The sequence below is a fragment of the Fulmarus glacialis genome, unplaced genomic scaffold (assembly GCF_000690835.1).
Source record: "Fulmarus glacialis isolate BGI_N327 unplaced genomic scaffold, ASM69083v1 scaffold23237, whole genome shotgun sequence".
In the NCBI taxonomy this organism is placed as follows: Eukaryota; Metazoa; Chordata; class Aves; order Procellariiformes; family Procellariidae; genus Fulmarus; species Fulmarus glacialis.
Genome location: NW_009221578.1, coordinates 1 through 63874, shown reverse-complemented (window position 1 = coordinate 63874; position 63874 = coordinate 1). Strand labels below are relative to the sequence as shown.

The following is a 63874-nucleotide window of genomic DNA, read 5'->3' as shown; positions in this document are numbered from 1 at the left end:
TTCTATGATTCTATGATTCTATGTCTCCATCGCTTTGAATTACAAAAGAGAGAACTTTGGAGACTACAACAGGCTGGATTCAGGGTAACGTAAATTCAAACCACCATATATCCAATGTTTTTAGCTATTTCTATTTGGATATACACATAAAGAATCAGCTACATCGATTCTTCAGGAAACAGCCTACATGCATACATACGTACTTCCTTATACATTCCACAGAAGGTTTTTCTAAGAAACACCTTACATATGAATCTTCCTGAAAACCTCAGAAATGCATTGTTTCCAAACAATTCAACAGCATTAACTTCCTTCAAGATACAGGGTAATGAAAGATACAGGACACACTGATATTCATCTTATAATGAATACTTCACAGTATTAACTGTGGTATTAACTGTTGCAAAATATAAGGTCATATTAAGATTTTTTTTTTTTTTAGAGGGAAGATTAAACAGTTGTATGGACAATGCTGTCCTCAGGGAAAGTCACTATTTGTAAATGGCACACAAATATATGTGAGCCAGGTAACAGTTAATGAAATTTAAGGGGAAACTTCCTTTTTGGGTATGCTGGTTCGTAATTTCCAACCATCAGTTTTCTTGTACCTTCCTTTTGAAGTAGTCAAATGTAATACAATGGATCACAACTAACTGAATTTTTATCTTTCCCCACTCTACAGGCTCATTCACAATGCCAAATCTTTTCCTTACTTTTCATGACTTAATCAGAGAAATATTATTAAAAAAACCTTAAGGAGCAGGTCCTGCTTTCATACCCTGCCCCTGGTATATTCTTTGCCTGAGGTACATCACCATTTCTGGGACAAGTTAGTTGAAGGCATTCTTCTAGCTGTAGCACATACACTAGCTACAAATAGGCATGTTATTCCTTACTAATGAAACGCAGAAGCAAAATTAACATACCGAAGGACCTCGTAGGCAGCTAACCTGTGCTGTACTTTTACAGATTATCCTGGAAAAAGAAGACAGGAATAGTTTAAGATGTAAGTAGATGTTTACTTTTAGCTGATGCTATTCAGTGACAAGAAAACAGAAAAACTCAACTTCCCAGATGATGGAAAATGTCAGGATTCCCTTGTGTAAACTAACAGAACCAATTTTTTGTCATCAGCAGAGTCTCCTTAACTCAGCTGTGTATCTAGCACAGCTTTGCTTCTCTTCTATGTGGTAAAAAGAAGAGAAGAATTCAGCAGAAAAAGCAATTAGTAGGATGCCTTGAAAATAAAAGGTAATGTACCTGTTCCACACCATTTTAAAAAATGATACTTTCTCCCAGTCTGCCCATCTATCCCTCATACTAAGTTACAGTTTCTTACATTCAATATATCCAATATTATCATATAAATTACACCTCCTTCAACATCTGAATTTGACCCACTATGTTCAAATATATATAAAACACATTTTTCAAATGAATGAAAACTTGGGTTTATTTTTTTACTATTTTCTTTCAGATTCTACCTGATGATATAAATAGTAGGCAATATTCTCATTCGTTTAAAATGCCATACAGTGATCACAAGGTTTTTCCATATCCTGGCACCTCTTTATTTAACATACATTATCCAATTTTATTTGAAGCACATCTTTAATGCCCCAAGCCTCCAGTGCTTCCTGGCTGTACCACTTGGATGGAAACAAAATTCAAGGACCAGCATTTTTTTAAATGTATGTGTATTTCAAAATGTAGTCTTTAGGATAACGACGAATACAGAGCTTGGTACAATGATTACGTCCTTAGGTATGTAGGCCTGAATGTCATTTGCACCAAGGTGAGGTGTTACTAAATTTATGTCTACTTTAGGGTCACTTTCCACTGACTTAGCATAAATTTGATTCTGAGCCTTATATGTTGGAATCCTGCATCTGAACTCATTGGGCCAGTCACATGAAGAGTCCTTTTAAAATGTGAATCACAATCAGACTTCTACAATATTAACTTTGCGTAGTATTATTAGGAGTATACTAAAACTTGCTCTGCAGTTTAAGTACAGGAGAACTAAAATGGGATGAAAATAACTGAGGATATATCTTTCAGTAGCAAGAAAGTGAAAGGCATGGAAATCTTGGTAGTATCTAACTTCAGCTGCTAAGAGTAAGAAATTACCTTTGCCAACAGTGGTCACAAGCAGAGTAAACAAAGTTAAAGCCCTAACGAGACTGCAGCATGCCCGATATCTTATTGAATGCTTCTGGTCCTCTGTGATTCCACCTACTGTATGGCTGGGTGTGTGATCTTGCTCTTGTTGAAACTAGTTGCAAAATTTCCACCAGTGTAATGGGCCTTAATTCTGCCCCATGAATAAATTCTGATTAAAGGATTTATTTTCAGTTATTAAATATGACAGTCTACAGTCAATGCAGATCTCACGAAAGACACAATATTCCCCGCTCTAGAGACTAAGATTCTCTTAACTAAGATTCTCTTCTCTTATCTTGGATAGACAGATGAAGACCATGGCTGCTGTAAAACACTTACCATGGTAATTACAGAATAACTTCTTGGACTGAGATGTAAATTGAGACCTTTGACAATTCCCTTTCACATCAATATGCTTTCAATCACACCTTCCAAAAGGTTGTCAGTATCTTCCATAATACCTGACTTCCAATGTGGAAACTTGTTTAATGGCAACAGGAGAGGGACCATCCACACCTCACCTTACAAATGGGTCGCGGCACAGGAAAAAATTATCTGTTGTTTCAGATTACTTGAAATATTTTCCAGTAAGAAGTACTCCTAAAATTTTTCCAGACGAAGCGCAGAATTCTGCTAAACATACAAAGACTAGAACTCAGAAGTGTTCTCTACAGACACTGCAAACTATGTCTCAACAGGTCAGCTCTACATACTGAACTATTTGCAAATTATTAAAAATATTAAAAATATTAAACACACAAACTGTTCATTACATTTACAAGTCTCACAGGGCTGAAATGCAAATTACTCTGTACTACAAATATTTGGGTAACTGAAGACCTGCCCAAAATGTTTGAAAAAAAAAAGAAAAAGCCTTTTTATGGGTTAAGGTAATAATGAGAAAACTGTTCTCCCAAAAGTCTGTACCTTATTGTTGGACTGAAAATAGTTTAATAGAGAAAATATTAATTGAGAGAGCAGTATTTTACATAGAGAATTAAGCCCCATCAAAGTGGGCAATATCATTCCATCTACAAGGGAAGTGCCAAAGGAGACGGCCAAAATTTGCAATGGTGTGATAATACCGGCAGGGATGGATTTGTTGCTATTATGATTAAAGCATATAAACAGAAGAAGATTAGGAGGGGTGAGAGTGAAAAGAGAGGAAGAATAGTTTATTGGTTGGAAGAAGGGCAGGGAGAAGCTTATGTTGGAATGCAGTGTCACAGTTACACACCATAAAGCTTTCAGTTGCTCCCATTACATGAATGTCAGAACGCAGCTGCCACTTTCCAGGAGAAATTCTTTCCGTTTTCATTTTGGAAGTACAGGGTGGGATTTTTTTTTCAGTGTAGCACTCCCATGAGTGCTTCCATGAGACTGCACTGCATCTCCAGGTACCCTTGCAGAACACGGACTGGTAAATGTGATCCTTGTAGACATCATCTGGGACACAGTCTTGAACCAACTGCTTTCACAGTCATCAATGTACAGCCATACCTACCAATAAATCTCAACGACAATCCATTCAGTTCAAGGAGAAGCGGCTGAACAAGGTGAATGAGAAACCAGCCCTACAATTATAATCTCATTTTGCTGATGAAAAGGGAAGGCCATGACTTTCCATCAGTGCCTCAAGATCCTTGGACCTCTATTTTTAAGTGCTCCATTTACGACATTTCAAAGGGGTATATTTCACCACTCACTGAAGTCAGCCCTCAAAAAGGCATCCAGTCAACCCAAGTCCATAGCCTACTTGGCTAGAAGGGTTAGCAGACACATAAGGAAAGCTGAGCTGCCATTTGATGTTGGAAGGAGTTCAGTCCATTACCATTTTAACCATTTTAAGTGGCTTATTTAATGACGTACTCTGGAGAGAGTAGAGCAGAACAAGTCCTGACTTGTGATATCTGAAGAACAGAAGAATGAGTGAGCCAGGAAGTATACACTGAGAAGAAACAGAACACAAAGCCAAACTTCGTATTTTTGTCAAAGCAAGAAAACAAACAAGGAATATTTGAAGTTCAAGATAGAACTTATATCCCAAAGTCTTGTCAGGATATCAGAAGAAGAGAAAAATAGAGAGGAGAGAGTGAAGAATTCTCTCAGTCAGCTCGTTTTCCTGTCCTTGCATTGACTTTCCCAGAACTGTAAGCATTTTAAATAATAAGGGAAAAATACAAAATTCCTTCCTTCGCAATACTACAGACTGCTCCTAGCCTTAATTATTATGACGAATTGAATATAGGCAGGAATATGCTAAAAGAGCAAAATTATCATATCTAATTTATCACGCAAATAAAACTGGTCATCGGGTAGGAAGGGTTTTAGTGCAACTGAGAACAAGAATTTGGAGAATAACTTTCAATTGCCAATGCCAGATAAAAAGTCTGAATTCTGCTAGCTGCCATTAAAGGTCACAATTCAAATTATATTTATTGAGATATGGGGTTTGTACCTTTCATTTCAGTAAAATACACTTACAGTAGTCACACTGCTGTTTTAAAATAGAGGAGCAGAAATTTAATGTTTTCAAGAACAATTAGGACTCAGAGAATTCTACTCCTTATAAAGAATTATTCTTCGTTTTGGAATTTGCAATGGAATGGAATGTTCTTACAATTTTCCAGTGGCTAGAAATGTTGTAACAAAGTTATTAGAAGCATATTTTCATTAACATTAATTGAACTACAGGACTCCAAAGGTAACAAGTTTATTAAATACATTTGTGGCTCCTTAAATGTATACTTAACACTGGATTCCACATGAAAAGGCAAACTCCAATAATTTTTTTCCAAAATGTCACAGTTAAGTAGACTTGTATCTATATAATAGAAATCAAGCATTTCAAATATTTATACATTGAAATAAATGGAAAAGGAAGTGGACTTCTATTACATTTAATTTTGAAGATAACCTCAGTCATAAAAGCACAGAGGGTGATTCTTAAGAAGAAATCTGGGGCTTGATTTAGTTCTCTCAACATAGGTTTACAGTCACTCAACACATCCTCAGGTATCTGAAAAGATCCATCGCGGCATTGGCAAACATTTCCCTAAAATAATCACTAACCAAATACTAAAAAGACAGGGAAAAAAAAATTCTCCAGTATGTATCTGAACTTAATTAAATAGTGTATTAGAAATGCCCTAAATGCAGTGAATGTGCAATCTAAGGTCAGAGATCTTATAACTGTTTTGTATAAAGTTCGTGCCTTTTTCCAATTCCTTTCGCTCCTGCAGTGAACCCTTCAAACAGGACACACCATTCTCAGTATAGAAGCTAATGCAGAGGAATACATTTTTCCACTCTAGCCTCTAAAGTAAGCATCCCTAGACTTCACTGTAAACCATGGGGGATGAACAAATTAACAATATGGCAGAGTAGGAAATATTTTTAATTAGAACACTGTCCACTCTAACTAACCTCTTCTAACTAGAAGATCCAAGCCAAGTCCTTCCTCACTGCTTGAGTAACTGTATCACATACAATGAAAGGCAAGAGCTGATGAAGCGGTTCAACTTCTTTGTTGAGGGCTCAGGATTGCCAGCAAAATTACATTTTAATATAGAGCTTCTATAAACAGATACTGGTTACTAGAGTTATAGCTGTGCTCAAAGTTTAACTACATGTTTGCAAAGTCTATGTTCAAAAACTCCACAATGTCCCTTCACGTGCTCCTTTCATGAACAATTCTTTAACGCCCTAATTGACTGCTTTTCCCTTTTCTCTACTCAATTTTAAATTAGCATGAAAACTGCTGATTTCTGGCTTTATTGTCTTCTGTAAAAGCATATTAATTGCAGTAGAAAAACAAAACAAATTCAAGCTATGTGCGACATATCTTGATACTGAATTTTGATCATGTGGTCCAAATCTCCAAAGAGATGAGTCTCTGATTTTCAAGTGCTATGCTTACACATCTGCAGACAGATCTCACCACCCAGCATAAAAAGTTCTTTGGGAAATCTGGCTTTCAAAAGGGTGTTGAGCTCTTTTGAAAACACATGCTATAAATCCTAATTGTTTTTGAAATTTGCTTCTTGCTATATGTTTATGATTCCCTCATTTTTATAGAATCATTTCACTTAGTTATTACAATATGAATCCAAATTTTTGGAGATTCAAAATAACAAGATTTTATGAACAAATCTGTAAAAATCCACAGTACTTAATAAATCCTGTTATTCTGCCATTTACCATTCTAGCCGTCTTTTTATTTTTAGTCCTTCATTTCCTCTTCATTCTCATGTTTTACTTTGGATTCTTGATGAATGATCACAGATTCTGCTTTTCAGTTTATTTTTCTTCCTTTTCTGTTTGTACATTTGGCTACTTTAACGTCTTTTAACTTCCTAGAAAAAATAATTTTTATAGGTTCATTTGAATTCTGACTACATACATCTGAAAAGAAATCAGATGTTTCATTAGCAGCGAAATAAACACAATGTTATTAAAAAATTCATGTCTCTCGAAATCAAAATTACTGTTCTTATGTTTTCCTACTTTGAATCACCACAGACCAAAATCTCCGTTTTCATATTGTTTCTATATTCAACTGAGCAGTAAAACAAATATGTTATACAAGGTGACAAAAGTTGAAGTTTCAGTGAACATTATGAAGAAAATACGATTTTCCTTAGAAAGTCTTTGGAACTAGTTTTTCCTCAGGCCTTCTTATCACAGGTTTATGATCTAAACAAGCTAATCTTAGGGTAATGTTATTATTGACTCTGAATCCTCACTCTTAAAAATGCGATCAATGTTAAAACCAGAAACTTGTATCCATATGCTCGGTAATTACATTCTGACAAATATACTGCTGCTGATTTTGTCAAGCCTGTCTTTTAATTGCATCAGACATCAATTTTAATTAAATTAGCACTTGTGCTTTTAATTACCACTCTACTATTTACCAGTCTCATCTGATCTCCAACATTTCTGGACTGTAAGTTTTCCTGACTCAGAAAAGTACTGAACTATATGTAATCTAGTATTTCCCACAAAGTTCTAGGACTGAGCAGGTGATATCTACCTGTTTCACCCACTTCAAAAACCACACAAAAGTATGGTATGTATAGACATGGCAGCACTGTTCAGAAATGTATTATTTGTTTTCAAAATACACATAAGGCAGTATTAAGAATGAATTATATATGTATTTCAAAAGTCTTTTCTAGAAGGCAAAACAGAGCTTTAATACTTACTGTACCTTATCTTTCCAGTATCTCTATTTCTGGTTTTAGGAGAGCCATTTGGGAATCAAATGATAAGACAAACCAACAGTGTATAGCTGTTGGTCTATATTTGGTAGATACAAAAAGAGTGGATTTAAAAATGAGTGTTGTTTAATTCAATGTATATCCCTTTTTTTCTATTCTTAAGACTGTCATATTGCAATCTTTAAGCTTTTTGTTTTCTAAACTGAGTTTCTGTATCGACATTTTTTGGTCAGACACTGAACTCAGCCAGGCAAATCCATAACTCAGCTACCCACTTTCAGGTGTTGACAATACGATGAACTATAGCTTCCATGTGGCTAACATAAGCTGGGCCATGGTGTACTTACACAATATAACAGAAACATGGCATAAAATACTAGTGAGCAGAATAAAACAAAGCAATTCAAGTCAAGGTTAATTTCAAAAAGCTTTCTTTGGACCAGATAATCAGGCATGAGCTTTGGCCAAGTAGGCTGACAAGCACCATAAGCCTCATTCAAACCTTCCATTCATGCTTCTTTGGTAAATTCTAGGTTTTGGGTTAGAAGTTTAAGATCTCAATAGCGATGACACAGAAGATCTTGAAAAGGGCATAGTTCAACAGGTAATCCTTCCCAACACAAAACTTCGAAAATTTTACATGTTCTTAATCCTAAAGTTTTGTGTTGCCAAAAAATCCAGAATTTGATCACCTTATGTTGGTAACTTGAGTCTCACCTTTCATTGTTTCTTGCTTGCTACTTCTACAGTTACAAGCAAGAACAGGTCTGAATTGCAGACAGGACAGATATATAAAGTAGAGCCCTCTGGAAATCTCTTTTACTTTTTTATCTCTTACTCTCTCTTTTTTTGGGGGGGAACAACTTTAAAGCATAAATCTGTTACCTCATTTTAGAGGAAATTGGATTGTTAACTAGCAGGCAGTTATACACTGTTGACCACAACATATTTGGTCAACATAAGAGTCAGAAGAGGGCACCATGTGCAACAGACTACACAATGTATGATTAAAAGCTAATTCTCTGCTTAAAACAAGAAAGCAGAAAACAGAAAATGAGACGGACACAAAGCAATAATGGTCAGGTATCTTCACAGCATGATTGAAGACTATTCTCAAGTTGTTGATCACATTTCAGTTCCAGGTAAGTTTAGTTATTTGCTGATAATTGGTAGTTCATGCCACTTTGGCTTGAAGCCAATTTTCCATGATAAAAATTATATTCTTAATGCGGAGAAAGATGCATGCCTCTCCCTGGTGAAACCAGAAGACAAAAAATTTGACTCCTTATTTAATTTGTCCTTAGGCATTTTACATCTGAAGAAGTATCACCTTCAACAGTTTATTTCTCATTACATTTTAAGTTTCCTAAATTTTTTTTTTTGTATCCTTGAGATATTTCACATTCTTTTGTCCTCTGTATTACAAGGTGGGATGTTTGTCTGTGAAGAGAAAAGTAATGTCAGGCAGACCTACACAGCACATGGCAATCTAGACAGTGCCTGTTCCTATTCACAAAGGGTTATACAAAAAATCCCATCTGCCTGTTGATAGCTGCATTTTCTTACAGTTTACATTTTTTAAAGCTTTTTTTTGGCGGGGAGAGGTAGAACAGAATATGACTGGGACCGTTAGGATTAAAGTCTGTCATCAAGCCAGTGAAAATAATGGTTGCTAGTGGTCTCTTGGGCTGACACTCTCAACCCCATTCCACAGTTATCAGCCTTTCACCAACGGCATTCTAAAGTTTTGTTGAGCTTTTAAATTCAGGCTGGTGGCCTTTTATGAGTGTTTCAAGTCAAAAGTCAGTATCTCTCTAACAAATCTTTGTTTGCCATGAACTCACCCATTATTGCACTTTGCTTTACAGTCTCTCACCCCAAAGAGAGAAGGTTTTATGTTTGTCTTAGGTTTTCACATGAAGCTTGTTTTCATTTTTTCTTAAAAAAAAAAAAAAAAATCTCTCCACAAACCTTTGTAGAAACTTCCTTGATGCTTCAAAGGTACAGCATCTTATTTATTTTATTTGGTCAGGTTTAATAAATCATCTGCATTACTTCTTGCTTTTTCCAAATAAGAGAGCTGCACAATGTTTGCATATGCACCAAGTATGTATTTCTTGCTTTACTGGCTATTTCACTAGATTTACTGATATTGCCTGAGGCGTCTCTGAGAGAACATACTCATCAGAACTTTGTCATCTGTTGCAAGGTGGATTATGCAGACTGCAACCTGTATACCGTCAACTAAAGCAAATTTTAGCCTAACTCCTGGCTCAGACCACCTGTGCTTCCCTGTATATGCTCCCAAAGACTTGCTATCTATCAAGAACTGATAGAGAGAACTGCCAAAAACATATACATTATAGAAATAGTGCAATTCAATGACCAACTTAAAACATCCATAAAGTTAAATTAACACACACATCTCACTGAAGGCAGCTGAACTTAGACTCATGATTAAATTTGTGCAAAACTCTGTTAGAGTCTTTCTTCTTTTGCTCCCTCAACACTTAAAGAGGGATGAAGGCGGATATATATCAGCCCAAAGCTGTTTGCTTGGTTTTTTAGTATGTAGCTCATTTATCCGGACGGATGGACTCAAGGAGAAGAAAAATACATCAGATTCAGTTTAGTTTTATATCATGGCCTAGAAATTTGCAGCTCTCTTCACAAGATACGCATTTATTTGAAATGTGTACCAATTCCCTTGTGAGGGCTGCTAAGTATAGCCATCTATTTTTTTCCTGCATAATAATTTTGCAAATGTTGTCATTGGGTTTGTGTTACTGTGAGTCTTTTACCCATTTTAATTTTTATGGGGTTTTTTTTGCACTTTATCATTTAAGCCTGCACGTAACATGAAATTAATGTAAAAATAGTGTTTCTCCATTCTGTTTCTCCAGATCATGATCCCTACTGTACACATAACTACATATCCATATTCCACACATCACTGCAATCCATTAAGGAACCAAGAGCAAACAGTTCTCAGCAAGGTCAAATCAAAACAAGGCTGCGCAAACCAAGGACATTTATTCACGCTTCTACTGTGCTGTTGGTTACACTGCACCCTGGCACACAGCTATACAAAGCATAATCCTCTACATGAGAGAAGACACCATCTCTCTTCAGAAATCTTCTGGCTATTTTTCTATTTTATGCAGTCTCATTGTACTCTTCAAAAGATGTGAGATAAGCTTACTTTCGTAAGAGAGCATGCAAGATAGTAAAAAATATATTTGTTCACCAAGCATATTTTAAACTTTATAATAGTCAGTGAAATCATCAGAAGTTAATTTACCCAGATAACAGCTATGTAAACTGACTCTGTTAAAAGTATTGTGACATAATTTAGGTAATCAACATTTGAATTGGATGCCATTATGTTAAATAAAGCCTTTAAAGATGGAAAGAAAATTTATAGTCCTGTTTATCTTTCATTTTCTTTCTACTTCCAAAATGCACTATAACTTCTAAGGAGTCAGAACCTGCTAAATTAATGTCCTTTCAGAAGATGTTTTCTGTAATGATGACACCACCTGTCTTGGATTACCTATGCAGATTCTAATATCAGCAAAACAGGAACTGAACAAATGTCATTGCCTTCATACAGCCTTTCCCTCACCCATTCATGCTGCTGAAAAGATTCCCTTATTACCTCAAAGGTCAGACATACTTAGCAGTTCCTGTACCATTAAAAAATCTCCCTCTTTTAATCGTGTTGTCCCTGTGGATTTCCAGTAATTCTATACTGAAGAATTTTGTTTTCTTGTAGAAATACCCATATTTAAAAACATGGTGACTTTTCTCCTTCCTAACATTATGAAAGTGCTTCCCAAATTCATAATCAAGCTTTCAACACAACTGAAACTAAATTATTAACATACAGGATCACTGCATTGAATTCTGTATCACAACAAATCATTTGGCAGAGGAATTCTGACATGTTTCTCTCTCTTATGGCCTAATTCTACTTTCATTAAAGTTAGGGGGAGCTTTCGAAGTACTTCAATAGAAAGGAATTAAGTGTTAACCAGAGACAAAAGAACCAACTTGATTCAAGGCAGAAAGGCAGCAGTGGGAGAATCTAATATTTGTCCAAGTGAGATTTTAAACCACTAAAAACAACCCACACTCTCCTTCCTCCCTCCCCATCACACAAAAAGATGTGAAAAATAACTCATTTAGCAGGTGGGATCTTTTTGCTATGATGGCCAATTATACATTTGCCAACAGTGACAGAATAAAATTTTCTCCTTGTCCAGTTCAGCTCTTGGGAGAAGCAAAAGCTTAAAAAAGAGAAAGAAAGAAAGACAGACACCTACTTGAAGCTTCTGTCTTTGGGAAACTGTATTTCAAAAAGAGGATTATCTCTCCCAGTAAACTTTGAAAAAGCTTTGATAACTTACAGAACAGATGTTGACCAACATCAGTTGATAAATTAAAGTCTGAGTAAAGAACACCTAAACATGGAAATATTCCTAAATAACTTCATGTGTGAACACTCTTGTCCAGAATGAATCTAGAATACATTCAAAACCATTATCTTAAGCTACTTTGAAAATAGATTAAGCTATATCAGAAAAAGACATTTGATTTAGAATCAGAATGTTTCACATGACTTATTCAGGAATAGCTAATTTGCTTTAAAGTTCATATTCCGTCTTACTGCAAAGCAGTATTTATGGATAGACATTCATACATTGTTAAGAGAGATTTATTCCATTTCTTCTGTGAGTAATTATCTATTGCATTTTATGTTGCATACAAAGATGCACTGCAATGCAAACTATCTATTGCCATTTTCACTGTTTTAGTAAAGCTTCTTTTAAAACAAACTACTTCTATATATACAGGTAATTTCTCACACACGCTGAAAAAAAAAAAAACCCTCCCTTGCCAAGAGTTGGCAAAGAGAAGGGCGTTTCTGAAATTTCATATCCCAATCAATGTCTTTGTCAGAAGGGCCATGTGCAGAGATGTCTTCTCCCACTAAGATGTGTTGCAAAGGGCTGCACGTAATCGGGAAGAAGCAGATTTCTAGAAAATAGAAAAAAAAAAGCTAACAGTCGTGACATCTGTCATTCTGTTGTGTACCTGTAGGCCATCAATGTTTCCAAGCAAGCTGTTCACAACAGATGGAACATGGCCTTTTGGTTGAAGTATGAAACCACAAAATGAGGACTACATATGTCACGCTAAAGGTGTGGTTTAGGTGAGCACTAAGGATAATAAAAGACCCCATTACTAACAATGCAACAACAGAAACTTTGGAATGACAGAAAAGAAAGACTAATCTATTATCAGCTAAATTTAAAAAAGAATGATAAAATATATTTCTGGCTTTTTCTAACATCAGAAGTAACAACAATAATGTTTTATAGATGAAAGCTCCTTTGTTTTTTTAACTAAATACTTCGAAAAATTTTAAAAAGAAGAAAGAAATAGAACTACCACAGATGCACATAAAGGAGCATAATCTAAAATAACTATATTCAAAAAGCTCCAACAAAATGCTTCCCACTGAGGTCACTCAATCCCTGTGACCACTAATAATACTAATAATGGGTGAGAGAAACATTTTTATATGGATTAGAAACTGGCTAAACAAACAGAAAACCAACAGCAGGGATATATAGCCAATTTCAGTAGTTCAAAAGGTTAACAAAAAATAGCCGATACCTCCTGTTAGGCATGTTTAATTTATTTGTAAAAGGGAATGAATAGCACCAACATTTTATACATCATAAAATAATTTAGAATAGTCAGCAATGAAGAAATGTTTGCTTAACTCAAGAAAGCTTGGTTAGCGGACAGCCTCCTGATGGGTGAAAGTCAGTACTGATTTATGAAGAATAAGACACATTGCAGAAACTTTCTATGCTACATACATTACCAGATTCTGAACAAGTTGTAGCTCCTCAGATGAAAGACCTGAATGCAATTCATATACAGACAAAAGAAAAAACATGAAAATATGGTTATGCTACTGTATAAATTTGTGGAATTTTTAAACGCGAACTATGTTACTTTGTTATGCTCATCAGCTTTCTCGGAAGAAAGTACAGACCAACAGATTTCTGTCTGGAAGAGAACACAGTGAAAGAAAGATAAGGCAGATGCACATGAACGTATGCAGAGAAATGATGTGACGGGATTTCCAAGGTTTTATACACAACTATTCCAACTTATGTTTTGTTAGCTATTATTTGTAAAATCCAATAAGTTCTAGCAATACCCAATAATCTTTGGCACCACTGAGACATAGTAGCAATGCATGGTTTTGAATTATATGTTACAGAAATTTTATTTGCTTAAACTGATACATACTCAGAAGTTTTAAACTCTTCCTCCTCAATGAGTTTTACAGGAAGAGCAATGCTTACATTCTATGATGATTTCATTCATTAGTAAGTGTTAATTTATTACCACAAAGGTGCTGGCATTTCAAAAGCATCATTGCAAATGAAAGACTAATGCTGTAACTGATTGAATTTCATTAGCAAGGAAAATGTCAATCTTTTGATTAAATTAATGATCAAACAGACTGTTTGAGGAAAGACTCAGTAGCGTCGCCAGCAAAGCACAAGGAAATCCTCCAAGTAAGGATTTGTATTTTAGAAGAGAATGGCTGGAGGATGCGGCATATTTATGACTTAGGTTCAAGCTCCAACAACTGAGAAAATAATTTTGTCACTCAGCTTCATCTTTCAGTTCTGCTGGCTGAATGAAGAGCGAAGAAGATTATGAGGTTAAGACAAAGTATCAAGTAAGCTGTACATTATTGCATTTTTCCATCTCCAACATTTTTCCTTCCCAGTGTCAAAATTTTTTAGCAGTCTGACAAACTCTGGATGCTCCACTTCCCACGAAGAGGAGAATCTTGTTAAGATTGATGCACACCGTGACAACTGAGAAGCGGTCACAGTTACATGTGTGCCAGCAAACAGAATGGCCAGGAACTATTCCTTGGTCCTGCCACGGAACAGGACGGCATAGGGATGGTCTGTGTCCACATGGCTGAATTTCCCTTTGCCTAAAACCAGGATGTCTGCATCCAAACTAACTACTGGGAATGGTCCTGGGCCTCTGCCAAGCCCAGAACCATGCCGGGGTGTTGCCTGGGAGTTGCTGGCCACTTTGGGCCAAAAAGTCTCTTAGAGACTAGGCCCAAAACGTCACTGCATAGCTGGCCCAGTACTCAAATCCATGCAGTAGCCCCACTTAGTTACAAGTATGGATGCAACCTGTGTGGCCCTTCTCTACTAGACTTCGTTAAAGGCATCAGCCTTTAAAGAGTCTCCTGAAGAAACCATTAACAGAAGCCTCCCTGAGAGTCAATAGGAAAATAGGGATGGGGTTCAAAACTGAATTTATCCTGGGGTAAACTGGCAATTCCTGTTTCATTTCTCTTTTAATGAAACAAGAAAGCATATTTCACAGAAGTTTAAGAAAAAAACCCACAGTACCCCATTAACCTGCAGAGTACAAGGGCCCAAGAAATTAGCAGCATTCAAAACCGACAGCTGAAGAGCAACCAAGAAGGAGAGATAAGGAGATAGCACTTTCTCCTTTTCATGCATGCTAGCTTAAGTTCATCAGGTTCCCCCATCATTGTACAAGGGAGGGACAATCTAGTCTATATCTGGTTAGATTATGAAAGGGCTTTAAACTGGGTAACACGAATCAAATCTGCTAAACATACGCTCCAAATATAAACATTTACTGAATTATTTGAACAATTAAATACAACACATTAACCTCTAGCTCAGAATAATAAACTGTAAGCAATCAAAGGCTCTTAAAGCAGAGAATTTAAGACGAAAACCAAAACTCATGTAATAAATGAATATCACATAAGAACTACACAAAAATAAAATCAAATGATCTAGCTACTAAAATACACATATGTGCTCAAAATCTTGTGGGAATCAATTATTCCAATAAAAATAAAGGGAGACATGGAAACACAAGTTTCTTATTATCACACTTCATATGTTACAAAAGCTAACAGTTAACTTATTTTTGGCAAAGGGACAAAGGTTGCACAACATTCTGGCTTACACAAATATTTTCTATTGTTAAATGCATCTTAAATGTAGCTTGTCATATATTAACTTCATACACACAGTGCAACATGCAGTCTAAGAGTGTCCCAAAGATACCTACGTTTCAAAACATTGATGAGTAGCATGCTGCCAGTAACCAGTGAGCCAGGTGTAAAAAAATTACTCAACAATTCATAGTTTAATTGAAACCAGATAAAATAATTTGTGTAATAAAGACTGTATAGATGTTGACCAAAGAAAAGTTGATATTTTTGGACAAATTACTGCATATGATATTTTCTAGAACACTCGCTCTTGAAAAGATAAAACAGTAATGAAAGTTCTCTCAAAAAAATGCCCTTGTATAATCACAAAGTGAAACATGCCTGTGGAAATATATTGGGTTAATCTCATGTTTCACATTTTTAGTTGCTGTTTCCTTTAAAGGAAAAAAAAAAAGTTTGATGTGCAGTGGAAATGGTTATGAAGAAGTGGAAACCTACTCATGCATACATTAAACAGAGACTTTACGCTAATACTGCACTTCCTTCCACTGAAGATTTTCTAATGTAAAGGAAGAGACAATGATTTAGCAAGAGCGAATGTTTAAGAATAAAAATTCAGTATTCTTCATTTATCATCGGCTAGTAGAGTGAGTTATTACTGAGCACCAACAGTTTGCCATTTCCAGAGCTGCAAGGACACAGTCCTGCCTCAGCCTTCTTATTGCTTCACAGCGACAAAGAAAAATGTTCAGATACACAAGAACATGCAGTAACACCTCCCACTCTCATGGAGTTACCCAAACCAAGACTGAGTTGCAGAAGCAATGATATATGCATATGTATTAAATTTTAAAAACAACGTCCTTCATTGTAGTACTCACCACAATTTATATTACTATTCTTTTCCATGCATTTCCCCATATATAGCCAGCAATCTGCTTGCCTTGAGATAAGAAGCTGCTATTAAAATCATAACCAGTCTTAATTTTTGGTGTAGTAACATAATGTAATCGACAAATATCTATGATCTGTTTATAAATTATTTAAAGATGAGAAGACAACAAGAAAGTCCTAAATATATGTATCCCCATTATTAATAATTTATGTTACAAGGGCATTTAAAGGTCCAAATTCAGAGTAAGAACTTTATTTTCCATCAAACTACTTTATTATATGTTATTAGGATTAGTCATTAACGTTTTTATTTCATTTTAGTTGAAAGTTTGCGTATAGCAGAATAGAGCTTCCACAGGAAAGACACGGCATTACCCATAGGTTAAACATGTGCACTGCTTTGCTAATAATATAACTCCCATTCTATAAGGTTAATGTACCTGAAGTTCTGATGCTCGCTTCATCATCTCCAGTGTGATGTAGCAACCAATAGAATGAGCAATCAGTACCAGCTTTATATCTTTTGATACATTCTTTTTGAGGAAGTTCAGCTTATGCTCTACTTGTCCGTTAAGTCCAAAAACATCCTCTAGCTCCTTAATATCTGTGTCTGAAACATAAAAGAAAAGAAGTCCTTTGTTTTAATAATAGAAATTTCAAGTATCTCATTTTTTTTCACTTCTTTGGAAAACTCTGAAATAAATAAACTTCTTAATAAAAAAACCCAACCAACCAAACAACAGAAACCAAACTTAAAAATTTAATTTTAAGTTACCACCACTGGTAAATATAGACTGATGAATCACATGTACAGGATGTGAAGCCTTATGTGTAGCTGCGGAACCAGGGAAGGATACAGAAACACATGGAACTTGATGGCACATCGTCTAGCATTGTGTTCCCCTTCATCCAGTACAAGACCAAACTCAAGGCAATGAATCAGTTTAAATCAATCCAACTTTACATTGAGAGATCGGGACCTACAATAACAATATTAGCCTGGAACAAGAGTCCCTGTCCCTTCACTCAAGACAAACTATCATATAGGTTATTATGCACTAAGAACCTTCAGATATCCAAAATCTCCTGTCTTAAAGATGCACAAAAAAGTCCCATGGAATGAGGAAAAATACGAAATGCCTATGTGTCAACATGGAGCACTAGCACTTACATAAACTACCTATTATCATTCTCAATCCAGCTACAAAAGGGAATATCAAGTTAGAGCTTCATGGTTCTAGGTTACTGTGCAATTTCATTCCTGTTTTGCCAGTGACCTCCTAAAGGAGCTTGGGCAATCACTTACGATGAGGACTTTGCTACTCGCTTCCTGGCCAGTCAACAAGACAAGGATGGTCTGGTGCCTGTAACAATTTACAGCAATTTGGGCATCTTTAACTCTTGCTCATGAGGTGGGTGACATGGCTCTCAAGTTCCCCAATCTAAGGGGGGCCACAGCTCTTTCATCTGCTAGACAAGTGCTCTACCCACTAAACTAAAAGCTATATTAAGGATACACCACTCCAATTTAAGCTGGACTACTCGAGGGAAAGACTGTAAGAAGAAATACTGAAAAAAAGAATGACAGAAAAGAGGCAGAAAGCATGAAGCAATGTATGCCTATAGCTTATCTGAAAGAGATGTACTGGTATTAGTATCACTTAATCTCTTAAATCCATGCTATTATCGCAGGGCTCAATTTCATACTCCAGTTTAAACACCTGATCTTTTACATTCCTTACACGTTGACTTGCAATGCAGCTTTAGCCTGGAATAAGCCAAGTCTCCTTGCAACAAGGTTCAGACACATGATGGGGACTGGCTCATTACTGAGCCATGGTCCTACAGACAGCGCACAGGTTCCTGGCAAAAGCCACCCACCTCTAACAATTCAGGAGCAGCTAACAGAGGTAGCACACAGACAACCCTAACCAGCCCTAACCACCAAGTATTAGGTGTTTAACTTCCCACTTGATTTCTTTTGATGTCCTCTGCACCAGTTCCTTATGTGAAAAATAGATGTGGAAGAAAGTATCCATCAGGCAGAGACGCTGCAAAGAGACTGAAAGGCACTGAAAAACTACTGTAAGGGAAATTTAGCTAGCAGTATAGATCCATTTCAGATGTAGTTAGTTTTGTGCTTGCTTGAAGAAAAGTGATAACAGAAGCCTTTCTGCCTCTGTCTGTGAACATAGTTCATCAAATTATAAAGGCTGACTGGTTTTTTAATATGCATGTGGTAAATTTGATGGCAATCGGTCAGTAACCTCAAATGCTAAAAATTACTAATGCTAGTGTAGTGAATGTATTGGCGGGTTGACAGTGATAGTATTAATCGGTAGCCTAAGTGGGCTGGCACTATATTGCCTTTTTGATCATCTGTATGAAACATAACCTTTGAAGAAAAATAATTGCTAAAGCATGTGTTCTGATGCCTTTTTTCTAAGCTTAAACTATTACCACAGAGGCCACAACAAAGAAGTTCTTCAGTTAAACTAATATTTCTAATAAAACTACTAATGGTCATATCCCAGCATAATTTATAGTAGTTTATGCTAAATGAAAAACTGGATTACTAAAACACACTCAAGGAATGCAAAATTAGATGAGAAGTAATATTTTGGCTATTAGGCTTTCTACAAGTAATGGAAAACAAAAAGCTCGTTTTGTTTTCTGAAACCCTAAATAAAAGCCTAAGGCCAAAACACTGTTTTTAAGCTTAGTTTCTATTTTTAGCAAAAGCTGTCTTTCCTACTTTTTATTTATTTACACAGCACCTTAACCTCATGCAGGAGTAGGCTGTCCACATCGCAAGTCTAATTAAGGGTATATATAACACACATACAGAATACTAGAAATATGATGGCCCACCGGATACAGCAACAAGTGAAAGAGTATGTTATGCTGAGTATACATATGTTAACGTGTGTTGGCTTGACCAGGACAATTTTCTCTTGTAAATATTTGCTGCATTTCCACACTGTTTTACTCAGGCATTGCCATCTCCAGTGATGTATCAGCATGTCTTTTAACGTTTGACGTTCCATTCATAGCTTTAATTCTTGAAAATAAGTGATTTTACAAGAATTTCAGCTTATTTCCAAGTTAGAGCAAGGGAAAAGGAGGTAAAGTATGTGTATAAATCTTCTAGAGAACTTCTCATGGTTCACAAGACCCAAGAAACCAAGCAGGAAACAAAACAGATTTTTATTTGTATTGTTCAATCTCATGAGGTTAACGGCTGCTTTTCATGACATGAATTCAATATCTGCTACAAGAGATGCTGAACATTGCTGCAATGCAGTTAATAAACAATAAAGCAAAGACAGTCTAGCCCAGTCTCAACATTTTCCAAGTTAAGGTAGATAACTATGTTAGACAAATATAGTTAATTATTTCAGTTATTAAGACATTAGATATCTAATTTAGTATTTAGTTACCTAATAAATAGCAGCGTAGAGATTCAGGGCAACATATTCATAGCTATTACTGATTTCAGTAGAGATGTGCCCATTCAGAACCAGTTTTGCTGTCAAAGCAAGAACCCTGAGGAAGGATATGGGTGGGGATTAAGAGTAGAGTGAAAATAAGGGCTTCTTCCTCCTCGCATTTGTCCCGACTTAGGTTTAGGACTTGAGCATACTCAACTCAAGCCTCTGCACTAGTGTTTCCTTAAGGGAGCAGGGGAGAGCAGAGCTTGCAGAAGCGATTTTTAATTGGATGGGTTATTATGATTGATGATGTTCACAGAGACCCGTTCTACTGCACTGGGCCAAAGCGTCCTCACCGCAGCCCTGCTCAGCACCCCTCAGAGCAAGGATGCTCAGATTCCCACGTCTACTGGCCTATGTTACACACGCATACAACCTCTCTTATATTGAAAGCGAGTCCTGACAGCCAATGTTGACCCCAGAGAATTGTTTCAGCTGTTTAATAAAACTTTTCCTTTTCTTCTGAAATACTGGTTTGTTGCCAAACCAAATCACATTGGCACTACTCCTAGAGAAGCCACACTGGAGGATAAGCGTGCGGTATAGGGTCTGGTGATCCACACACAGAACTCTCCTCATCACTGACTGACCCTGTACTCTTGTTAGGTGAAACTCCAACGACACGTAACCCTATATTGAAATATGCATCCTATTTTTCTTCTGGACAAATATAAAATTGCCCATGCCTCGTGTCAGTTCATGTTTCCCTAACACAAATGCTACACTTCTAATAGCCCAAAATATGCGAGAGCTGGGCTGCGGCACAGGTTTGGAAGATTTATTTATTTGTTTTACAGAAGAAAATCACCCAGGGATTATCCAAAATCAACATGAATTTCTTGGGTGGAGAAGCTCAAATAGGTTCTTTATATAAGCAAACAGACTTGCAAAACACACTGGCAGTCAGCTCTCCGATGGCTCTACATCAGAGAAGGGACCAGAGTTACTTCACCTCAGGTGTGGAATAGATGGCTGAAGTAGAGCTCATTTAAGCAGTTTTCAGATAGTAGAAATTATACGACTTGTACCTTATGCTGCAAACACCCCATCTGGGCCAACGCATGTGATTATAAGACTTTATTTAGCTGAAGTGTATTAAAAGAAATACTGTATTTCTTTATTTTCTTTGGCAAAGCATTAATCTTCTGATGTGCTTTTGGAAAAACAAATGTGCAATCACTTTAATGAATCTCTTTTTCTGACCTCTGCTAAACCCACAGTCAGAAAACAATGATAGATTAAAATAAAGTGTTTGCTCTAAGATTAGTCGACAAGTTAATCTTGCTAGGAAAGAGGACTTTGGTTTTCAGGGAAATAACAGAGAATTGTGTTTGTTTGTTTTTCTGCTGTGTATGCAAGGGAAATTCTTAGGCAGAAAAAAAAAGCATATCAGTTGTATGAGCAGACTTTAGACTGGAGATTCATAAAATTTAGCCTTTCACTAAAAAGTCTCCAAAAATCATAGACTCCTTTTTACTGGATGATTCGAAAAGATACCGGAGGCCAGATTTTCCCACACTACCCTCAAATTTGTGCATATAATTTCTGCATGCCTTTGTACTTCCCTAATTTCACAAGGGAATGCTTGCGTGTCCAAACTCTCAGCTACCCTTGTCACAACAGGTGACTGAACATTTGAGCTGAGTGCGTATGGACACTTGTCCACTTGTCACGGAGTGACTTTAAAGTCTGTCCCAGGATCCGCTCATACAAAAGGCCTCCAAATTACTCATGAACAAGTAAGGAACTGTGTGAAAAGGTGACTTGTAATTATATGCCATGAAGGAAAGGGAGGTAAAAACCACTGCCCTCCCTGAACTCTATCTTCTTCTTCCCTGGGTCATTTACTCTAGGAGGTAGTACCTGGGTATCTAAGGTCAAACTCTAATGAACCTAGTGTATGAACTCTTGTGGTCAAGAATTTTCAGAACCAGGCCTTTTACAGGACAAGGACAAGTAAGTGTCTGGAGACTGAACCATGGGACTGGAAAAAGATTCACCTCTTGCTCTGAAGATGCTGCTCATTTCAGCTGCATGACACATCACCACACTGCTTAATGTTAACAGTGAGGAGAAATAACAAGTTTATATACATGAAAATGCAGTGACATCACAAGAAAGTATCAAGAGGAAGAAAAGCAAAGAGGGAGAAGATATTGAAAGGTCAGTGATGATATCCAAGCGTATGAAAAGGCAAGGCACAAAGCTTCAAGTATGGCCAACCAAATAATTCAGGAGAGCTAGCTCAGGGTCACGTTAAGTCCACTGCGTCTCCATCAAATACCGTAAGTGCAACCAACATACAGGGCCAAGTGTTTTTGACTCTTTGCCCCACCTCCTTTTTCGACTACAAATACATACAAACACTAGTGGGAAGAGCAGCAGTTGTGACTGAGTAACTACTGTTTAGATGGAGCAGCCCGTGGAAAGTTTTATCTTTGCCTTCATGTAGTGACAAGCAGAAAGCAACCCCACAACTGTATTACTTAGAAGGATTACCTGTTAAAGTGGCATGCATAGTCAGAAGTCTAATTCTGGAAATTAAATAAATAATTTGATTGTTTTTGTTCTTATAGCAAAACACAATAATTCCTTACAATTGAATGATGCCATCTGAAAATGTTTAAATACAACTGTAAGCTTAAAAACTGAGATTTCAGGTTTGTGGGTCTAGTATGGGCAAATGTGTTAGAAAATACATCTCCTAAAGATATATTGCTTAAAGCCTGAATGCTTCCCCCAATCTTTCATTTCATTATTGAACCCTGGATAATTTGTATCAGCAAGCGATAAAATGCCGAAGAAATGGGATGGAAACTGTGAAAGAATGTTCAGTAAATACTGAAGAACTCCTCCTGACACCAGGAACCAGGTCTTAAAGCATTGTGTTTTAGATTAACCCTTAGACCTTAATCTGGCCCTAGTACCCTCAGGAACTGTTCATGCAACTTTTAAGATAAACACACCACTCATTAGTGTTTATTGGAGCAATTACTTTTTGTAAAGGTATCCTTCACAAATAAATTACCATTTACTCAAGATACTGAAGTGGTCATATGTATTATTTTCTTTATTAAAAAATAACAAGACCTTAATTTACAAATTGAACTACCGATTTCCTTTGCAATCTACATACCTATTGCTGGTACACTTGTTTTAACACCTAATCTGTTTTTCAAAGGAAGCTGTATTATAATTCAATTAGTACAAGCATAGTCTGACAGAATGAACTAATAAACATGACAAATACTAAACCCCAAATTTTTATTAAAAGCATACAGGAGCACACTGAACTTATTAAATTAAGATATCTGTGAGAGACTTTTTATTTTGCATTCCCAGTCTTGCTTCCCTCTAGCTGACTAGAGTAACTATTACAAAGGTATGATGAGATAACAGTCCAAACTCTGAAGTAGAATTTTGCTGGTTGTCTCCAATTTTGGCAAGGCAAACACCATTAAACAGTGTTTTATTATGCATTTCTACACCAATCTATGCCTCCAGAATCACTTTAACATGCATAAAGCAAATCTAATATGGGTGTTTTACATAACACAGATGGAAAAGTTTTCTGTATTTGAATGTATTTTACAGTCAGTAAGCTGAATAACTACAGAAAGCGCAATTTATAAGAATTTTCAATATCATATTATTAAAAAAAGTAAAGCAAAATAAGAAAACTTGGCAGGGCAGAGGTTAGAGAATCATCATTGTACAGGGGCAGATCTAAATTTCCATTGTAAAGTGACCTCAAAGAGCAGAAGTAAAGAGGTCTGAGCCTATGGGAAGCTGATTGTTCATATTATGTTTCTTGTTTTCTGGACACGCTGAAGCCAAGTGAAAGGCTTTGTGAATTCCCTTCTTCACTTGCTCACACAAACAGAACTGGAAGGGACTTCCTTGTTGAGGCTGACTGCTGTGTAAAATGTATCTTGATACAGGAACAAGTATAAAACTTATTGTGACTTTTTTAGTCTCATACTTTTGTCACTTCTAGGCTGCACCTTTGATGGCAGCACACTACTTGGACTATTAAGGACCGCTTTTCAGCAGACCTGATTATTTTGAAGAAAAAGACCTGTAACGCCATGCTTATGTAGCTGAGTTCGGTGTAAAACTCGAGTAAGGTCATTCCAACACACCAGGTATCCCACTCAGCACACCATTTTACTTTGCAGAATACCCTCTATGAGACAAGTAACTATAGAGCACAAGAAAACAACGGTATGCCCTTTCTTTACCATAAATTAGGCTTTTATCTAGGCTTTACTCATTTTTTCCCAGTTTCAGTGTCATTTCACATCTAGGTGTGCACATCTACACTTGCAAAATAACAAATTATTTCAGTACTGGCAGCCCTTCAAAACCTTCCGGCAATTCTCCCCTCTTCCAGTAATCTCAAAATAGATCAGCTCTACCACAGCTTATTAAGGAAGAATCACTGAACATAGCCTGAAATAGTTAGGACTACATACAAGCAAACAGGTACCAAACAAAACCAGTAACACCAGTGTAGTGGGAACCCCTGAACACATTACTCTTCCTGGGGTGCTGAGGTCTCTGGGCATTCCAGAGTAACTCCACAGCAAAGGCAAGCCAGAGCAGTTGTCAACATAACCAGGCCCAGCCTTCCCATATCAGGTGCTGAAGTAAAGCACACCTCTCTGGCATTGCAGGAAAAAATAAGATAAAAAGAGGGATTAGGAAGAAAGCAATTAATTAGCCTTGCATTGGCATAGACTTCATAAACAATGAGAGGAAGCAGAGCTCGTGTACTCTACAACTACCTGAAAGGAGGCTGTAGTGAGGTGGCGGTTGGTCTCTTCTGCCAAGTAACTAGTGATAGGACAAGACGCAATGGCCTCAAGTTGCGCCAAGGGAGGTTTAGATTGGATATTAGGAAAAATTTCTTCACTGAAAAGGTTGTCAAGCGTTGGAACAGGCTGCCCAGGACAGTGGTTGAGTCACCATCCCTGGAGGTATTTAAAAGACGTGTAGATGTGGTGCTTAGGGACATGGTTTAGTGGTGAACTTGGCAGTGTTAGGTTAACGGTTGGATTCGATGATCTTAAAGGTCTTTTCCAATCTAAACAATTCTATGATGCTATGATTCTACTTGAAGATCTGGTGGTTGAGAAAATGAAGTCAATAACAAGACCTTCAGGAAAAAGTGTGCACCTAGGTGTGCACTTCTACCTAAAAGGGCTCCACATTCAGTCTGAGCCTCTGGATGGGATCATTGTACCAATAATGTCTGCCCAAGCAACATAGAGAAAATCTTGCAATTTCCATTATCTTGCTGATTTGCTGAGCTTACACCACAAAAAAAGGCTAGGTTGCAAAAATCAGTCTAGACCCCACAAAACTCACTTTGACTCTCCAAAAAGTCTATTTTCCTTGCTTTGCCTGACTAGCAGATGGTACTCCTGCTAATGTCTACCTTGCATGTTTCCCTTAAAAATGCTCATTTCATGTATGATCTGAAATAGTACCACCCAGTTTTGCAAGGGTAAATGTGCTTCACTGGTATTTGAATTATCTTGCACCATCAGCCCGAGGCATGTGACCTATGAGTCTCTCCAGGAATAACGAACATAGAGTATATTGTTCCTTAAGGCAATTCTTTATTGAAAGTGTATCAGTATCAAGACCTTTCACGTTTGGCCAGATCCAACATCTTCCAATTTAACACGGGGAAAATTCAGTCTTGAGACTGAGGCATAGAACTTTCTTACTGAATGAAGCAACTAAAAGTAACTTCAGTAAATAGCATACTTTAACAACAACTTGCATTTGTACAGTTTAACAATGGAAGAAAAACAAAATAATCATGTTCTGCACATCACCAACGCTGGGTAAATATAGCATAGGAGGTAAAGAAAGGCCAGTGGCAATTGTATGAGTGTTGAAGGGAACAAAAATGGATGAATATCACTTCACGGGAATTGATTCAGTCGGTGTATGATAAATGAGGTGCTGCGCCGCAGTAGGCAAGTCTAACAGTCACACCTATGGAAAACAGCACTTCAAAACTTTGGGAAGTTTAAACAGACACAAATAGAGAAAGAGGGACTGAGAGCAAACAAGGGAGAGCCGAAGTTGGGATCAAAGTAAGACAGCTGGCCAGGGAAGTCAACCCATGTTATTCCACAGACAGGGAATAAAAAGAATTATTTTAGACATAGGAGAAAATGACAAGGAGCATATCACAATGTTAAGAGGGGGAAAGGGGAAAAAGCAAGCAGCTGAGAGTATACCTGGAGGGGCAGTTATACAGTAACATAAGTAACAATATAGTATTTGTACTTCACAGTGACCAGACAGATCAACGGGTGACATTTTCTGAAGTGCTTGACGCTTCTGCTGAATCAAGCTAAAATTTTTAATTTGTTAGGCCAGCCCTGATTTCTCTTGAAAATCCATCCCAAAATTTTATTTAGAACTCTGATATAGACCAAGACTGAAATGTTCAAATAAGTATCACTCTTCAGAATAATACTAAAATAACACCTATCTTTAGAGTAACACTAAAGTAACACTAAAGCATTTCCTACTTCACTAGCTATTGTAATGGCATTAGGATGGCATTCAGTATAACTTAGTCCTTTTTCTTTATTCTTGTGTATATATTCATCTTGGATGATACTATTTTAACAGAAGTATAAAGTGTAGGTTTCTATCTTCACTTGTCCATGGAAATGTTAAATTTAATATCTAGAAGAACTACCTGCAGTAAACAGATCCAAATTATTTAACAATACTGTCAAGCATCCTTTTTACTTTAAGGACTAAATGACCCACTTAGGCAAACATAACATTTTTCCATGCTTCATCTGTATCCTTCAAAATTGATGGATTAGAAGAAGTTTTCAAAATTATTATCTTAGATTCCCTGATGCTGTAAACTGGTGCCACACCGCTGACTGCAAAGAGCTATGTCAGCCATGTCAGTTTATTCCAGCAGAGAACATGACCTCATGCTACCAGCACTGTGGGCTGTAGCACAAAATGTATGCAAAATATTTCGCAATGCAGTGCTACCTCACAGCGCTCAATCAATGCTTCTAATCGCTACCTGTCTTGAAAAGTCTTGTAAGTCTGTGTTTGGGCTCCTCTTTGCACAAGGAGTGCAAGCTGACAGCAAAGGGAACCAGCTGTGGCTCAGCGACTCCCGACATTGATCCCCACTGGATGTCAGAGCAACAGGGGGTCTGCTGCTGGCTGACATGACATGAAGTGAATCCAGCAGCTGGGAGAATCTAGTTCTCTGGTCTGACACTCTCCACTGAGTTACGCTTTCTGCCATCATTGGAAAAGGCCACGATTTTGATTGAGAAGTACTCCATACTCCATCTTTCATTTCTTTGCACAGCGTAAGGCAAAAGAGAATTGGACGAAACAGTGTATGTAAAAGCCTGAATTTATTAAAATCAGTGGCAAAACTGGGAAATAGAATTTCACCTTGTACTTTCTTTAAATATAGAGGGTTTCTTTATCAGTTGCTGATGCTTTAAATAGCCATCTGCATAGTGCAAATATAGTGCATAGTGCTGTATTGTGCAAATTTTGTATCTTTGGGGACGAAACACATTTTTGTCAAATTGACCACTTGAAATTATGATTTATATCTTCTCTTCTCCAGTGTTCCATTACACTATTTAAAAATTAATTGGCAGGTCTATTCCCCAATACCAAGATAGCAGTTTCCTTTTTAACCTTCCTGAAGAAAATGCTGAAAGTTTCATTCTTAGTCGCCCAGCTGAACTGCCTAGCATAGCAAGTATGGCCACATGCCAAAGATACTGTGATGGCTTTATTTTTCTTGGAGTTTTGCATTATAGCTCAAATAGAGACTAAAGTGTCACTGCTATAAAGCTGATCTGTCATTATAGATGAATAAGGGATTTTTTTGGTCTTCATTTTAACACAGATGAGATGTGCTACGTAGAAAGAAAAAACAATTCACCTGTGACCCACAAGCAGTGGTAGGGTCACCATTGGACAAAGGTTGATTTTCTCATTCATTTACATTAGCAGACATTGAAGCCATAGCTCATTACAAACTCTTTGAAACTGCCTTCGGCTTTACAGTATAATTTATATAAAAAGACAGCAACTGAATTTGACCTGCACTCTACACATAAACAGATCCAAATATGATCATGTAGAGTTTAGTATATACTAAAGTGCATTCAGAAATACTGAAATTGGTCTCTGTATGATCAATTGCAGGATAAAACTTCTTCCTCCAAATCATGTAAACACTAGTACAGAAGTCAGGAGTCTCTGACAGCAGACTCAGTGTTAATATATTTGAAAACCCAGTTTTGTTCTGAAAAAAAAGACACTGCAATGGCGATCCCAGAGAATTTTAGTAGTCTGCTATAACATTTAACCCAATGGGGATTAATTTGGCAACTAAGTAGTCACCTGACCACACCAGTAATTTGACAGCTGTAGTAAATTAGATTATTTTAATGAATGCATTAATGCACAAAACATAAAATTCAACCTTTAGAAAGAGAAGAATATGTCTATCTTCAAGAAAAAGAATAGTCTCATGCAGTATCAAAAGGAGGAAAAAAGAAAAACTCCTTCATCCAGCAAGGAGCAATGAGACCCCCTCATTCAACCTGAGTCCACAGTACTGTATCGTTTTGCCCTTTATCATTTCTCAAAGCACACAGCCCGTACTCGGATCTTGCTGGGAGATTTAAGTAGATGAGCAAGAGGTAAGAATAATTCATTAATGAAGCTGATTATCGAAGAATAAGGCCATTTGCAGTTACTTCTTCCTGCATAGTCTGCCTTACAGTTTCCTGCACTTCCCTGAAACGCCTACATTGCTCCTTGAAGAAAGGCAAACTCCTAAAACCAAAGCAAACAGAAAGACTCCATGTTCCAAACCTGGTTATTTTTAGAATCTGGAATTATGTTGTGCATTGCTGATGGTCCCTCAGTCTTACGACTGTAGATTACTGTGCATTAAAAATAAAACTGCTGTTAAACACTGGAGTGATCCCATTAAGATCTGCACCATTTGTTGCAAGCTTTGTGGGCACCAAAATTAAATCTAAGGTTTATATCATACAGTAGAAATTATTATTAATAAATAAAAGTATCAATCAGCTGTCTTCCTACAGCTAACCTATGTAGTAGAGAAACTTTTTGATTCAACTATCAAAACGAATCCAGAGCCATTACACCTTCAGACAGAAGGGATTATTCTCTGCTGTGTGGAAAGTCCATTTTCATTCTGTTAGCAGATGTAAATATATCTTTCCAACTAACTTGGATTAAAAGATTCCTAAGCATTCTCCCTGGGGAAAAAAATCTGAATCATCTCAATATTTTGTTTATTAAATTATTTTGCTTTTTTACTTTCCCTAAAATAGTATGGTAAACATTTAAATGATTTACTCTGAAACATCACAGCACTGCTCATCTCAGTGAACTGTGACATGCCTTCTAAAGTCAAGACACCAAAAGATATAAATGTTACCTTTTTGTAGGGTTCACATTCTTGAACACTTTTTTTCCCCCCACTAACAGCCATCTGCATCTAATTAGAAGCGATGGTATCAGCTGGAGAACATACCTATGTCATGGGGTGAAAGGCGGAAAATGATCCATAAACAATCTCAAAACCTATGTCCAAAGTTTCCTGGAATGCAGTAAAGACATTATACTCTCCAATGGATGAATGTCAATTTTTTTTAAAACGTCTTGTTTTCTGGATAAGGATCCAGAAGACTATCAGGTTTCAAAAGTTGTTACTTTAAAACACATCTTTAAAAACAGAATTACATTAACCTTATTTGAAGATATGGATGAAAAATTCTGGTTCTTTTAACAGGGGAATTAGTTGAATAAAGTACTAGAGTGGACTAGAAAGCTATTCATGGATATTTTTTAATAATATGCCTACAGACATTATGTTGACAGACTCAGTGGAAAACCTTAAAAGAAATAGAGAAAATAGAGAACCTTACAACTATTCTTCATATAGCTATAATAAAAGTAAAGACAAAGTCCTCTTCTTAGTAACACCAGCAATAATTGGTCACTACTCCATCAAAGTCAATGGAATATAGAGCTATGCATTAAGTGGTACCAGAATCAGCTAACGGTGTTTAAGTGATCATTACAAATAAATACATGGCTGTTAAGGTATGACGCTGCAATTTTGAGTTAAAATTGATATTGTTTTGGTTGGCCAGAAGAGAAAACAACAGAGCAACTTAGAAATACTTCACATATGGCAAAATTTTATTTTCTTAGTTTTGATTTTGAAGGGAACAAGATTTTTAAACACATGCTTAAAATTAAGCAGAACTGATAAAGTCAATGCCAAACGCCAAGATTTCACTCAAAGGATCTATTTGCATAATTATGGGTATCATTATGGGACCTCTACAACTAATTAACTGAATGTGGCTCAAAGGAAAGAAGTGTTACAGTAAACAGAGTACTGCAGCATCCCTAGGGCTGCTTACTTTTCACACATTTAGATTTAAAACATTCCAATGGGTTCATAACATGAAATGATCATTTGTTTCCTTAAAATAGACACATAGCACTAAAACCGTACAGCAAAATGCACATCTCACCAGGCAAAGACAAAAACCTCCGCATTTAAATGCCTCATAATAACTTTTACATATGCACACATACTTCCTTCCTTAAGCTGCCCTTTCCAAAGACAAGGCAGCAATAAGGTTTCTGGGCAGCAGCAATTGCAATATCAGAAGGGGCAGCAGGACTGCACTGAGCTGATGGTTCCTGTCCCGTCCTGTGAAAACAACCAGTTCCTCTGTGCACGCCCTGATGTGGGATCCCTCGCTGTTGACAAATACCATGTGAAGAGCTCAATGTGATTAATCAGTACCGAGGCCAGCTTCGTAAACAGGAAGCTTCTCCTCTATATATTAAAAACATTGACTCTTTGTATGAAACTAGCTTAATTCTACCTGGATGGCATGCTTACAACTTGGTTCTTTTTAATGTATCTACAGTGTGATACCATTGGACTGGGAGACACCTTGCCATATAATTCTGCATTAAAATTAAGCAGTGCTATGTGTTCTGGGACACAAACATGACTACAGAGTTCTCCAGGTCTATAATATTTAAACATAAGTGACTAAACCTATAAAGAAGCTACATTAAAGATAATCCATCTTCACATGACTCTAGATATTTTAATTTATATGCCTAGGAAGCGGAAAATATTGTTGAAATATAAATAAATGTGAATTAAATGTGTGTAATGTGAATTAAACGCCTGTATACATAGGCTTAAAGTATGCATGTGAGATGCCAGCTGCCTTTCTTCTGCTTTTCTCCCTTTAATTGTATAATACAAGACGTAAACGCCTTTTAAACATGGCTATCACTGTGTACCTGATTGCGGCCAGATACCTACCATTACTACTGTTTGATATCTAACCGAACACTGCTGAAGCCCAGATAAGGATTTGCTGGTCAAAAACCTTCTAAGCACTACAGACACTAATTCTGAGGTGTTTTTGTACGGACCGAACAGATTGCCACTAGCTCTGATTCACCTGATTCAGCAGCGTAGGTATTTTCCAACATCAGCAATCATTAAAAACACCCGTACTACTTAAAATAAATGAGTGTCACAAGCTAGCTAAAATTACCAAATGCATACTGACTCCCTGTGCCTTTGTGTAACTTCTCTCCTTTTGGGTTATACACAACAACAAGGACAAAGGCTGTTAGCTAAGGATGAGTCTCTATTTTTAGGAGCCCAGTTCTTGGAACACCTAACTTTCATGATCTCCTCCTCTCCTGTTTGCAGCAATGCAGACCACAATCCCACTCCCAGCCATCACCACACATTCATGGTGGCACAACATCTCTAAGGCCACCGCAGCAAACGCTTACACAAAAAAAGTGTTATTGGAAAAGTATTCTTAGCTACCATTCATTCCGCTTAGCAAGTGGAAACTGGTGAGAGCGCCAACTCCATCTGATCAGCCAGCTCTTCTTGGACCACAAGCAAGTGTCCTGAGAACGACCAGTGGCTCACAGACCACAGTTTGGGAATCACTGTCCTAAATAACTCACAACCCTCTTATTATAGCACACCATGCTCCTTGTCTTGCTAAGGCTACTATTTTAGGTTTTTTCCTGCCAGCACAGCATATCATGATGGTAGAAACTTACGGCTCATATCTGTTAACCACGCCCACACTTATATCTGTCATTTTGTGGACAACTATCTAGCAATCAACAAGATGATGAACTTGCTGAGTATTAAATTCAGTTTTACCCAAATGATTTCAGCCCTTTTTTTGTACATTTATATCACTTTAGCTAGAGGCAGAATCTCACTCATAGTCAATTCTGCAGTTTCATTAGAAGTCAGAGGGCTGGAAAAGCAAACTCCATTCAGATGAATTGTAGCAACAGCTAAGAAGCAATATATCAAATAAATTCAAGCTGCACATGGCTTCCAAATTTTCCTGTGACACTAGAAAATTTTTTTTTATACAAAACTTCATTTCACTTCAAAACTTCACACTGATGGTGTATTAACATTTTGGGATCACATAATCAATGTCTTCATAGAGAATTTGTTACCCCTCCCCAACTTCTGTGCTTTTTTCCATATTGCTTCTTAAGGATATAACTCAGTTTCAAAACAGTCTGAAGGGCCTACTCTCCCTGCATAAAGAAAAAGCTACGGAAACACTCTTTTGATGGACTATAAATCAATCTTTACCTACCTCTTTTTATCATGGAAAATGAACTAAGGATAGTTTAACAGATTTTAAGGACACACTATTATCTTCTACAATCCATGGGACATGAAAGATCAAACTAGAATTTTATCTTGTAACTTGGCTATTAAGAATGTCACTCAAACTTCCCTGTCATTCACAAGCTACCTAATACTGATTCAGAAACAAAACAACAGAAAATTCAGTAAACAATCTGTTCCAAAGAATAACACATCTTGCTAACACAATAAAAAGTATTTATATTATGATTATATGTAGCTCAATACTCATCTGTACAGTTTAGAAAGTTCTAGAGATTTATCTTTAGTATAATTTATCATGTGACCAAGTATATCATTAAGATGTGACTGATGACTAGCCATTTATTAGGTACACGATATTTTAATGCATCAGTTGTGTCTCTTTAATCAATTAAGATATGAATCACACTATTTCATATTTCTATAGCACTTGGCATACACAGAATATTACCAAAAATCATTAAATCATTTAATTCTGATTTAATTTTTCTTTACTTCTCAATCTTACTTTGCTACAAAGAAAAGTACCTCTGCGGTCCTGAGGAGAAACAAAACCAAACCTGTATTCTTCTATTCTTATTTCTGTCTGAGATGTTGTTTTTCTTATTTCTTATCAAACCACAGCAGATGACCACCGAATTAGACCATTTTAAGACATGGCTATGTATGTACACCTGCTGTCTACACAGCCTTTACTGGCAAAAGTCAACCAGGGTGCTAAAAAAAGGGGGTGATGGATGTGTTAAAGGGACTGAGTGTCAAGGGCTTCCTATCTAATCTCCCATTTTCCACAGCTTTTAAAGAAATTTTGGGCAAGATTGAGTCTTTTAGTCCTTATTTTAAAGTGGGATATTCATAACACAGCACTTGAATTAGCAATGCATATAAAATCAGCAATGAGTAATTTCAGGATTTGTTCATCGATATGTGTTAGTTTTAACTAGCGGTTTGTTTCCTATCAAAAGTTGAAAGGCTGTTGAAAAGCTTCCAACTGGCTACTATTCATTGCCATCAGAGGAGCTACTCCTAAAGATGGGTACTCAAGCATTTCTACTCAACTGGATTTCGTAATATAAAGTACAGAGCTTCAGTCTCCACAATTCATAATGTATTATAACGCCCACCCCCACAAGCTGAGCAGCTATACTGGCATTTTGACACAATAATTTGAGTGTGAATAAATATGGAATATTTTTTATCTTAGTTTTATTTTTCAGTTTTACCCTTTTTTTTTAAACCAAGTTTATAAAGTATTTAAGAGTAACATTGTTTAATGATTTAATTTCTTTAAAAAGCACCAAACTACTTTTTCATTCTTTCCTTAAACTGTTTTCTGTTCCTGTTTAAGGGAAATCATATGTTTAAAAGAGAGCAATCCAACACAATTTATTTTCTTCTGAGTTCACAACCTACAAAATGAAACATTCACTGATGGCTATATACCACGAAAACATGACCTGCCTTTAGTCTTGCAACTAAATCAAAAGACCACCCGTTTAACCCCTAGGAAAATACTAACTTACAGATACTAGCGTTCAGGCAGTAGCCTCTGTTTTGACAGTGAGGGCACTGAGCTATAGCGTACTTCTAACACATTCATATAGGAAACAGTAACTTGCACTTTAAATAAACGCTCACAACTTCTAATAAGTTACTTGGTTAGAGATAGAGATCAGACGCAGAGATCAGAAATCTCAAAAGAAGTGTAATGCAAATTCTTCAATGGAGTGAAACATTAAAAGAAGCTCCAGAACTTAAAAAAAAAAAAAATCAACTGTGGGTATACCTGCCTATAATTTTTACTTTTAAAGAAAAATTTGCCATATCTTAATTATGATCTATTTGTATACATTTTTCCTTTCTTATGAACATGTTTTTATACAGTAGAAATTAACCAAACGATGTAAAATACCTGCACCTTAAAAAGACTTACAATACAATCATAATATATTTGGCATGGTAAACAATTGGAGTAAGTAAGTAGGCAGGGGTTTTGGTATTATAAAAGAACCTGTTCCTAGGCAGCATCTGTTCAAGAGGCACGAATATCTTAATCATTAGGAAAACTTTGAGTCAAAGTCTCAATATCAGGCACTGAAAAGGAAAAAAGCAACACTTCTAAGATTATAAGATTTATAAAGCACATACAGATTATGCCAGTTTTAAACAAAATAAAAGAGAGCTGGAAAACTACTCTCCTTTTTGTAATTTTGCCTACACCCAAGGATTGATGTTGGCCTGCTTTACAGTCACAGCAGTATTCAAAAAACCTGCTTTTTTAAAAGCTAAGGAGGATCAAGAAGTAAAAATTGAGGCAAAACTTCTCTATTGCATTCACTGAGTAAAAAGAAGTTTCAAATCTTTTTGCAGAGTGCATTGATTGCCAGGAACAGAATTACAGCAATGAAATGTTCAATCAATGTTGCGTGTCTCTGTGGAGCATAGCTTGCAAGAGCTCTCTGAATAGAAGAATATCATACAGAAGTAAAAATGAAGGGTGTAGCTTTGTTCCATTTTCAAATCATTATGTGACATGCTTACAAAAAATTAGGAAGTAGTCTGTGATTGATGGCTGCTGTTGGAAAACTTGCTTTAGTCTTTCTGAGACTTTCAAAATCTACTTGACCTAAATATAACCAAGCGTATTATTCCAACACAGTTTGTTTCATTTTAAACGCTTTATTACTTTACAGTAATAAAGTCTGGCATTCAGTTGCCAGACTTCTATCTGTATCCCATGGTTAACATTGTACCAGAAATTATAAACCTAGTGATTTCTCACCTATCGGGAGAAAGTGCTAGTATTTGGTTGTTTGACACTTGAACACAATGACTGGCAGGAATTTTACCAAAGAAATGCAGGTTTCATGTTTCAGTTTCAAACTTGAGATTAAATAAACCAATAAAAAGGCTTAAAAGCTCGGGTGAGCTTTTAAGGTTAGTGAGGGAAAGTTATGCTAAACAGCTAAAAGAGTTTCTTCTTCAAAATTTTCAGGTTGCTTCACATTACTGAACCTTTTGGTCCTAAGGAATCATACTGATCTACTGCTACATCACTGCAGCTTGACCAAGTCCAGAGGTCTTCTGACACTAAGCAGCTTTCAGGACAGGATTCACTATCGGCTCCTCCCATCTCACAATGCCGTACATTAACAGTATCCACTTAGAGCTGGCTACCATGTCTTGCTGGCAATTTGCATCTCAAAAGACTTTTAACAGATAAACAAGCAACCTCCACCCTGCAAATGCCCCTCAGAAAGATTTACTTGCTTCCTGGAAATTTGCTAATTTAGTACAACTATTTTTGAATTCAGAGATAATTAAGTCTCTCCTCAAGTACTCAATCTTTGAATTGGACATTTCATTAAAAAATGTACTTTTCTAATCTACTCTTCTCAACATAAATACATTCTAGACCTTCTTCTCTATAACTTGTCTCTAAAGACTGCAATCAGCAAACTCTCTTATTCTCTTAATAGCACTTATTTGACTGGCAAATCTAATTTACCTAAAAATACTCCTTTCCTCACTAACCTCTCTTCTCATACAACTGTTCTGTGGAAATACAATGGACACATTTAAAAACCATGTCATGCTGTTTTTAATAGGCACAAGTTCTGCAAGTGAAATCGGGGTGGGGGGGGGGTACAAATATTTGTATGTACAAGTTATAGTATTGTACCTTCTATCATTTCCATACCACTAGGAGGCTTACAATGTCCGGCATGGCTCACAACCCAAACAGGATACTGCTGATTTAGTCCACAATATAAAGCCTGTATAAAGGTCCTGTAATAACCTGCCAGTCCAGGGTTACCTGCCAAAAAACAAAACATACAAGCACAGTCAATATTAACCTTCCAACAGCAAGCAATCTGCTTCAAAGCAAAATAAACACTATTATATAGCAATTTGTTAATTTATTTTCTCTAGTACATTTCCAATTTTTATTTTTATTTTTCCCAATTTCAGGGGTCACACTATTGAACTGCCATTGATCAATGGCACCCATGAGAAGCATTTTACAGAATCACTTTGAAATTGCAAAACCTAAAATTGAAGCCCAACACAAGAGAAAAATCTCCTTTTCCATCAGAGGTCAACCAGCTTGCTTAGCTATCCCATCAAGTTACAGATACTTGAAAATTGGGCAAAGAAACTCCCAGATTTTATAAAAATACCACCAAGACTACAGCGTGTATCACTTGATCCACATGTCTGCCCTCCAGAGTATCTCAGTGTTACCACTTCAAAAGAGGTATGTGGTATCCTGACAATACAAAGGTCTGTACTGACCCTCATTTAGGTCTGTACTGACCTCATTTAGTCCTCACTGGACTAAATTAATTTTTTCTGCTTGCAACTTCATATTCTCTCTCTTGAGATTTGAAAAGATTTGAAACTTCTTTTTACTCAGTGAACGCAATAAAGAAGTTTTGCCTCAATTTTGACTTCTTGATCCTCCTTAGCTTTTAAAAAAACACGGCTCTTAAGCTCTTTCCTTTTCAACCGTCATGCTCTAGAACCATGGGAGAATCTGTCCTCCCTCCTGCATCCCATCAGCTTTAGGGAGAACTTCTCAGAAGAGACTGGTGTCTGAACAAATCCAGCTTGCCTTGAGAGAGCAGACCACCTTGCTCTAAATCCATTGTTTAACAGTGACAATATCGACAGTCAGGTACCATTGCTGAAGTGGAAACTGAAATACTGTCCCAAAGATAAAAATATATATCTGGTAGGGATTTCAGGATTTCCAAACAAAACTCTAATCTCTATTCCTCCTTTTTTTCTCTCTCTTTTGGGTATCAGTAGTGACAGTGTCAAGGGACTTATGTTGGAGAGTAAATCCATATGAAGACGAAACAGATTTTGTTTCCTGATTCCCATAGGATGCATAAAAATTCCACAAAGACAAAAAAACATATAATTTCTCTCTATTTATTTATTAATTTTCCAGGGTAGTTCCACTGATTTCTTATTATCATTTAGACACCAGGAAAGCCCACCGTCTTGGTTAGGATTGCTCAGTTACATGTCTTTCACTCATATACTAGGCAATTCTTAGTTTGGATATCATCAACAGCAAAAGGCGGCAAGAGCAGTATTGTGTAAAAAACATTCACTTTTTAAGACAAAGACATCCCAAAATAACACGGATGTATTACTGAAAGGGTATGAGAGAAAAAAAAACCTCACTAAAATTGTGTAAACTCCTTTATATCAGTCTGACTGTAATAACAGAGGCTGAGCCATCTAAGCATTCATAGTGACAGAGAAGAAGAATCAGAGCTGTAATCAAATTAGTACTTGTAGAAATGGTGTGTGGAGATAAAAACTAGGTTTTTATTCCACTTCTTCCCTTTCTATAGTGGGCATTTTCATTTTTTCTTCTTTTACTTCAACCCTTCTGCTCTTCAGGTATCATACAGTAAGCTCACTGCTCTCCCAAGAGCATTCCCTCAGTCCAGGGCTTCCAGAACGCAGCCTGCTCGCCGCAGAGCAGCGGTGCACCAGGCACCAAAGCCACCCCCAGCACAGACACCTGCGCAGGAGCCGATGCCATTGCTCACACCAGTGATGATACAAGGGCAGAGTAGGGAAGCCTTCCACTCTAGGTAATATATCACACATGCTTCATCCCTCACTTACATGTGAAAAGTGTCTCTGATGGTTTTTAAACCTTAATAAAATTACCGATCTTAAAACAACATTATTTTTACTGGAGTACACAGATTTGGAAAAAAAACAAAACAAAATACCAAAAACCAAAACCCACGGTATCAGTTATTGTATGTGCTAAGCATCTCTTTGTAAGCTTAACATTAAAGGAGAATTAAAAAAAAAAGTTGTTGCATATATAAACTCCAGAATGCATGATCAAATTTTTGCTAACTGATTTCCAGAAAAACAATTTAAAATTCACAGGGGTCACACATCCATGCAACTGCACCACATTTTCATACGTCAAAAATATACAATATAGAGGGCCCCAGAGACAATAAAATCAAATCTAGACATCATCTGTCAAGCTCCTTGGATTGATGTTACGTAGAGGAAACCCGTCTTTCAGCAAGGTTGAAGATGAAAGTAGCAGGAAACCAAAATAAAGTGTGTCTTTTGTAGTACAAATGGTCATGATGTTTTGGCACTACGCTTAGTCCTGGAATATAATGCAATTAGATATTTTGAGATCAAGCAATCACAAAATTAATCTCAAAACCAGCCTTTTTTCTTTACATTTTTCTCTCCCTTAATAATGCAAAACAAGGAAAGGGGGAAGAAATGGCAACAGCTGCCTTAAACATTTCGGTGCTCTTTCCCATCATCAGCCAGGTGAACGTAACATGTAAATGTTCTCAGGATTAAGTCATCAGCTGAAGAGCAGTGAAGTAAGAACTGCTTATTAACAGTGAGGTTTTGCATCAAATAGTATACAAACCTCAAGGCACTCTAACACTTTTTTGAGGGAACGGGGATTTTTATCCTGCGATAAACGTGATATGTATTTTAGGCAGGTAAAAGAGAAGATCCATAAATGCAAAAGAAACCCCCTTTCCCCACTCTTCATAAGCATCTGCTCGTGGTAAAAAACATTCTGAGGGGTCAGCTGTCAGAACTGCTACTGATACTTTAAAATGCCTGGAAGGGGTATGAATGAGAACTGCTGGCACAAATCGAAAGGAAAATCAACAACAAAGATTTTAACAGCAAAGATTTCTATAGAGAAATCACCACTTGTAAAACAGCTATAAATTTATTCTTTATTGAACTTTCAATTTCAATGGAGTTATTCCAGATTTGCACTGACTTAAGTAAATGCAGATTAAAAGTCCCTGCTCTTGAAAGCTTGCATCTGCAATATTTATAAGTGGAGAATGTTTACCTCCTAATATAGCTCAAACTAGCATCTCTGCAATTTCAGTCATTTTATATGTTTTTACTTTAGCTGCTATCTGCCAAAATATTTTAAGGAGAGCAAACAAAAAAACTGAACAGATAAAGATTTTTTTCATACAACAGAGTTACAGTAACTGCTAATGGAAATAACTGGGGCTTAATACGCACAGCAGACTGTGATCAACAATATTTTGGGCTCATCTACTGCGATTGAAATATTATTCAATTAAACTATTTTATTTTATAGAAGAAGAACTACCAGGTTCATCACAAAGGCACCCAGGCAATGCAGTGCTCATTTGTGCATTTTAAGGATTTCCCAGTACATCAAACCAAAACTGCCTAAGTTCTTTCACTCAGCAACCAAGTGTCAAAAAATGGAAACCATAAGTAAATGCAGTGTTAACCTCCATGATTTGAAGGTTACTCCAGTTATTTGAATACCACATCAATCCTCAGACACCTCAGGGCACCTGAATCATTCATGCATGCCAGCAAATCTCACGTTGCAGTCATCTGAACCAAGAAGCACATCTCAAGCAGTTACTCTCAACTGTGCTTAATTTTCAAGAGTGTTTATGTTGTTTCAGAAGCCTTTTAAACAATAGCTGTAAATGGTGACCATAACAGAAAAAGACACAAAACTACAATACACTGCATATTAGTTTCATTTGCAAAAGATTTCTCAGCATTTCATGGGAAGAGTATGTCAAGGGGACAATTTGCACAGTGAATTAGAACACAGTGGGGCCACTTTATTTGTTGTACTTAAAAGTTTCAATAACCAAAGGACTCTTGCCACCTTTTCTGTTCTTCTCCGTAATACACAGCATTTCATCCAGCTATTCTACATTAAGCCCAAAGTTTTCTATTTTTAATTTGAAGACAGGAATCCTTCTTCCTCTTCCGTTCTGTTCCACCCACAGTGAACGCAAAACGGTACAGAACGACTGAATGTGCAGAGGTGTAACTTTGAGCTATATTAGGAGGTAAATATTCTCCACTTATATATACTGCAGATACAGGATTTCCAGAACTGGAACTACTACTCTTTAATAATCCACATAGTTAAAAACATGAAAATTACTTATAAACATGCATTTGCCTGCCTTTCACTTTCAAACACTTTTTTTGTTAATGCTTTTTCCACCAAATCAAGATTTTAAATACCTACCACTTCCTTCTTATGAAGACAGCTAGCAGTGGAGAGAGAACAATTTGTATGAACTAAATATCAGCCCCAGGATATCACTGGTAAAGAATAACTTTTATCCCGATTTCACATGATTTCCTATACAAAGTGTCATAAAGTCAAACTTGGCCTGTCTTAAAATGAAATACATACTAATATTTAAGATGTTGCACTTCAGTTATTCAGACTCGGAAAGTTTAAACTTATATACAGTATGCCGTCAATGCAATTCAACCGGTTTAATTCTCAATGCAAAACAACAAACATATAATGCTCATTTAAAAAGTCACAGACCATAGCTACTCCCCACAAGCCAACGACAGCTTTTGTGGCTTACAAATTGTCATTTGACATTGTACATTTTGAATTCTTCTGCAACAGAAAATATTAATGCAAAATGTAAGCTATAATTAAGAGAGCACTAGTGTTAGATAACCCTGTGCAAAAATAATTCGCAGACTTACTGAGGAATGTACAATGTAAACAACAACAGCAAAATGTTTCAGGTTAGAAACAAAGATACACACCAAAACATGTAGGAAGAGCCTTCTGTTCAGAAAGGGGTAGGTCAAAAATATATACAGCTTTCTCAAATGAAATTGAGACTAAAACACAAAATGAAAATCATTCGTAGCAGTTCTGGAAGGGATATTTAAATTGAAATGGATTTATTTAAGCAGTCTATAGTAAATGCCAAGAGTGGTGGGGAGTGAAGGAGAAGAAATTCATGTGTAGCTAAATCATCCCAAACAGCGACAAGGTTTCTTGCATCTCGTTTTGAAACAAGCTTTTGGGTTCTGTGTACTGTCCTATGAGATGTTCCCCAGTGTTTTCAGTCGTGTCTCCAGAAGTCTGACCATCTGTGGGAGCAGTAGCTGGCATTCAGCTGTGGTGCTTCATGCACTTCTCTAGCAGTTGCTTTCTGACTGCTCTGGGACCTCAGCAGGACCATAAAGAATAAAGGCAGCTACATGAATAGAAGAAGGGAAATACATAGCCAACAGTGAGTTTACAGAGAACTTTGAGGAACTGGAAAATATGCCAGCAATTACCATGAGTTTAATTTTAGAAATAATCCACAGTTTCAGAATCAAGTACGTATGCTGCAGTATTTACAGGATTATCTCCTGCAACAAAACAAAATGCAGACCTTTTTTTTTTAAAAAAAAAACAAAAAACATGAGCAGCCATAAATCAAATTTGAAGTCCAGGACCACACAAAAATCATTTTTGTGGCAATGATTCTCACTGCCTCTTCGCAGAGCTGCCAAAGCTCCCAGCTTCAGCTCGAAGAGCCTAAATGACAAGTTCCTCACTCAAGGAAACTTAATCTGCCTTTGGCGTCTGACCAGCCACCATGGAAGAAGATGCAACTCCCCTATGTTAATGAATGGAAAGCAGCCCACGCAGATGTCAGAAGGATTTAAATGGAGCATGTAAAAAATACAATGATGTTCTCACACTTGGGAGAAAACTGCAGAAACTGACACCACGGCTGATGATCAGCCCTTAAAAGGAAACACAGAGGTTCCTCTGACATGCGGGGTCAAGGGATTTCAAATAAAACATGTCAAATAACATTTGAATGATCATCATAAAGTTACGTCAATTAAGCTTTCACCTGTTTGCACATCTAGGGGACTGGCGTTCTTCATGCTGTATTCCGTTTATAGTCTGTGCACTAGGGGAGCAGCATCAGCCAAAGAGCAAACAATTACAAGGACGTTATGGAGAAACATGTGAAAACTCTGTTTGATCCTCTCTAACTCTGGAACCATGAATTTGGCTGGAAAGCACCTTAACATATTTGCTTGGGTTGTGAAAATAGGGATTCTCAGAAGGATTCAGCCAGGTGCCTGTAACACAGCTTATTAGAGAGGTTTTTCAAGAACATTTCACATTTTTTCTCTCTCTCTCTATACACACACACACACACACACACAGTTTTTAGCTTATAAAACTTACATATAGGATTTTATAATACACATTCTTTACAGGCATTTTGCAGAGCAAATAAGCTTGCCTGTTGTTCTTTAACAGTGTTCCACCTTTAGGACAAATGTGGGTTCATTTACCTCTAAAGAAACCCCATGGACAGCCTGATAAACCTGAATTAACCTAACACAGCTGGTTTTGCCCAAGTGACAATTGTGCCTGAAGCCTGTGAATAAAAATTCCCAGCTAGAAGTTGTGACAGGACAGCACATGCCTCTCTTCTCATATGAATGATTAACAGCATCTCTCCAGGCACGTAAGATACAAAGTCTGAAATCCTGATTTTGCCCACTGCAAACCTACTGGACTTTGTGATTAAGTGATATTGCAAGAGTTATAAAGTCCACAGATGTATGTCAATAGTTACCTCTAATGTCTCAACCAGGTAAGATAGGTACATAAATACAAAAACCCCCTTGATTTTATTATTTTTTTTAATACACCTGTAAACTAACGGTTCTTGCAAGGGATTTAAGATTGAGATACAAAACTGAAAAAACGGAGTTCATAATGGAATAGTGAATTTCTGACTACATTTTTTAAAGGTAGAAACCAGGATTTTATAGCGCTTACAATTAAATAATTTTTGTTCCATTTTCTCCATAGCAAATGAAAAATTAACACATCTAATTGGGTCTCCTGGTACACACCTACACATACAGAGTCTCTTAAGCATCTGCTTATGCAGATGAAGACAGATTTAACTACTTTTAACACCCCAGATGTGGTTGGTGTCTCTGATCCAACCTGTACTACAACCGATGCTGGCGGAGAGGCTGCAGTGAGCTCTGCACTGGGTCTAGCATTCCCAGCGGCAGTTTTTCAGTTGGCTTCAGGGGCTGAAGCAGAATTGGACCAGCAGAAAGCAAACCTCTTTCTGAAAGAATGGGGGAGAACAAAGAAAATGTGCGGAAGAGGAACATGAGATTTGGTGTCAAATGGGTTCACAAGAAAGCCTATGAAACACATCTGAATAACAACAGCCCTGATGAGTTTTTTTTCAGGAAAAAGACAAAGACAAGAAAAACAAACAATTCAAAACCAAGATAACCACAAATTATTTGTTTTATGCAGATAAACAGCTCTGCAGATTTGATCACTTTTGAATAATATACAAGGAGGAAGCAAACAATACATTCAAAAGGCACCAGAAAGTACATTTTCAAATCTGTATCACAGATTTCTCTATGCTGTACCGTTGGTCAGAGTTATGAAAAAGAAAAGCATAGGTTTGCGGGCCTTGGGGTTATTAGGTTTTTGGGTTTGTTTTTGTTTTTTAAGATAGTTTTTAGAATAAAATAACAGATGGGAAAAAATAGCAACGGGGAACCTGAAGACAGCTAATTTCAGAAAAAAGACTGAAAATGTGTTTCTGCAATTTTTGTGTATCGAGACTGTCAAGGGAATGTAATATTTGAAACAAACAGTCTCAGGTGATTTTGTAAATTTTGCATTTGCATTTGTTATCAGTCTTCAGAAACGCAAGACAAAAGAAGAAACTGTTCTGCATATGGATAAACCAAGATTTACCAATCCACAACCTTAAGAAAAAATTCTTTGCATTGACACCACTGTATCTCTAATTGAGGAAAAAGGCCTTATAGTTAGGATATTAGTACTGGTCCTGAGTAGATGCTCCATGAAGACTTCAACCCAAACACTTATTCAGGCAAACACTTTCCTCATTCATAAACACAAGTCACTTCACAAGCACAAATGTTTAGTCATTTAAGACCTATCGTGAAGAGCTTCTGCCTCTTAAAAGAAGGCTGTGATAATAGATATAAAAGATCTAACAACTTAAAGGTGGAAGGCAGTATGTAAGTATGTATTACTACATATTTATTTATTCTTATGGGAGTTTTTAAATCCATCAAGAATAAGCAAGGATTGTTTTCAAAAATGGAAATCAGGACAATGATCAAAATCTTCCATCATGCCTGTAACAGGAAAACAAGAGCAAGAGCTATGACTTACTGAATTTTTGGCTCTACTGTTTTCCATAGATATTGAACATAATGGGTCAAATTTATTTCTAATATAGCTTCAATGATCCATAGGAGTTACTATTGGGATAGAAATGAGGCCATGTGTTAACTAGAATCTGAAAGGAGATATTTTTTATTATTTTCAGACATAACTATGTCAAAATATTTAATATCAAGGCAAATCTGTATCAGCTCAGGGACTTCTGGCAGGAGCCGCCGGAAAGGAAATGGTACATTATACACTGGTGCTGTAGCTTTAAACGTTTTAATTGCATTATTTATACATGATGCACATGGAAACACTGAATTTCCTTCATAGGTAGGTCCTTCAGTAGGTAATTTCTTCTTCCTTTCTGCCTCAGACATCATATGAAGAGAAACAGATCCTTTTTTAAATGGTCAAATCAAGCAAAATACCCTAGAACACAACTTTTCCATAACTCTGGCCAACCCAAGCCTCTGCGTGCTGCAAGAGAGGGATCGCTTCCTCTCCTGATTACGCTGCACACAGCCAGGCAGGAAGGATCCATGTTGAAAATGATGCCTCATTAGCAGGGAGAGGACACGGAGAGAAGACTGCGGATTGAGAAATTTCAGTAAGTCACATCTGCCACCCAGATTTAGTGGAGGGAAATACTGTAAAGCACAGTTGGATGTTCAACCATCCTGTCATTACTCTGCCTCCTCAAACTTAACAAGCTCAAATGTGCCAAGCCCCCATCAGAGGTACTTCTGGAGCACTGGGAAATTCAACAAAAGTGGCATATTTCAAGCCTAGATCTGACACACAGGCTCCTCTTCGCATGAGGAAGTTTTTATTTTTAATGAAAGATTTTTTTTTTCTTTTCTAAAGACAATGGAAGCTGGTGGGCTGACCCAGTAAACAAAGCACAACTGTCAGCATATTTTAAAATATTAGTCACAAACAAGTGGTCCATAAACAGTAAAAATAATGGAGAGCAGTGTCCTAAGAATTGAATTTTCTGATTTATAATATGCGATAGAATACACTTACACCTTTCCTTCAGGGGGTACTCTATCAGCATGCATGTCTTCTAGCCAAACTCTTTATTTTTTGGTATCATTTCGAGACCCCTATCTCTCAGAAAAAATTGGGCAAAATTGACCAAAAGTCAAAGTTTTATGGAGGTTAAAAGTAGAAATCAAATAGGTACAGACAAATTAGTGATATCCCCCAAGAATAATATTCTCAGGAAGTCAAACTATTTAGCTCAGTGAAACAAAAGGGAGAGCCCTCAAAGAACCTTGGTCTGAGTCGAGACAGCACATCCCATTGCCAAGTCCTCATGCACTTGACTGAGAGATTTCATTATTCCCATTTTATAAATGAGAAATAAACAGACCAAATAATCTATGCATGAAAAGTAAAGCATTACTAACCACTAAGAACTCCACCAGTTAACAGTACCTTATTTGCATTGTCATCTGAGAAAATATGAAAATAAGACTGATCTCATAATTAAGCCATGAATATTCGCGCTAGAGATAAAGAAGTGACTAGAAAAGTGGGAAAAAGTAGCTTTGGAAGTATCAGGAAGATAGGGTTGGGATTTTTTTTGTGTGTGTGTGCTTTTGGTCCTGTTCAACTGCAAATTTAAAAAACATGGTCATGTATAATACGTATCCCATGCAAGCATGTGAATCAAAAGTGTTCTGCTGTATTTATGTCTCACTGAAATAGAAAGCTGTGCTCTTACTACCTTATCCACTGATAAGACCACCTGTCACCACAGGGAAAGGGGAAAACGTTATCTTGTTCTGTCTAGACCCTTTTACCTGGATTGCTACACTACACAAACTTTGAACTCTACAGTATAGTCTGTTCTCACTGATTACTTTTGCATCACATCCAGTTACTGGAAAGTAAGAAAGCTCCTCTCCCACTGTCAAATTTTTTATTCAGGCAAAAAAAAAAAAAATTCAAAGCAATGTAAAATACAAATTCTCCACATCAAAATCTGGTAACTCAGGGTCAAATGCAAAGAGTAGGCAGCTTCATCTGGAATTGCAGTGTAAACAAAAGCAGAATCCACAAAGGAGAGGCATTCTCAGCGAATCACTACCACCTGGTGTGACTGGTGGGGTCCCAACTCATTCCAGAGAAGTCTCAAGACTAAGTGTGTGAACCCACATATATGTGCTGCGGACTGACACCATAATTTAACAACAGAAAGTTCTGCAGCAAGTCCAGCTGAAGGAACTCCCACCTTCTGCCCTGACTGTCATTCCCACCCCCCTACCACGGCTCACCAGCCCCTGAATTACACTGGCACAACTCAGTGGGGCCATGCTGTGAACCCACACAGGGAACTGTTCCAGCTTTAAAAAGACCCCAGAAATAAATGTATGTATTTATTTAATTCACAGCATGATGTCTCAAACTATTGTTCTGGCATAACCGAGGGGTGGAGTGGCACAGTGTGGTGGAACAGGAATACCTTATGCCAGTATTGTTGACAAACATTTTGGATTGTGAAATAACGGCCTTAACAAGTTTTTTAAGTGCTCCAAGCACTAAGATCTTAGATTTCCAGTGCCTAGTGGGTCTTAATGTACACTCTACAAACAGCTTCTAACTTCCACACTACTTTAGACTCAGCAACGCCTGCTTTATACCTTACTTGATGGTTCTAAAAGCTACCTGAAGGCAAGAGCTCTATGAACAGCCCAGTCCTGCCACCCAGTCTCCTTACAAGCTGCCCAAATCCAAACAGAGGTTCAATTACTTAAGTCTCACCTGCTGATAAAGCAGGGAATGGTAGAGACTTCCCAGGAAGACTCCGATTACATTATGTTGATCATGTAAGCTCATAACACAGACAGGTGGGATACAGGGAAAGATGCTCTTGAAAAATTTTAGGAACACCAGCTAGCTTTCCCAGAGCCAGGCTGAAGAGCAGCCCAGCAGGCAAGCAATACATTCAAAGCATCAAGTAGTTGCTTCAAGTCCTATACTTTAGTTGTGCAGGAGAGGCCATGATACAAGAGCATAGCTTTTCTCTTCCTCTCTCCATGAAAGGGCTGCAGATTCACTGCTATTCTCTCCTGGCTAACTTGCAGTCAGGCATGATGTTCTACAGTGAATACTCTGCTCAAGTATAACAATCTAGAGGACTGAATTTAATTTCAAGCACTGCAAATACCAGAGAACAGATGAACACCACTGCTAAGCTAATACGTAAAAGAAGAAACTTTCTTAAATAAATAAATAGAGTGAGTATCTGTGTACACACAGAGAAGGGATCCTGCTCAACTGTTTGGATATAAACATCTACCTCTGGACAGAATTTTAGATGCAAAGTTGAGACTTTTTTATTTGTGACTCAAGTGTGCTGGCTGGACTAGATGCCATTCTGAGCTGCATAATCCCCCACATGCCTTGTCAGGGGAGCCAAGACTCCAACCAAACAAGGTTCTTAAATTGATTCTCTGGACCAGGTGTGTTAAATAGCATCACCTTCATTTTTGAGCACCTGAATTTCCCTTCTTCTCTGCTCCGTTGCTTCAGCTGAGGATGGAGAATAGAAGCACTGCTCTACTTGGGGAGGTATGGTCAAAATAAGCACAGGTAATAGAACCCATGCAACTTCTTGTATCTTACACTAGTAGAGGTAAGTGAAGATAAATACATAAAGAGCAGTGTTAATATGATGGAAAATATACATCCACACAGGAAACAGCTTTTCAGCCTCAGGTCATCAAAACCATGTGATACAGGATTAAGCAAAATAAAGTGCAAGTTAGTGTGTCAACAGGAGTCCTATGTAGCTTATTTCAACATTACACTCTATGACTTCAATCTAACAATTCTCATTGCATCTAAAAGAATTACTTAATTCAAACCACCAAAATCCAAAGTTAAATGAATGATTCCTTTAACAAAGACCTGAAGTACTTAAATGTGATTAGTTATTTTCCTTTATGTCCTTTGGGTATTTACTGCTGTACAATCAAATGATGATATATGTTCTGGTGCAAGAATTTCACACAATCAGTAAAAGCGGAGCTGCCCATGGAGTTGGTCAATGATTTAAACATTCCAGAAAAGGAAGTATTTGTTGTCTCACTCTAGGCAGCTATGCTTTTATTGTTAAATTATTTACTCAGTGTTAGCTGATTGTAACTGGATGCTAGCTTAGAGACTTGGGTGATAGATCATGTAAATTTTGCAAATGTGAACGAAGGGGATTTGTTTGGTGGTTTGGTACACAATTTGTGAGGATGACTGGGCATCTGTTAAAAAGCAACCCGGTGGAAAGGCTGGGAACAAAAGCCCCAGCACTCTAATCCTTATATTCTCTGCTCTAATTGGACTTCCTTTATTTCACTCCTCCTCACGCAAGTAAAAGGCATTTTTATGATCCTCAACAACCAACACAACTAATCACTGTCACATGAATGGTCTTATAAAACTACTAATTTTTTTGTGATATGCATACAGTAGAGAAACAGTCAGTGCTTACCTATGCATTCAGATACCCTGAAGCCTGCTAGTACCTGGTATAGCTGGCTATTACAGCAATAAGCTTTCCAAAAAACACTATATTTTTTTCTAATCTTTAAAACAGCTCCCTCTTCTGGCATACTCTTTCCATACTATGTTTAAGTACCATACTTCATTCCTTACCAATTTTTAATTCTATTTGGTTCATAACACTCAACAAACCCAATTTCAGCATTAAGGCATTGTGAATGCACGGAAAGGGTACCTTAAATTACAGCTCTTGAAAGAGTTAAAGGCTAACTCTAATCAAGTATTTATCTAAGATTATCCATACACTTATCTTCATTACCTTTTGAGAGTACCCAAAAATCAATCCAGATTAGAATCCACACCTGGACAAGAAGCCTGGACATGCAGTCCCTGGGTCACACTTGCAGGATCATTGAAGTTGGAAGGGATCACCTGAGATCTCCTAGCTCACCCCCTGCTCATGCAGGGTCAGCTAGAGCTGGTTACCCAGGTCTGCACCCAGCCAAGTTTTGATTATCTCCACAGCTGGAGACTTCACAACATCTCAGGGCAACCTAACCTCCTAGTAGGCAGAAATGCTCATGGCAGTGCCTATCCCTAGCTACTGATTACACAAAGTACCTAGGAATTTATGCTCCTTACTTTAGCATCTTAATTAGGTGTTTAGTATTAGGCTGGATGAAATTGGGCCTTAGAGTCCCTTCCTGGACTAGGTGACATGGACCCAGCCTGACCCTGGGAAGAAAAAAAAAAAAAAAAAAACAAAAAAACCAAACAAACACACAAACACCACCACCAAAAAAAAAAGCCAACAAAACAAACCACAGGGGAGCTCTCATAACCAGGCTGGTAGTGACAAAACTGCAAAGGTGAAAGAGGAGGTGAGGCTGGACAGACATTTTTTCCTGCTGCTGATGCTCTGGCACTATTCAGTCAAAAAAAACCAAACCACAAAATCAGAAAGAGGAAAAAAGCAGCTTTTACTGCCTAATGCATTCAGATAGAACAGGTTCTTGACTTTGTTCACGGAATTGTTGCTGGAGCTCATTCACTGACTGTGAGCACAAAGCATATGGAACAGAACATGACCCAAAACCCAGAAGTTCCCTTGCCCAAGAGGTAAAAACCTGGCTATCCATTGCCAGCAGCATTCCCCTTTCCTCCACTTGGATTTGAAAGGTAAATAGTGAACACTACTGTGCCCTGGGGGAGGACACACTGGCTGCTGACTTTAGTAGTGTCTGAGAGGATGGAAGTACCTTCCTTAGGTAACTCAGTGGTCTTTATGTGAAGCAAAATCTGATTTTGCTTCTTATAAACAGTTCTGATCTATCTTCTTTTTATAGATTTAGTCACACATTAAGTACCAAGATTCACATCCAGGATTCTGGATTACATTCTGGCCAAGGCTGCTGGAAGCTACATACTGCAACCTAACCTACTGATACTATGAGTATCTAATGCAGTTCTTGCAGATGAATGGTTATAACATACAGATTATGTACCAACAACATTTGATCACATAAATTTTATATAAATTAAAGCACATTGTAAAACCAAATTAAAGAGAATTGGAGTAAAATGCTTTACATGGTTTGCAGAATGAGGAAATAGATTCTTTTATTATTAAGCAAACCCCTTGGTCTCGGTGGTGACAGTAGACCTCTGAAGAACTATTCATTCCAGTGATTGCTGAGCAGAGGGAATGATTAGCAACTTAAAAAAACCCCTGTTTTACTGGGAACCAAAATACAAAGGAACTAAGCTTCAGGGCTATACAATTAGTTTTAGTGCAAAGTATTATTATATAGTGATTCTTAATATAACTTTTCTTATGCAAATGTTGAGGGTGATGATTGTTAAATATCAAAACAGCAGGTGAAGACAAAGCCAGATAATGTATTGAAAATTTTTCAGAGACCTTACATTACAATCAAAAATAGAACTGCAAAGACTTTAAAGCTAACTGGAAGTCTCACTTCAAGGGACAACACATTAAAGACTTGTCATAATTCAGGCAAATTGTTTGCACTATTTTCGCTGCCGAAAAATAGTTAAGTAGTTTGAAGTAAGTCTTGTTGTCTTGTTGAAGTAAGTACATGTAACTACCCCTAGGAAAAGATCAGAATTCAAGCCCCCACTTTCTGTTGTGCAGAAAACCATAAGCAACTTTGATTCAGAGGATTAGCTCAGGAGATTAAATCTGCATGAGTTGGTAAAACAATAAGATGATCCAATAACCCAGCAGCAATCCAACTGCAAGCAGGCAGATCAAGAAACTTGGCAAGCATAGGGAATACTCTGCATGCATGCCAAAGAACCAAATTCTGAAGTGATTTCTGTATATTAATGAACAAAACTTGTGTAGCATGCTTTACCACAAAAAATGTTATTTACATTATACATTATCAACCGTGAACTAAGCTTCCCGAGTACAAGATTGCAAATAACAAAATTACATCGTTTACAGGAATGGTAACAAAAATTATAAAGCCTGGAATGAAGGTATTGCAATGCACTCCCTGCAATGAAACACAAGAAAAACTTGATGAACAGCAAAACTTCATGAGCTAAACACCACGGTGGTTTTAAAGTTTGTACTGTATTTATTTACAAAGTTAAATGTTTCATAAATACACAGACACAAATAGACAGATACTCTCAAAACAGTAAAAAAATATTCCACTACACTCTGTGGATCCTGATTTCCAATGAACCCAAGCAATGTTAAATATTGCTGTAGTAGATTTTATACTTCACCGCTAATTTTACACTAAACAAACACTGCAAAAGGGAAAATAGACCTTTATGACACAAGAAGAAAAAAAGTAATTCCTGTCCTTTCCATAACGCCTACATTTCCAGAAAACCATGGACCTGATCCTTCAACTGTACACATTTAGTTTTACTCTCATGAGCAAATCCCACCAATTTTAATAGAAAAGAGTTCATATTAAGAAAGGCAAACAAGTACACACATATATTCTGGACTGAGGAAAAATTGGGCCTTTTACACAGTAATTACTTCAGTAAACACATTATTACTCCTATACAGAGGTTTTGCTTACACAAGGAAAACATGTTATGGAACAAAAAAGTGCACATTAAACATTTCAACTAATATAGTAAAACTTTATTCAAATAGTAAGTTTACACAGACTGCCATTAGCTTGTTGTAATGTCGTGGTTTAAATGAGACTGAACTCTGCTGCATGTTGTCTATTCAACTGCTTCAAGCACAGCGAGCTATCAGTCCTCAGGAGGCAGAATCCTGCCTCATTTAATGTCAATGGGAATTTTGCCATTGGTTTCAGAGCAGAAGAATGTTTTGGAGTCAGCTTCCTCCCCGCCCCCCCCTTTTTTTTAAAAAAAATAAGTCAGACCAGAGATAAATCCTCCCCATTATGAAGAAATTTGACTAAAAACCAAAAAGAAAATAAGTATACAGGATTTATTCTCAAATCTCTCAACAATTAGATTCCAGCAGAAGCTGAGAATTTTATCTTTCTCTCCTATGTGCACCCCCAACCCCATTTTGTTTGATTACATATAAACAAAATCATACGCATGAATTTCATTAAAATTGGAAAAGTATGTACCAGAGCAGTTTAATATGCAGAAGAATGTATCACGTGCAGTAGGACTAACCACGCTTGGTTCAGATCACTGAACACTTGGCTGTGCATGCTCTCCTTTTTGAGTGAGAGTTGCCCTTGTCTGGGTATTTCTTTAGCTTGTACCAGACTACCATTTTGCCCCTCTATTTCCTTCCATAAAAAATCTCAACTAGGGATACATGCCTTTCAAGTGTGAAAATTGCTGGACTCCAGAAGGGCTCTGCATTTCATAGTCGGGAAGTTACAAAAGCATGAGGGGAATGCTATCTAATCCTAACTGTTTAGGTACATGAATATGTTGCCAGATGACCCAAATGTCCGGATCTCTCCTAAGGCTGTATTTTTGTGTTGGCAGACAGAATTTCCCTTGAAGGCTAAAAATGAGGCATATACCAGGAGGAAAAAAACATTTGATTCATGAGAAGCAAAACTGCATTATGTTATGCCAGGTCCTAGTCAGCTCCCTGCCAGCCACAGCAAGGAGCCTCGGTAACTTGATTCACTACTGAATTTGGATATCTAAAATAAAGATAGCATTATTGCGGTTGCTGTGTTTTTTAATTGTTTTCTCAGTGAGAGAACTTCCAGTTTGTTACCAACATAATTCTGAAATAAGTGCAAAACTATAAATCAGCTGCTTGCAAAAGCTTGCAGACCATGACAGAAGCACTCTGAATATTTCACTGATGTCTATTTCTGGATACCTATCTAGTTAATGTAAGATGTTGTTATTAAGGAGTCTCCACAGGACTGTTCTGCAGGAAATAAGCTCCATGTAGCTCGGCCACTATATTTTATTGCATGAAAAGTTTCCTGTGATGAATATAGAGCCCGTAAAGTCCGTGTGACTTGGTACATTTCGAGCAGAATAACTTACATGCCTTGCAGAGGTACCTTGCTTTGGATGCTAATGTTTGACTTTTGTGCTCTTCCCCTACAAATCTTACTGTTGATATAAGTTAGTTTTACACATATACCCTAGTTACAGGCTCTACCACCAACCCAAACACGAGGGTATTACAACCTGAAGACAGATGAAAGCTCCAGAACTTGGGGGAAAAAGAAATACTTAACTTAGCTGTTCATTTAAGCCTTCCAGAAATGCCTTAACTGGAAGAAAGCAGCAATTGAAAAGCATCAAATCAGGCTTGTACCTCTGGAAAACTGTTTGACGATTTGGATCCATACAGATAGTCTCTTACTAAAAAGTTACACTATGCAGTATCTGCTTAAAAAGTTGTTCCCAAGAAACAGCACGATGTAATCACAGGAGGCTTATTTCTTCTTTTCAGTTTAGGAAAGAATTTCAACTTCACTGTCACTGGGTTAAAAGTTACACTATTATTCAACTCCAGGAGGCAAGGGCATAAAATCATTTTGCCCAAAGAAACTAACATAAAATATTCCATGAGGCTTCCAAAACCTTGCAGAAAATCTGAAAAATGGAACCTGTGCTCTCTTTCACTACTAAGTAAGGACCAAGCCACACACTGGTGCATAAACAGCAACAGAGTATACTTTAACAGAAACAGTAAGCCAAAAATCTGGATAATCAGAAGAGTCGTTATTTGCACCACTAATTTTGGGGAGGTAACAATAGTATCCAAAACATTCAAATAAACTATAGGAAGCATGAGAAATCTGCAAACTCTAAGGTGGTGAGAGAGTCACAATATCTGTGCTTCAGCGGGCTCAAGTTCTACTTCTGCTAATGGCAGAATTCCTACAGTTCATTGGCAGACTTCACTGAATTTAGGACTTCTCCATTAATTTTAACATGCTAAATTAAAGTTTAAAGCTTTCATACTAAGATGACCAGATTTAAATATAACTCAGAACTATATGATGCTTATTGAGTTCAAGAGGCTTATCATAAAAATTCATGAACCCAATTTTAAAAAACTACTGTATCCAGAATTTTCCCTCAAATAATGTAACTTTCATCTTTCAGTTGGCACACAGCTGACATTGCAGTACCACTTTAATGTGCAAGAAATAAATGGAAAGAGAGCGGGGCGGGGGAGCGGGCAGAACAAACCAGCAATGCTGTCAGCAAACCACCACCACAGAGTAAATGAGTGAGAGATCCTAATTTCTCAGTTTTACCTTACGGCACCATTACAAATACAGATAGCAGTAGTAATGAAATATAACAAAGAAATTTCATCATTGCAATACTCTTGATTTTTTGGCCATATGCATGGGCTAAATTCTACCACTTATCTAGTGAGATTTTTTAAATTGAACATACCCTTTCCAATCACCGCATTTCTAGACTTACAACAAAAAAAGACCCTTACCAGGAATAATCATGAATAAGAGCCTGGGTAGATTTTTACTTTCATCTTTTGAGAGGTCTTTCCAGGGCCCACACTTTAAGACATGGGTTGCAGCTCCACAACAGTAGATAAATTCTTCATGTAATGGGACTGGCTCTTCTGACGCTGACCTCATGTTTGCTGTTAGACAGAATAAAATACTGTTATAACAGATCAGCAAATATTTAGATAGCTGGCTCTTTGCTATTATACCTTCCCATAGAATAATTGTAAAAAAACCCAAACCACCCTCCCCAAACAGCTGTCATCTCCAGTAAATAGAGGCCCAATTCAATATTTGATGTTTGAATGGGTTGTAGAAGTTGATACATGCTACTACTATAGGAGAGAAAGCATCTTTCAGTTTTTGTCTCAGAAATATATGGTGATGAATTGGACAATAAGATCTATTCTACCTTAAAGGCAAATAATTTTAAATTTCTTATTCACACTGTCCACTGAAAAGATTCACTTGAAACCTATCTGAAGGAAAACAAAAGAAAAAATACCAAACAAACAGAACTACTGCATGAATGTCTTCGCAAGTTCCGTGTGCCTCAACTATGGGAGCACAGCATCACTTAAAAACAACCACCAAAAAACCCCAACAAAAAGCAAACATAATAAAACCCAAAAGAAAATACCAGAGGCCAAAAGGAACATGCTAATTACTAGACTGCCTTCCAGCACTAGGTGGGCTCCTCATTTTAAGTGCAGCATAACTTACTTCTCTAGAAATTTTCAAAAGATTAAAGGAGGAGTCTTTGTCAGTTAAAGCTAATCAAGATTTGATCAATTCAGGCAAATATTTATGCTCACCTTTGTAACTTTTCTTAAATTATTTGGTTATCTGAATGCAGTGATGGGAAATAAAGCAGTATGCTGCCAAATAAACAAGGCATGTTCATCAGTTCATGTATTTATCATATATGAAATCATTATTAGGCTATCACTTTGGAACTGGCTGATTGACCAAACTCCCGTATCTTTCCTTCAGTGAAAAAGCTACTTCATCAAGTGACTACTTATGAATTAAAATGTCATCAAGATGAACTACGACACACACAAGCATCTGCCAAAATAACCATTTACCATTTGCAACTACAGGTGCAATTACCAAACGACAAGTCAGAAGCCTGCCCTTGGAGTATGATCACACATGTGCATCACTTGGAACAGAGACTAGTGCTTGGTAAGTCCACAAAGCTGTTTGTTTCAACTTCAAGGGCTATTTAAGCTCTAGAAAATATTTCCAATCTTATAAGAACCACATTTCAGGTTTCTGAAGCAACAGATCTGGCTTAAACAGAGTTGAAAAACTTGGTTAAATTATTACAGGAATGACTATGCATTCTTTATTCAATACATGACCATCTATAATGGAAAAGGCTGTCCAACTTAATTGTTTCCAATCTAATTAAATTGTAATTCAAGTCACACAGAAGGGGGAGAAAAAAGATTAAGTCTAACGACTAATCTAAAAGATTAGCCTTTAGTGTCTCTACCTAGTACACCCTGAAAGTTGACTGAAATATATTATGTTATATAGTAGGCAAAAAATCCCAAGATTATAGCCCAGCAATTCTCAAAAGGAACTCTCAAGGACTTCATATGCAGCCACTGGAGGAAAACTTTTCAGTAAGCCTCATCTTGAAATTAACAGACAAAAGTGCAACCACCTTTAATGTTATTTAAGGTGATGAATCTTTCCCGAGTTCAAAAGCCACTATTTTGTGTATAACTTATATAGCAGCAATCCAACAGCACATGGAATTAGGATAATTCAAACAAAATGAGAATATGATCAAATAAGATGCAACAAAAAAATAATATTACAATAAAACTGGATATTGTTGTATACCACCATGATCTTTAAAACATCAGAATCATCTAGTTAAGGATAACATTAGGCCTTTCTAATGTTTTTGCTCAGTTGAAAAGGATCATACATTTTTGAGTACAAGGATCCAAATTCTATTTGCCAATCCGTTCGTGAAGTCTTAGGCATGTAAACTGAAGCCTAAGATCTACAAAGTTTGCAGGACCATGAGGTGGGGGGGACATACCTTCACAAATAGTCACTGGAAAATTCTCAGTGCTACACAACTTGAAAGGAACAGATCCGAATGAAGATGTCACATGAAGTTAAAACAACAGGCAATGCAGAAGAGACAGATAATGCTTTATTTGAACTAACAAGAAGTACCTTCAAAAAATTCTAGTATAATGCAAACAGAAGAAGCTTCTGGACAGGAGGGAGAAGTGTTGTTTAATACTTTCAATTACAGCACAATTCTCTGGATGAAGTTTTTTTTCCCCACCTCCCTACTTCACCCCCCAAAAAAGTTCATTTAATGCCAAAGGAGACGTCTTTACTACTTCATTATTCGCCATGCTATCATCTTTAACTTACAGTGACTGGAACATAAGTAATCGAAGCGAATATTGTCAAACTATAATAAGGTATATTTTGCAATGCATTCTTCCTGCTTTTATGTCTTCATTATTCAAAGCTGAAAGAAGTCAAGAGCAGCTCTGACAGAGAAACCCAGTTACATCAACAACCAAAGTAAACATCTAGCTTGTCATCCCTTTTCTGAGGTGTTTACAATCCAAGAAGCAAAAGTTACAACTCCTTACCCAAGAAAGTAGGTTTTATACAAAGTTTCTGATCGTGAACCAATAAAAACAGTTGGAAAGTTTCATTTTGAATTGATTTCACTGAACAACTCCAAACAGAAATCCCACTGACAACTCTTCATTCACAAGTACCATTTGCAACATAAGGTCATAAATTAAGCAATGAAAAAAGGAAGCTCAGCAACACATTTTGGATTGGAGTGGTAGGCTTTTCAGGTTCACACAGACTCTTGCAGTAGCTTTGGTCCAGTTTTTAACTTACCTTAACTTCTAATTTCTAGTATGCACAATGTTGCAGTGTCTGAAAGCAAGACTGCACACTAGAGAAAAGGTTTTCTGAAAAACTGCCATCTGAGACAATTCCAGAAGGTTTCCTAGTACTAACTCTACGTTATATCTGAGGGATTTTTATTTATTTATTGTTGGGTTTTTAATTTGTAACCTTATGGCCTGTAGTAATAGAAATGGACTGAAGAGAAAATAGAGAAAAGACAGTGGATATACTCCTAGGATACTACTCAGGTCTGTTTCAAGATAAAATCAATAATACCCAAAAATATCTGTGGATCTCCTTCCCTCTTCATAAATGAAGCTTTGAAGAACAGTATTTCCATTATAGGCATCTCTCTTTGGCATGACTTGCCTGCATTGCCCCTAGAAATATCTTAAGATAGCCTATCAATTTCCAAATGCATTTAATGGGCAGAGGTCTCGAGAGATGAGACTCCTACCAGCTCAGTCAGCTGGCGGAGAGGGCACAGTTTGAGCCGCAGCTCTAAGAAAGCTAAGGAGAAGATAGAACCACAAACTTGACCGGTGGGAGTTTCATATGAGTCATCATGAAGGAAAGTAACAGAGCGAGAGAAAGAGATGCAACTATGTAGGAAATCAGGCCTTATTACATCCCATGCAGTATTTTCTTCCTTCTCTCCAACTGCTGCCCATAAACTCTGTAAATATATGTGGAAAAATATTACAAGAGAGGCAGCTTCTGTCAACAGCGCTTAATCTAGTAACAAAACTTCTGCTAGAATACATAAACATGAGCTTTGATTTAAAGGGTAGGACTTTAGCACTAGATTAACACACCCTTAACGTAGGTGTCTACCTGAAAGCAAACTCCTATTACAGGAAACAAAGATCTAGGCGACAGCAGATGGACTGATTAGTGAATAACCATGGGACCAGACACTAGGTTTCTACTTCAGGATGAGACAAGTCATCCCCTAGGTAGCAAAGCCTATAATGAGAACTTAGACATACACTTACAAACCAACACATATATTTAGCTGTCTTACTACTGATCTGGACTCCACCTACTGTCATTGTTTCAGATAAGAATATTTGGAAACCGAGTTATCCACAAGGAGCAGATTACTTTTGCCATATGACTAAGTCTCTTCATATTCATCTTTGGTTCAACTGACTCCAAAGTAAAATGCTGACAGTAAAACTAAGTTTCCTTTGCACACACTGAGCTTAATTATTTATGCATCTGTCCTGATATTAACTGCTCCATCCTACATTATTACTTGGACTTGACATTTTATTTGAATCTTTCAAATTTGGGAATAACAAAATTTGTGATCTGCATCCAAAAGAGTGTTTAATGAAACTCAAAAATGAGTTTTATGAAACTCAAAATAGTGTTTAATGTCACAAACTCAGTCTACCACCACATCATGTAACCAGAGTAAGTCGACTGAGAATTGGCCTACAAACTATCCAGTCACAAGACAGTACAAACAGGTTGGTGTACCTGATCTGAAGAATGATGCTAAGGCAAGAGATGCAATGGTAACCACATGGGCAAAGATAAGTTGCATAAAACAGTGGTGGAACCAAAGTAAAGGAGAAAGGACCACTGAAGCAGATTTGACATATTAGATTCCACAAAGCCATAAGAAATACATCCCAGGGTGCCCATGGCCAGGGTTGCTGTGAGGCCACTTTCTACCCGTTTTGATGTGTAACGATGACTGGGGGAAGTGCCTGAACACTGCAAAAAGGCAACCATCATGCACATGTTCAAGACGGAGCGTACAGGGAGCTATAGACCAGTCAGCCTCATCTCAGTTTTCAGAAAGCTATCAAAGAAAATCCCCCCCAAAGTAGTACTCAAGCACATGAAAGCAACTGGAAGCACACCCTGCATGGATTTGGCAAGGATGCATTGTGCTTGAATAACCTCATTGCCTTCTATGATGAGATGAATGGTTCAGTGGATGAGGGGAGAACACTAAAAGCTGTTTAGCTTAACTTGAGCAAGGCTTTCTACACTGTCTCCCATAGTATTCTTTTAGCTAAGATGGTGAGATATGAACTAAGTGGACTATAAGGTGCTTTTGGGGCAAAAAAGAATAAAAAGAAAAAAAACACAAACAAAAAAAACCAAACCACAACACAAAAAAACCCTTGTCCTTCAAGGATCAATATTGGGCCAATAACATTCAATGTCTTCATTAAACACCTGGACAATGGGACAGTACGCACTCTCAGCAGGTTTGTGCATTATACCAGGTTGAGAGGGGGAGAATGACACACCAACTGAAACACTGGAGGGCAGGGCTGCTATCCAAATGGACCCTGACGGGCTGGAAAAACGGGAACCACATGAAATCCAAGGGCAAATGGAAAGTCTTGCACCTAGAGTTCAGTAATCCAATGCAGCAACACAGGCTGGGGGCTCGAAGGCTAGAAATTGGCTTTGGAAAAAAAGACACTGATGGATAACAAGTTGAAAATGAGTCAGTAGTGTGCCCTTCCAACCATGAAGGCCAAGTGTATACAAGGCTGCATTAGCAGGAGTAGTCAGCAAGTTGAGGGACGTGATTATCTTCCTCTGCTTGGCATTGGAGAGCCTGCATCTGGAGTGCTGTGTCCAGTTTTGGACTCCTCAGTACAAGCAAGACATCGACATATTGGAGAGAGTCAATTAGATGATATGGATGCTGAAGCATGTGATGTATGTCCAAAGGACATGGACCAACAGTTAAAAGTTTCAATGAAGGAAATTCCAACAACAAAGAGGTTTCCCCACATGCAAAACAAGGATTATTAAATAATGGAAGAAGGTGCCCAGAGAGTCTGTGGAATCTCCAACCTCGGCATATTCAATGCTTGACAACACTTTCAGCAACCTGACCTACTTTGTCCTTTTGGAGAAAGGGGCTGGACTACAGCTTAGGGATGACCTACAGAAGTTTGATGTATGTAAATTCATAAGACTAGACTAGGTACACCTGAAAGTGCCAGAAGAATTGGTTGATGCAATTGCAAGGCTGCTGCTTATCAAAGAATCACAGTAAATCAGCAGAGCTCTTGATGCCTGGAGGGGTAGGGAGGGAAGCCAGGAAAAAAAAAAAAAACCCTAAAATCATAGCCATTTTCAATCATGAAAGGTAAGGAGGAGCACCCAAGGCACTATAGGCTGATCTGGCTCAGCTAAGTCTTTGGAAAAATCATGGGAGCATGTATTCTTCTAATCACATAAAGGAAAAGATGTTAATCCAGAATAGGATTTCCCAATGGCAAATCATGCTCAAGCAATGTGATTGCCTTCAATGATAAAATACCTGGCTACAAGAATGAAAGAAAAGATGTAGATGTAATGCACATTGCCTTATGAAGACTTTTAGCACCATCTCCTGCTGCATTCTCCTTTCCAGGCTAAGGAAACACAGGCTAAATAAACTGACTCGCATAGTTTGAAAACTAACTGAACAAGCTTAAAAGATAGTCAATTACTGGCTGTCAGCTGAATGTCAAGTCAAGTAATCTTGGGTCAATACTGGAGCCTATAATGCTCAAAATTTTCATCAGAAACCTGGATGATGAGACAGAAAATGCAAACAATGCTAAATCATCTGGGACAGTGGATACAGCCAGAGCAGAACTTCAATTCAGAGGGTTGTTTCCTTGAGAACTTTAAGGACTGGGCCAACAAATCCCTTATGATGCCCAGCAGTGGAAAGCACAAAGATCTGCACCTGGAGCAGAAAATCATGCTTCAGAAGCAGCCCAGAAGTAATTGGCTGATAGCAATCCTGCTACCCTGAAAAAGATATGTTTGTCTTGATGGATGCCAAACTGAAAGACGACAATGCGCTCTCAACACTGTAGGGCAAACTATATAACAGACTGAAATTCAAGAAGCATGGCCATCAGTTTAAGGGAAGTTACTCTATTCAACAGCAGTGATGACATGCCTGCAATACTGAGCGCAGTTTTGTTCACCCCACCAGGTCAAGTAGATGACTACCCAGAGGGTGAGCAGCCTAGAGCACATGATCTCTAAGGAAAAGCTTTACAAACTGTGCTTTTTTAGTCTGCCAAGAAGAGGATAAGCTGTAATCAAATAGCAACCCAGAGCTATTTGAGAGAGACCTGCAAAGATAGCATAGCCAAACTTTTCTTTGCAATGGCAGATGGTAAAACAAGAGGCAAAAGCCACAAGTTGTGTATTGACAGTTTAAGACATTACAAAAAAAATTCTTTGCTAGGAAGGCAGTGGAACCTCTTTTGTTGGAAATTTTTAAGACTCAGCTGGACAAAACAATAATTTTGGTCTGAACAAAAGGATGGACTAAATTTTCTCCGGTTTTCTATAAATCAACAGTTTACAATTCTTATGGCCCTAAAACACCAGAAAAAGATAATGGGTGAGGTGTAACAAGGGTCTTAGCCAATTTTTCTAGTACCTTAGTAAATGCAAAGGGCTTCACGAATACAGTAGATGACAGTAACTAAGGATATAGGTCAGAGAAAAGGACTCTAAACTAGATCAGCCCCCCCAAAACATAGGAAACTGAAGTAGATGTATTCCATGGATTAGCTGTACCAGCTCAAATAGAAAAGAAACACTGCCCTAATTGGTGAGCTTCTGTGATTGAATTCAATATCACAATGCAAAAGAATAACTGGAAAAACAGAAAGCGAGATTCCTTCAGCTGCCTGATATGCTAAGGCTCTAACAATTTCTGCAACATTATCCCCAGAAGAGAATCATCCAGACCTGACAATTTGCAGACTAGAACTAACATGCTCATAGCTAAGAACTAGAAGCAGAAGGGACAGACTGACCAACCTGGTAGAAAACCTATGAAGATGAACAAGAGGAAGAGGGGGAACACAGGATGCCTAGATTGCACCAAGGATTTCTTTGGACAAACTACAAACAGTGGATGCCAGATTTTCGACAGAAAAACAGCAAACGTAGGCCAAAGACTTTGCAAGCTGTTGTGACATCAGTCACAAATCTTAACCAGTTCTGTATAAGAAAAGCAGCAGCCAGTAGCACATAAAACTTAAACACTTCTTCATTGTACTTTACAGTACAATTCTCTGTCAAAGTCATATGATGGAAAGGACCTGCTAGTCCCTTTCACACTAGTTTTGAATTAGTAAATAAAAACTGTTAGGTGTTATTTGTAAAAATGAGCAAAACTAAAAAGTTAACACATCAAACAAAGCTATATAGTTATATGAAATAACCCAATAAAACCCAAACACCTATACCCAAGGGAGTTCAGAGCAGCAGGCTGTTTTTGTCTAAAACAAGTGAAGTAACTAGGCAGCCTTATTTTCAGGGATCATTCAATGACCTAGCAATTTGATGCCTTCAATTTGTTTTGTTTCTGTGTCATTCTCCCCATGCCCCTTCCTGAAGTGGTAAAACAGCTAGGAGAATTTCACTAATGACTGTGAAAAAGTATCTATGAAATATATGGAAATGGGGTACAGCTTACTCATGTTTAGAGCTGTAATGATAAAAAGCTAAACTGCAGAATGAAAACTAGAATGATTTTTCATTTCTGAACCTTGTACAGAGACACCATACAGGGGACTGTGCATAGACCTAAGTAGGAAGAAACCTAGTTTTAAGAACTGGACCTACAGTATCATCACAAAATTTGGATTTCATTACCACTAGTAACTCTGTAGCCATCACCAAGAAAGGGTGTACTGTCCTGGTGAAAGGGAAGCAGGGAAAATAACTTCAGGGTATCAATTTTGTACTGGACAAGTGGTCCCTTGTCAGTGCCAAACATTATAAAACCAGTTACTGAGACAGTTTTGCAGCAAAGCAGCGTAGGAATCATAGAATCATAGAATCATTA

General features: G+C 37.4%; 1 protein-coding gene across 1 annotated transcript; it reads right to left on the bottom strand.

Annotated features, from left to right (window-relative positions):
- Positions 1-16772: 16772 nt before the first annotated feature.
- LOC104079220 (chromosome unknown open reading frame, human C2orf43) lies at positions 16773-55251 on the bottom strand (the record flags this gene model as incomplete). Its single annotated transcript, XM_009581176.1, has 3 exons — positions 55098-55251; positions 36296-36430; positions 16773-16942 (listed from the first exon to the last, which is right to left on the bottom strand). Coding segments are annotated over exons 1-3 (459 nt in total), but the record flags the coding sequence as incomplete, so codon positions are not given.
- Between the last annotated feature and the right edge of the window lie 8623 nt (positions 55252-63874).